This window comes from Sinohyriopsis cumingii, chromosome 16, assembly GCF_028554795.1.
Source record: "Sinohyriopsis cumingii isolate HCF-2022 chromosome 16, ASM2855479v2, whole genome shotgun sequence".
Lineage (NCBI taxonomy): Eukaryota > Metazoa > Mollusca > Bivalvia > Unionida > Unionidae > Sinohyriopsis > Sinohyriopsis cumingii.
Genome location: NC_142976.1, coordinates 48,977,075 through 49,049,163, shown reverse-complemented (window position 1 = coordinate 49,049,163; position 72,089 = coordinate 48,977,075). Strand labels below are relative to the sequence as shown.

General features: G+C 36.4%; 2 protein-coding genes across 3 annotated transcripts in view; both read right to left on the bottom strand.

The window, feature by feature from the left end:
• LOC149780380 (cyclic GMP-AMP synthase-like receptor 2) overlaps positions 1-10,427 on the bottom strand; it is a 10,824-nt gene extending 397 nt beyond the window's left edge. Inside the window, exons 1-3 of one of the 2 annotated variants that reach the window (XM_089936367.1) lie at positions 10,302-10,427; positions 8,722-8,884; positions 1-1,811 (exon numbers count right to left, since the gene is read on the bottom strand). The exon at positions 1-1,811 is cut by the window's left edge and continues 397 nt beyond it. In XM_089936367.1, coding sequence (XP_089792493.1) covers positions 710-1,811; positions 8,722-8,738 — 1,119 coding nt within the window. In that variant the 5' untranslated portion in view covers positions 8,739-8,884; positions 10,302-10,427 and the 3' untranslated portion in view covers positions 1-709. Of the gene's footprint in view, positions 1,812-8,721; positions 8,885-9,241; positions 9,327-10,301 lie in introns of those variants that run through there. The other variant, XM_089936368.1, reaches the window with a different exon arrangement.
• A 13,247-nt stretch (positions 10,428-23,674) lies between these two features.
• LOC149780379 (uncharacterized) lies at positions 23,675-52,783 on the bottom strand. The gene is made up of 3 exons (XM_089937286.1): positions 52,604-52,783; positions 50,114-50,187; positions 23,675-28,115 (listed from the first exon to the last, which is right to left on the bottom strand). Exon 3 carries the CDS (start codon positions 28,112-28,114, stop codon positions 25,958-25,960), a length of 2,157 nt encoding a protein of 718 aa, XP_089793412.1. The 5' UTR covers position 28,115; positions 50,114-50,187; positions 52,604-52,783; the 3' UTR covers positions 23,675-25,957.
• Between the last annotated feature and the right edge of the window lie 19,306 nt (positions 52,784-72,089).

The following is a 72,089-nucleotide window of genomic DNA, read 5'->3' as shown; positions in this document are numbered from 1 at the left end:
GATGTCAGTGTTCGCTTTGGCGCTTGCTGGAGTTGCTGAAATCCGGAAGAATTCCATTGTCATTGCTTTCGGAACGATTGGCATCTCCAGCGTTGTGTACATGACACAGTATGCAGCACATTTATGTAGGAGCTCCTCCGTTGTCCAGTTGTCCGTGATAACTTTCTCTGTAAAATCATCGTTTCTTCTTATTATAAACTCATAACATCCGCATATAGGCAAACAATGGGGTGTCAATGTTTCGTTAATATTTTTCATGAGTACACTGGCTTTTTCCGTCTCTCTTATACAGATTAGAGTTCCAACAAGTTTCAGCTTTTCAGACGTCACGTCCGTTTTCTTGCAGTCCTACATCAACTCCGTAAACAATGACTTGAACATCTCTGGAGTATATACTTCACCAATGTTCTCAATGCTTTTAGCTATCGCATAGAATCGTTCGTTGCTTTGAACAAATGGAAACAGAATTTCGGCTGCCCTGGCTGTCGTAGGCTGTGCCGACTGTATCATTGACCTTAATGAAGTCATGATTTTGCAGTGATCTGTTTGGCTGGACTGGATCGAAAAAAGTATTTGTTTTCGAGTAACTGGAACATTTGATAAAATTCCAATTTCTCTCACAAGCTTTTCTTCATTTCTTTTCTCTGCAGCTGATATGTGTGGCACAAACTTTCCTTTCTCTATACAAAGTTTGAGTCTTTCTCCAACGTCATCTAGAGTGATCCGTCCGTTTCAGCCAGAACAGAACAGTCTTTTCGGTAATAGAGCCTATAAAATCGCATACAGAGGCAAGCGCAGAACCATACAGTTTTCTGTCATAAAGATTGTTTTCGGGTACGAAATAATCTGGGCAGAAGCCAGCGGACAGCCACTCGTAGAGGGTTTTCAAACACATCAAGACACACATGACCAAATTTTCCGTCTTCCAGATCCGTGGATCAGTTCTCTCTGCCATCCAGAAAACGCAGACTTTGCAGTGATACGTAGAAAACGTGTCTCCTACCATTGGCTTAATAAATGATGTTTTGATCATTTTGAGGACCACGAATACTTTGACCTGTGTGTCATTGAACATCCTGACAAGATCTCTTTCAGACTGAGTAAATGATAATCTCCATTCGACATTTCTAGACAAGCTGTGTGGGTGACCTATTGGCACAACAAAACAGCCATATTTCTTCATCTCGTGTAGCTGTGCGCTTGGAGGCCAGTTGAAAGGTCGTCTTCTTAACAACCAGTTTTCAGCCAGTGGTGGCCATTGTATACACCTTCTGCAAGTGACATAATCTGAATTAATTACCCCCGTATCCCAGGGCCGTGTTTCTGCGGGGCCGCTCACGTTTGTTAACCTTCGTTGTACGAAATCCAGACTCAGTCTCAGTACTCGACCTCGAGTATCACGAATACAGAAAGGAACATCAACTCCACATATGGGTCCTGGCTTGTCATGATGCACTTGTTGAATTTTGACGTACCCTGGATGTGTGTCTTCTTCACTTATCATCAGCCCGTTTTCCTGCAGCGGTATCCACTGAAAAAGCTCGGTAATGACAGGTCGATCCTCGTGACAGATCAAGAAATCTGTATCTGAGTGTAGATCTGGCGTGGTGGCGCCCTCTGAACGGCTGCCAAAGAAATATATAGACCTCATCCATCCCCTACAAATGCTGTGTACAGTGTGAACTGTCTCCAGGACACTGGCAAAGTATATCATTTTCTGGCGGTCATCTGGTGTCAGCCCAACATCGTCCAGGATGTGCGAGAGCAGAAAGGATTCGGACACGTAGTAGGTGAGCCCGTTATGCGACATGCTAGAAAAAAAGAGAAAAAAGTACATTTATTGAAGAAAATCTGCCAGTTGTGAAATTTTATTACAGTTTTATTTAAAAACAGAAACTTATTTCACATCACCTGATCATGAAATATAGTCCACAGTAACCTAGGTTTGTCTAAACACTGAATTGCTTCTTATGGCCGTCTGCTCTATACGTTTGGTGCGGCATAACTTTGCAGACTGATAATAATTTTCAAGAAGCTAAACAAAATTCAAAGATTAAGCAACCGTGTCAGAGTCACATGAAGATTAACCGGAATGATGACGTAAGACAGACAGACAGAAAGGATAAAGTGACTGACTGGTGTACGTGTATAATAAACTTAATTTGTTTTAGGTGCGTTGCAATCATATCAAAACATTTATTTGTCCATCCATTGTGGCCAGACTCAACAGGTATTTGAGCAATCTCAAACAAATAGGCCTCTCTCTCTCTCTCTCTCACTCTCTCTCTCTCTCTCTCTCTCGATCGATCGATCGATTGACCGAGCGACAAACCAACCGACTTTGTTTCTTCTCTGTTATGAATCATTATAACCCTGATTTCTTTTAAAGCTACTTAAGTGATATAATGTATTGTTCAGTCAACTGTTAACCTGTCTTGCGGTCATGTTCCACCGTCCTGGAAATATTGTACTAAGGCAATTTGCGACTTTATACATTATCTTTTAATTACGATTTTTTTTGTTTTGTTCTTCATCATTTTTTTGTTCAGATGAATTATATGAAACTTAAAATATCAAATCCTTTTCAACCTAAATATCAGGTTATCATTTCAGTACAAATCCCTTCCATTGTTTTCATTCTCGTACATCAGCTTCATTTGAAATGTACGTGCGTGTGCGTGCCTGCCTGCAGATGAGGTTTGGGGTAGGGGATTCGGAGAGGAGATTTAGGCGGACACAACTAACCATAGTGTCGTGAGTAACAAAGAAATAATAAAAAAATGACCTCCATCCACAGTTATTATTCGATGCAGGCTAGTGTAATTTTCTTTAGTGAGATGTTTCACACAAATACGCACACACACACGTAGTTAAAATAGGATGCATGTCAGTGTAATTTTCTGAGTGAAATTTTGCATACACACAGTTAAAATTGGATACATGCCAGTATAATTTTCTGAGTACGATGTTGCACATTCACACAGGCCAGTGTAATTCTCTGAGTGATACGTTTCGCACACAGAGGTGCTTTTACAACAAAATATGAACTGTACAAGAGTTAACGGTGGAATAAAAACAGATCTGAACTCAACTTAAAAGAACAATTATCTTGCATTTTGAAATCAGGTCAAAACGACCTATTGTTGAGATGTTTCACTTTAAAACATAAATCAGGATACAAAGTATATGACATTTTCAGAAACAGTGCATAAGAATATGTCCTATAAACGGAAAACTTTATTCAAGCGTGTGAGGTACTAATTTATCATTACCTGCTTTTGATCAGAAGCATTTGACAGTGATATGGTATTTGACAATGATATGGTATTTGAAAGCGATATGGTATTTGACACTGATATGGTATTTGACACCGATATGGTATTTGCTTCTTATGTACTTACCAACGTAAATTAGCCATTTATTTCAAAATATCTTCTCAGGAATTGGATGCCATTTTAATTTGCATTTTCGACAAAGACGTCTTCCGTACATTTGGTAATCTGGTTTCAAACATAAACAGACACACACACACACACACACACATGCACACATGCACTCGCCAAGTGTCTTTATAATCAAGGCGTTTTTTTATATATATATGTGATGTCAATCCGTTTTGAACTTTTGTAGGGTACGGATTAAATATGTTTGGTAAGCGTGGCATATCATCTAGATAGATTGTCTGTTTGTTTGTCTCTCTATTATTCTATTTTTCTTCGTCTCCTTTATGTCTGTCATGTATCGTGGTCATCATCATAATAACCAAATTATTAGAGACGTCCTCTTTATTAAATAGGAGGGATTTTGGAATACGGGAATTTTGGGGCTGTTTTTTTTTCCTGAAGAAAAAGTGTACTTTCTTAACTCACTGTCTTTCTCACCTTCATGAAGAAAGGTGTAGAATCGGAGAAGAATAGTGTACCAAGCACGTACTCTGTAAATGGTGTGGTGTGCCCGACTGGTGCTCTGACACTATTTTGTACTCTAACTCAATGCGAAGTTAAGTTATGATAGCAGAATAGTGTATCATTCTCTCACAAAGTAAATGAACAAATCGTCTGTTTTTTCCGATCGGATAATATTCTTACCATGCACAACAGTATATTGTCCAAGAAGTACAGTAGTTTTAATAATCAATAATTAGACCAATATACAAAACAAGCCCATTGTTGTGGAATATGATTTAAGCGCTCATTCAATGTGCTAACAAGTGGCAGTCAAACTTTAAACGTTCTCTCTCTCTCTCTCTCTCTCAGTATGAAGAGATATAGCTAGATACAATTATTGCTTTTGCAAAGATGCAAGATACTCGTACAGCTTGTTTTCACCCTGTAGCTCAGTTTCCAAGATGCATCGACATAAAAATGAATGCGTCCATTCATATTTATCACTTTTTCTTACACTCATAAAAAAGTACATTGTGGTTGTAATAACCTGCATTTCTTGTTAAATGATCCCACAACAACAACAAAAATAACAGAAGCGGCCATTTTAATTACGACCTGGAACACTGCTATACAACATCTTAGTCCTAAGGGAAAGGCTTTACAACCTGTGAGTGTTAAATCTATTTTAAAGCAGACATCCTGTGCGTGGTTCCAATACAACCTCTGAGTGTTAGATCTATTTTAAAGCAGACATTCTGTGCGTGGTTCCAGTACAACCTCTGAGTGTTAGATCTATTTTGAAGCAGACATTCTGTGCGTGGTTCCAGTGCAACCTCTGAGTGTTAGATCTATCTTAAAGCAGACATTCTGTGCGTGGTTCCAGTACAACCTCTGAGTGTTAGATCTATCTTAAAGCAGACATTGTGTGCGTGGTTCCAATACAATATCTGCGTGTTAGATCTATTTTAAAGCAGACATTCTGTACGTGGTTCCAGCACAACCTCTGAGTGTTAGATCTATTTTAAAGCAGACATTCTGTGCGTGGTTCCAGCACAACCTCTGAGTGTTAGATCTATTTTAAAGCAGACATTGTGTGCGTGGTTCCAGTACAACCTCTGCGTAATAGATCTATTTTAAAGCAGACATTCTGTTCGTGGTTCCAGTACAATCTCTGCGTGTTAGATCTATTTTAAAGCAGACATCCTGTGCGTGGTTCCAGTACAGCCTCTGAGTGTTAGATCTATTTTAAAGCAGACATTGTGTGCGTGGTTCCATTGCAACCTCTGAGTGTTAGATCTATTTCAAAGCAGACATTCTGTGCGTGGTTCCAGTACAACCTTTGCGTAATAGATCTATTTTAAAGCAGACATTCTGTGCGTGGTTCCAGTACAACCTTTGCGTAATAGATCTATTTTAAAGCAGACATTCTGTGCGTGGTTCCAGTACAACCTCTGCGTGTTAGATTTAGTTTAAAGCAGACATTCTGTGCGTGGTTCCAGTACAACCTTTGCGTAATAGATCTATTTCAAAGCAGACATTCTGTGCGTGGTTCCAGTACAACCTTTGCGTAATAGATCTATTTTAAAGCAGACGTTCTGTGCGTGGTTCCAGTAAACCTCTGCGTGTTAGATCTATTTTAAAGCAGACATTCTGTGCGTGGTTCCAGTACAACCTTTGCGTAATAGATCTATTTCAAAGCAGACATTCTGTGCGTGGTTCCAGTACAACCTTTGCGTAATAGATCTATTTTAAAGCAGACGTTCTGTGCGTGGTTCCAGTAAACCTCTGCGTTTTAGATCTATTTTAAAGCAGACATTCTGTGCGTGGTTCCAGTACAACCTCTGCGTGTTAGATCTATTTTAAAGCAGACATTCAGTTCGTGGTTCCAGTACAGTCTCTGCGTGTTAGATCTATTTACAAGCAGTTATTCTGAGCGTGGTTCCTGTACAACCTCTGAGTGTTAGATCCATTTTAATGCAGACATTCTGTGCGTGGTTCCAGTGCTTACCACAATAATGTAGTCCACCACACCCGACCCTTTCGTTTGCATTGGATGAGATTTAGAAGATGAATGAGTAGATCTGCACACCACTATCAATAGTAGATCTCTAAGTTGTAAAATGTTAAAAAGTCGCAAGGCTTGTCATGTATTATTGCCTTTACTTATTTAGTTTGCCCCACATAATGAAAGACATGTGTATTTGTTTGTGCGAAGAAAATAAGTGATTATATGCATCCTTTACAGGAATAATCATCGTCATCATCATTTTCACGTTCACCACCATCTCAATGTTTTCGGTCTTAAGTCCTTCTATTATACTGCAACAAGAACTGCAATCACTTGACACAATGAATCACCTAACACAATGAATCACTTGATACAATGAATCACTTGACACAATGAATCCAATAAACCAAAGCTGTGTTATTTTTGTACAGCCTCCGCCCTCCCCAATCACTTGACACAATGAATCACTTGACAATTAATCCAATAAACCAAAGCTGTGTTATTTTCGTAGAGACTCCACCCTCTCCAATCACTTGACACAATGAATCCAATAAACCAAAGATGTTATTTTCGTACAGCCTCCACCATCCCCAATCACTTGACACAATGAATCAGTAAACCAAAGCTGTGTTATTTTCGTACAGCCTCCACCCTCCCCAATCACTTGACACAATGAATCCAATAAACCAAAGCTGTGTTATTTTCGTACTGACTCCGCCCTCCCAAATAATAATGTCATATACGACATCATATGTCCAATGACTTCGCACTCTTTTTCCCTAGTCAAACACATGTTGACGTTCTTTCCATACATCTAAACAAATCCGGCTATATATACTAATTTTAAATTTATTTTCAATAAATGTTCCTGAAAGGTAATTTTTTTCTGTGACAGCTAAAGACAATTTGTTCAATATCCCTAAAGCAGGAGCAATGTCAAATACGAGCAATACAATCTGCACTGCAAAAGTGTACTTGTCTGAGACATTTTTGAAGAACAAAAATAACGACGTTTAAACGCCAAATAAAAACGAAATTCCTAACCTTGCGGAACATTCTTGATCTTGTGAAACATTGCCTGTAAAGATTGTACATTTCCCGATATCAATCTGAAATATAATACTATATTGGCAATTTCTGTGTAATCTTACCTGGTTTTAGCTGAACATGATACTATATTGGCAATTTCTGTGTAATCTTACCTGGTTTTAGCTGAACATGATACTGTGATACTATATTGGCAATTTCTGTGTAATCTTACCTGGTTTTACTTGAACATGATAATGTGATACTATACTGGCAATTTATGTGTAATCTTACCTGGTTTTAGTTGAACATGATAATGTGATTCTATATTGGCAATGTCTGTGTAATCTTACCTGGTTTTACTTGAACATGATAATGTGATTCTATATTGGCAATTTCTGTGTAATCTTACCTGGTTTTACTTGAACATGATACTGATTCTGTATTGGCAGTTTCTGTGTAATCTTACCTGGTTTTAGTTGAACATGATAATGTGATACTATATTGGCAATTTCTGAGTAATCGTGCCTGGTTTTAGTTGAACATGATAATGTGATTCTATATTGGCAATTTCTGTGTAATCTTGCCTGGTTTTACTTGAACATGATAATGTGATACTTTATTGGCAATTTCTGTGTAATCTTACCTGGTTTTAGTTGAACATAATGTGATACTATATTGGCAATTTCTGTGTAATCGTACCTGGTTTTAGTTGAATATGATAATGTGATACTATATTGGCAATTTCTGTGTAATCTTACCTGGTTTTAGTTGAACATGATGTTGTGTACATTGATTCAAATTTAAACATACCTATAATGTATACTGATTAAGCAGTTATAAGAAATTACACCACATTTCATGATTTATTTTATGTAGAATATTGACAAAGTATTATTTCATAGAGTTTATTTTTTTTTAAATATTGAGATACTTCAGGTACTTAAAACTTGGGCTAATGTTATTAGGGATCCCAAATGCAAAAAGGCCAGATAACATGTTTTTCTCATAGGATTGGTATGCTTGATGTTTTAACAAATTCATTTTTTATTTTATATTGGTGATTGAACAATTTTCCATAAAGCATCAGTCTAATGCCATTAGCGTCGGTGTGTCTGGCAATGAAAATGACAATGAACCCAAACATCGAATTTTAGATACCCTTCAGGCTGTGGAAATTCAGGAAGATGATCTCCCCATGATGAAAATCTAATGGATACAATTATGGAGTTCGAGATACAACGTTGTGGAAATTCAGGAAGATGATCTCTGTAACGTAGTCGAGCTGACCCTTTGAGACCGGGCAGGGTTTTAAAGAAAAAATAAACACGTTCGTGGATGACAAATGACAATATATTAAATACTGGTACTAATGATATGAAAATAACACAGAAAAGCATATAAAATGAATATAAAACACATATGAAATATACTTTGACTACTATGTCACATTTATGTAGTCAAAACGTTCTAGCAACTCCATATAAACTTCATGTATACAAATATCTCTAGCAAACTTTCATATAAACAAATGCTTGTTGCAAACCTATATAATCAGCTACTGGTTGCAAACATTTATGTAGTCAGACACTACTGTCATAATTCACATGTGGTCAAACCACTACTTGTTATTGTGCTTTACTTGTAGTCAATACACTACTTGTTATTGTGCTTTACTTGTAGTCAATACACTACTTGTTATTGTGCTTTACTTGTAGTCAATACACTACTTGTTATTGTGCTTTACTTGTAGTCAATACACTACTTGTTATTGTGCTTTACTTGTAGTCAATACACTACTTGATTGGAAAATACATGTTGACACGGCCTTCTCTCTGGCACGGTTACTTTCCCCTCCGCACTTGTACCCGTACGTTGGCACTGAATTGGTGGGTTATACTAGTAATGGTACACCAGACGTCATGGTATCCACAAGCCCATCCGGCTGCTCATAACCGGCGAGCTGAATATGGAAAATAAACACCTTTCCAATGGTCTAATTTAATTGGAATGGGTCTTGTTGCAGCTACTTTAAGAATATACGATAGGTACGAAGTATGACATAGGAATGCTATGCAATAAAAACAAATATACGTAATGCTATGATATTAATACATACATAATATGTTTTCGAAATTAGTCGTGATAGCGACTAGATCAAATTAACTAGCTACCACGTTGCCTAGGTCATATCTTAATAAACTGAATTGCAAATACGATCAACGATGTGACCACATAATACAACAATGAACGTGCTTTTACGAAACTGAATAATTATTGTAAATAATAAAAAGAGTTGACTAAAAAACATTCGACTCACCCAACTGTTTGGCTCTAACTAAATTACAATCGCACCTGCCCGACAGCTGAATATGTTTAGAGCTTCCCTCTATATTGGCTGTGCCCTTCAATATCTCTACCCGATATATATAGTAGTGCGCAATAATATATTTCGCACGTGCCGCGCGAGCAATACGCGATACGACGAAAAATTACATTTACAGAAATAATACGGCGCGTGAAACAAGACAACCTGATTATATGAAAAGTATGGAAGACTAAATGAGCCATATCGGGCATTTCGTAACAATCTCCCCATGATGAAAATCTAATGGATACAATTATGGAGTTAGAGAGACAACGTTCGACCAATGATTGAAGTAAGAGCAGTCAACAAAGTGATAAAGATAATGAACACAACTGTATGTCCAACTAAATGGTGAAAATGGAAGCTGCTGGTGTCCGTTAAAAAAAAGAACTTGGACAGATGTAAATTTTGTTGACAAATTTCTGAAAATGTATTTACCACATACATTATCATGGTAATTTATCCCAACCACATAACATATCTCCAATTATATATATATATATATATATATATATATATATATATATATATATATATATATATATATATATATATATATATATATATCGAAAGGATTTAAACAATTTCATGAATCATAACAACATCATCATTATCATCGTCGTCGTCACTTCCATCACCAACTCTACTATCATTACCATGCATTTCATTTTATATTTGTTTAATCTATATCACACAGTAGGTGCAGTGTTATGTTTATTATAATTATTATTATTATTATTATTATTATTATTGTCAATTTTATTTTGTTACAAAATCATTAAAATACCAATGTGAACGTATAAAACGAAGACAAGTATAGTACACATAACACTATTAGATTTTAAGAGCATCAATGATCATAAAAAGCTATATAACGCTGTACAGAGAGGATAAGATTCCTTGACTCGTTATGAAAGAGAGAGAGAGAACACATTCTGGAAACAAACAGTCTATGCATACCCATTTAACTAGAAAGACATTTATGTAAGTTCCTGAAAACAGGCTAACGTACCTCTTTGTAGCTTCAATTCTGTTTCTGCGATATTGTGATACAAATGGGTTAACACGGATCATTCAGGTCATACAAAATGAATGTCATGTTTTTCAATTCTTCTTTCGATTTGTACTTATGGGGTCGTCCATGTTGATCTACCTGGAATCTAAATTATTTACCAATTAACACAATGAGTCTGACGTAATGGTGATCTAAAAATAAACAAACGGGCGATCTGTCACGGTTTGGTGTCGCATTGTATTCTTACTCGATATAGGGCACTTTAAGGTCAATACATGGTTTAGATTTCTGTGGGATTTAACGCCACTTTTGTCGCATGATAAACTATGCATGGCAGCCAATATATCTGGTAGTAAGAGCCTGAGAATAACGTAGGACCCACGGGAAGCCTCTGATAAGCTTTCGCACAGGCCCTCTGTGATCAAGCCGAGACAAGATCTTACGCGGACAGACCTGAGACGTGTGAGGGATCTGTAACCGAACTACCTCCCGGGGCCCCCGTCAATACGTGGAACCTAAATAATTTCAAGTAGTTCAAAAGTATTCATATATTTATCGGTGTATGCCTTCGTATACCATTGTATCTGTAACTTAGGGGAATTTTATTTACTTAAAAAAATTCCTAATGTAATTTCTTGTTTTACTGAAATTTATTTCTTCATATTATGTTGCATTTTTAAAAAAGCAAGTAAATCGTATGATGAAACAAGTAAACCGTATGAAACAGCAATATAAAATACGGTCAAAAATTATAGTTGTCCTGAGCGGGTAGTTCTAGTCTATCTCGATTTCAGATCAATAAAAATATGAGAGTTTGATATAATAACAACATATGGAGACTAAAAAGAATCAACCGACTAATATGCAATAGCAAGAAATAAAGAAGAAACTTGATATATCAACAAAATGTCAACATGAATATTTTCAACATTATATGATTCACAAAACTTTCATACTTTGTCTTAAGAAGCAACATGGGTAAAATCATTGAGATCAATATCGTGTGGAAACATAGTTTCTCATTATATCGGCCATTCTATTCAGTCAGTAGCTAGTTCTTACTGTGTTTCTTTAATATAATTGAATAAACAGAATCGTTCTTATCAAAATTATAAAACAGGGCGATTTAGTCACGAAAGTGTTTGAGAACAACGAGAAAAGAACAAATACTAAAATCTCTAAAATTAGAAGAGTCAGGCATAAATGAGTTTGTTAATATTTTGTTGAAATTACGCAGCTGTGGATTTGTTGGATGTGGGTTTTTTGCTTGTCTAAATAAGGCACGTGTGAAAATTGTTACATGTTCCATTTTGTCATTAAAAACAAATTACACCCTGTTACAGGAGAAGGCAACCCCAAAGTATATGTAGATGTCCATCAGTGATAATTAGCTTGTATATTGACTAATTTATTTCCTCATTGTTACTGATGTCTTTACCTCGGAACTGGTGTCTAGTCTATATATTCTCAGCCATGAGGAAGTTCTAAATAATAAAGAAAGATACTTTGTGCAGCAGTTATCTAAACTGTGTTTTTCTTCAAGAGAAATTTCATAACGTGACAAGTCGAAGCTTCGTATAAACAATAGGGAAAAATATATAAAAATAAGACTGTTAAGCAACGGTATAAATCACTTTAAACTCTAAGAACAGAGTAAATGTGAACTAGGCACAGGCTGTAGATACCATCTTCACTTACAAATCAGGCTGTCCAGTACAGTGAGACTTAGAAAGCCGGCTCTAAACACAACTGTTCTTTTTTTATATTGGCCATTTTGTTAAGTATTTTTCTGTTACCTTTTTAAATTGGTGTAATCAAATTTAGGCTTATGATGTTTTTTTATCATGCCTCAAATATCGCTTTTAATGGGGGGGGGGGGGTCTTTACATTGAACATTGGTGTATATTTGTATATAATATTTGACTTCAGAATATTTTTATGCATTCATTTCTTAAGTTTTGTGTAGGAATTGGGATTGAAAAGCCAGGGTGTATCTGATAAGCATCATTAACACATGCTGATGTTTGGTAAAAAACAGTGTCTGAATATTCCATTATGATGCGAGTAAAAAAATATGATGTTTTACGCATTAGATCATCTCTTGGAAACAGAATGATAACGTAATAAATAGGAAACAATTTTAGTTCGGTTTGATTTAAAAGTATTCAATGTGTATTCTGCGAAGTCAAGTTTATTGTGTTATGGGACATTGTTAGTCCGTCCGTCCGTCCAACAGTCTGTTAAGATTTGTTCGTTTTACCAATACCTTTGTAACGGTTGGAGAGTTTATCATCAAACTTTGCCTATGTGTGCCTTACTCAAGTATATATTATGAAAAAATAATGTATCGAGTACCATACTCAAGTATGTATACTTAATAAATAGTGTATCGTGTTCCATACTCAAGTATATATCATGAATAAATAGTGTATCGTGTTCCATACTCAAGTATACATCATGAATAAATAGTCTATCGAGTACCATACTCAAGTATATATCGTGAATAAATAGTGTATAGAATACCATACTCAAGTATATATTGAAAAAATAATGTATCGAGCACCATACTAAGTATGTATCAATAATAAATAGTGTATCGAGTTCCATACTCAAGTATACATCATGAATAAATAATGTATAAAGTTCCATGCTCAAGTATATATCATGAATAAATAGTCTATCGAGTACCATACTCAAGTATATATCGTGAATAAATAGTGTATCCAATACCATACTCAAGTATATATCGTGAATAAATAGTGTATCCAATACCATACTCAAGTATATATCGTGAATAAATAGTGTATCCAATACCATACTCAAGTATATATTATGAATAAATAGTGTATCGAGTACCATACTCAAGTATATATCATGAATAAATAGTGTATCGAATTCCATACTCAAGTATATATCATGAATAAATAGTGTCTCGAGTTCCATACTCAAGTATATATCGTGAATAAATAGTGTATAGAATACCATACTTAAGTATATATCATGAATAAATAGTGTATCGAGTTCCATACTCAAGTATATATCATGAATAGTGTATACAGTACCATACTTAAGTATATATCTTGAATAAATAGTATCTCGAGTTCCATACTCAAGTATATATCATGAATAAATAGTGTATCGAGTTCCATACTCAAGTATATATCATGAATAAATAGTGTATTAAATACCATACTCAAGTATGTATCATGAATAAATAGTGTATCGAATTCCATACTCAAGTATATATCATGAATAAATAGTGTATCGAGTTCCATACTCAAGTATATATCATGAATAAATAGTGTATCGAGTACCATACTCAAGTATATATCATGAATAAATAGTGTATATAGTACCATACTTAAGTATATATCTTGAATAAATAGTATCTCGAGTTCCATACTCAAGTATATATCATGAATAAATAGTGTATAGAATACCATACTTAAGTATATATCATGAATAAATAGTGTATCGAGTTCCATACTCAAGTATATATCATGAATAAATAGTGTATATAGTACCATACTTAAGTATATATCTTGAATAAATAGTATCTCGAGTTCCATACTCAAGTATGTATCATGAATAAATAGTGTATCGAGTACCATACTCAAGTATGTATCATGAATAAATAGTGTATCTAGTTCCATACTCAAGTAGCGAGGAATAGAAACTAAGCTAAATGACGAACCAACAAGACGTAATTAAAATATTTCAATATACTGACAGTTCATCTAAGTCATTATATTGCTTTAATTAACATTTCCAAAGATTATAAAATTCTCTCTCTCTCTCTCTCTCTCTCTCTCTCTCTCTCTTTACCATCATTCATAGATCCAGAGATCCGGAAACCTTCGGCTAATTTATTTCGAAGAAGCCTATAAATGTGTAAATTGTGCATCATAAATGGGAGACTGGAATATTACAGCAGACACTTATGATGCCACTGTTCTCAAAACGACCTTCGCATTATATCATTTTGCTCGTTGAAAAGTTTCCTCTTGGAGGAACTGTTCACAGAATGTAAACGTGTTCTGTCGATCTTACCAAGAATATGGTAATTTCGCCAAATATTAACATTACGGTATTTGAGAATTTACTCCGTGACATTACCCTTATATCGTACGAACAAGTGGTGATCCTTTTCAATGTGTGTGCGCACAAGTGATGTCACTAAAGATATTCCGCAATCATGCAAACAGTTATTCGATTTTCAGTGTCTGTAACTCAATTACCTGTATTTGGTCGCTAGCAAACCGGTTATGTATGAAAATGTCGGTCGTTTTCCATTTCTATCAGCACAACTTCAAACTCGCCTATACTGATTGTTCTAACTTATGATCGCTCTTGGGTAGTTTGGTAATCGTACTGAGACTACTTTGTGCTGCCGCGAAACATTCTGAATAGATGCGTATTCCTGAATGTTATGGTATCGATATTATTTTACCAGCACCGCCGGAGCCACCAGATCTTTGCATAACATTTATCAATTTCATTTTTGACTGCCTTAATGTTTTATGGTTAAAGATTACACAAGCACCACAATGAAAATATGGATGTGAGGTTATAGATGATGCAAAACCGTAATGTGCAGGCATGGTAAATTCCACATTGAAAACAATGTCAACATTGAATCCGTGAGGCAGCGCTGGATCACCCACATGCTTTAAAGGTTGGGTTATTTGTGTTGTATTATTGTGGACACCTCACTAACCTCTGGCTATGTTAACCTAGCAGGCATCTGAAGTGCCCCACCCCTTTGATCGAACAGTTGAAAAGGTTTTATATCATTGCCCAACTACCATCGAATTGTGTAGATTTGGGTTTGATGTAGAAACATTTTGTATTTGGTATTGTTTACTTGGGTTTTTCTTTCGTTTTGATAAGGCTGTATTTGTTTGGGTTCCCTATGGAAAGTTTCCATCCGTTCCTTTCCCTTATTATTTTTTTTTTTTATACTGTCTTCTAGACCCTTCTTCGTATTCATATTTGTCAGGACTGGCATATTTTTTAATCACACCCGTTGCAATATTGTTTTCCTTTTTTATGAGTGAAGCAAACTTGATACAATTCCTTTTTATGAGTGCTGTAAAGTTGATACAATTCCTGGACGAATATTTTTTCGATGCTTTTACGCGAGAGCTCTTGTGCAATTTAAATTCCGAAACGTTTTGTTGGTGAACATAAATAACGGCTTCAGTGGCGATAGTGTTACAATGAGTCGACCTCGACCTTGTGTTCATCCCCAACTATGCAAGCGATTTCGGCCCGCTTGGCCAGCAAAGAAATCTTGATATTTAATCGTGCTGCTGTTGCACCAAACCCTCTTCCAGACAGACGTGGTTCAGCTGTGAGACCTGCTTTTCTTGCGCCTCTTAGTACTTTTGTTTCATTGTTTCAGTTGTTGTATTGTTACTGTTGACGTCATTTGTTGTATTCTTAACGTTGACATTAGTTATTGTATTGTTAATCATGACGTTACAAGTGGCCGTGGTTCATCCACGTGAAGGTGTTGTGCATCTTACTGCGGTTGATTTGCGAGTTGTAATAACTCAAGTATGCCAGTTTTTCGAATACCACTTAGTATTCGTATTCCAGGCTCCCGCCCACTTTGTCTTACTTGGATCACACTCATCATATTGATATATAGGGGGAAAGGTCATTGTCTAATTGCAAATTTCGTTAATAAATATTTTAAATTTTTTACTTCACTAGAAGTGTAAAATTGCAATCGTTTCCATCCTGGTTATTATTTCATTGACTTCTGTATCGTTTTCCACGACAGTGTTGATGGCGTCTAGTGTTTCTGCTTTCTTAGATTCTGTCTTTGTTGTGTTGGCGACTCTTCCCCCGGCGCAAACAATAACAGTGTTTACCCGACATTACTCCCATACCACATTTAAAGCATGGTCGAGCACTTACACCAACATGTAATGCGAGCCAATGTGATTTGGAGTATTTGTAAAGGAGTGTTCAGTCGCTGAGTTCATAATTCTCAAGGTATGCACGTTTGCAATGATTGCCACTGGGCTTTTTATGTACACCAATGATTATCTAATTGCTTGATTATACCAGTCGCCGCCGCTTTCTCCCCTTATGAGACCATAATCCAAATGATACATTAAAATTTCACGGAGTCCATCAAGTGCCTGATTTTTGGGGATTTTTTAATATAGTAATTCTATATTGTAAATGGGATTTTACAAATAAACAGGACCGCTCCGACGGCCCACTAGTTAAAGCGTCCGCCTCGGATGCGGGAGGTCGTGGGTTCGATCCCCCGCCGAGTCATACCAAAGACTGATATAAATGGTACAGACAGCTGTTTTGCTTGACTCTCAGCATTAAGAGGTTAGTGTTAGGACTAGTCGGCCTGGTGTCAGGATAATGTGACGGGGTGGGACATGATGCTACATGTCTGTGGCATGATGCCCCAATGCTAGATATCGCTATAAACTGCCACACTGCAGGCATCGTAGCGATATGACTGAAACATTGTTAAAGCTACGTTAAAAATTCAAATCACACACACACACACGCACACACACACACACAAATAAACAGGCTTATTCTTTTGGAATCGTCATAAACTTCCCTTGCTAACCTGGTTAGAATTTCGATCAAGTTAGATTCAGCCCAAATGAGCTCAAATCACTCATCAGTGAGTATTAAGATAACTCGAATACGATCAAGCTATGCACATTTATATCAAACAACATCAAATGTTGTGGAGTGCTTTTATATCTTAGCTATGATTTTTGTTCGGTGGACATTTGCTTCAGAGAAGTTTTCCCATTGTTTGCGCTCCTCGTATGTTGAAGCGTTGTAGATCGGTTCAACATAATAGCATACCTCATGGAATTCAGATGCGGATGCCATTGCTATATTATAATGGTGAAAGCACATCTCTAATTAATTTATATTTATCCTTAGTGATCTTCGCTACTACTACTACTACTACAACTACTACTACTACCATATTCACTACTTGCTGGAAAGGCATCATTGAAGTATTCACTACTCATTTCATTATCTGCCCTGGGTGGACTATGTAACATCAGCTACATTATTTTTTCTTACCGAGTATCATGAAATGACTTTTCAAGTTGTTTCTCACAAGCGTGACCAAAACTAAATCATCAGTGTTCCAAAATCATTCCGAATCCTATTAATTTAATCAAGATGATCCGAATTAAATTTGTATTGTTATATCAAAATGAAATATAGACACGTTAATTAAAATGCGGTTCCAGTATTGTAATTAGCATACAATTACACTTTACTGATATCTGACCAGATTAAATGCATGGTTTAAGAGTGTCTCATTGATTTCTTAATCTACCACTTAATCATACATGATTTGCCAAGGAAGCTGATAGACATCTTCAATATTTTTTCTTTCTTTTTGTCATGTCTTTCTCTTCATTCTCGTGAAAGTTTAAAGAATCTGAACTGAAATCGCATGTATGTGAACTAAGTTATTTTGTTGACCAATCAATATTTAAAAGAATATAAATCTTCACGGGAGTGCAAATCTCACGCAATGGAATGCAAATTTCATGTTTTGGAATACAAATTTTATGCATTGGAGTGCAAATTTCATGCACTGGAGTGGAAATTTCATGGGTTGGAGTACCAATCTCATGTACTGGAGTGGAAAGTTCATGTGTTTGAGTGCAAAGTCTTTAATTTAAACACAATTTATTCAGAGAAGACATCATCAAATGTATGTCAAAACAATCCACTCTCTAAAGTTTCGGTAGAAATCTGACAGATTTGTTTCAAATGTGTCTCACTAATACAAGTAAACTGTAAAATGTATGTAGCTATATTCTCATTTAAACTGTAGGGACCACTAATATATATATATATATAAATATATATATATATATATATATATATATATATATATATATATATATATATATATATATACTTAGATAACCTAGTCAAAATATCCTTTTTCAGGTAAGAAAAATATATATAGTTATAAAGATATTTCGTATGTGCCTCGGTACGTTTGTCTATTGTTATAAAACATAGAAATATAATTCTCTCTCGACGCACTTTGCATTCTTATATATTAATTTCTAAATATAGTGTAAACGGATTATTTTAACTCTTTTCAGACTATATGTGTTTGATATAATACTATTGATTTAGTGTGAAATCGATTCACTACCAATTTCATGCTCAATAATATTTATTATAGTAAAACTTTAAACTTATAGAACACGAGAGTTCAGAATTGAAGTTCAAAATCCAATCATTAGCGATTACTACAAATGGTTTTGGTATTAGCCTGAAATGTTGAATTAATCATCATTTTATTATTGTTAACTCATTCGACATTTAATTATTTACATCAGATTCTAAAAAAAAAGACATTCTGGAATTGTATTTAGTTGGTAAGCCTTGAAAAATATAATAATTTTCTATGTATTTCCATATATCTAAAATGAATCACTTCATATGTGTAAATTTTCTATAGTAAGTTTTATTTTTTAAACGTTCCCGCGCCACAAAGTTCTGACTTTATTTTGCAGTACCTCTCCGCACACCAGCATTGTAAACTAAGCATCCAGATCGTTAGGAGTGACATGTCCGATGGGAGGCCAGAATAGCCCACTCTCTTTCCATCTTTGTTGTTTCGATAATAAATTGTGACAAGGTGAAAAGAACATGACCATAAATAATCGTAACATAATAAAGTGGTGAAAGGAGTGGCAATTTCTCTTCAAAACACGTTTTCAATGCAACACATTTTCTGAGGAACTACCGAGATCTTTTCTTTTACCATAGACCTACTGTATCTATGCAGCCTCTACTTAGATAACAATATAAAAACCAGGAGAGGTACTAAAACAGAGCCTTCGGGGACCCCCAAATGAATAGAACGAGTATATGAGCTAATATTGCCAATATTTACTTGAGACCTATGGTTTATATTGTATGATTTGAACCAGCTTAAAGAACGATTCTCAAACCTGTAACCGTTCATCTTTTGAAGCAGAATTTCATGATCAACAAGATCAAAGGCTTTCTTAAAGTCAAGAAAAAACAATCTCAGTCGTAGAACCATTTTCCTTTTCTTGTAGCCAAAGATATGTTAGTTTGGTAAGTTCTGTTTGGCACGAGTAATATGTTCTAAATCCTGATTGTGCGTTATGAAATTCTCTCATAAAATAATAAATTCACAAATAAAGATTTATTTGCAGATGATACAACCTTGTATACATCTAGTTCCGATGCTGAAGTTAGCCAAAACAGATTAGAATCAGACCTTATTGGAGTTCAAAACCGGGCTCAACAAAAATGAATGTAAGACCAAATGTATGATTTTATGAACATCAAAAAAGCTACACAAGTTAGGAACCCAGAACTATCTCTTACAATAAATTATCTTCAGTTAGAAAATGTAAAACATGGAAAGCTTGTAGATGTGTCTGTAGATAATAATTTGCAATTTGATGACCATATTAATAAGCTTTATAAAACACTGTCATCTAAAAATTTCCCTACTCAGCAGAATCGATAAATATTTACCTTTAGAACCTCGCAATCTATACTACAATTCATATATTCTTCCAACATTGAATTAATTTTCACCTGTATGGGGAAATTATGCCAAATTTCAGCTTGACGTTTATAATCTTCAGAAACGGGCTTGGCACATTATGTTAGATGCAGCTATTGATCATCCATCATGTTTACAGAACGAAAAAGGTTTCTATGTACATAAATGTACATTTTTTGAAGTTCTTGTACATAAATGTCTACATGGAACTGCACCAGAGTGTCTTCAAGATTCACCATCACATGGAAACCTTTAAGCATCAAAAACAAGAACAGAACAATTTTTTTTTTTTTTTAAAGTTTCAAATGCTCTGAGGAACAAGCTTCCACGATATGTGAAATCCGCTGATAATATTACAGTATTTAACAGGAAAAATATGAGTATGCGTGTGTTTCTAATAGATAATGGAATTCAGTATTTTAAAACTGAACACATTAAAATGAACAGTAATTACTGTTATCTTTCATTTAATGCACATTATTATAATCTTCTTATGAGTGCCTCAAGGAAAAAATAGTCCTTGACTAAATGAGTCACTCTCTATAAATAAAGTATTATTATTATTAATATCATTTATGTGTGTATGTATGTAGGTAGGTAGGTAGGTAGGTACCCGTATGTATTTATGGACCACTTAGGTGGCCTACATGGTTAGAGCACATGCCTTGGATGCGGGATGTCGCGGGTTCGAACCCCGGCCGAGTCATGCCTAAGACATAAAAAACAAAAGACTAGTAGCTGCCTCACTTGGCGCTCAGTATTAAAGAGATTAGATTTATGATTGGTCTGCCTGGTGTCAGGATAATATGACTGGGTGGGACATGATGCTGCATGTATGGAATGATGCTCCAGTGCAAGCTGCCACACTACAGGCATAGCGATATGACTGAAAAATTGTTAAAGCTACGTTAAAAAGCCAATCACACACACAAATATACACAAGCATGATATTTTGTCTGTATGTGTGAACTGAGATATTTATGTTCTCTTGTACTGATGCATACATTTGTAAACAATATTTGAAAATGACCTAGTTAGAAGTTAAGTACTTACATGTATGTATGTATGTGTGTATGTCTGATATTCGATAATACTATTATATATATATATTAATAAATAATACTAAAAATACTGCCATTAATAATGATAATAAATTTGATTATTTATTTATTTATCTATTTCTTCTTCTTCACATTATTATTATTATTATTATTATTATTACTTTTATTATTTAGCATTTTGTGTTATATCACTACAGTGTCGAGTTTAAAAAAAAGTATGTATCATTCTCTCTGTTTTGAATTTCTGTCATGACATCTCTCTCTCTCTCTCTCAATCAGTCAATCAATCAAAATACTGCCGTGAAGGCCAGACCTAACCACAGCTCCATCCTAGGCATTCCTAGTTATATAGTATTCATAAGGTTTCCAAGAATTATTCTTGCCTTGGGATGATGCTGCTTTCAATGCATGCAACAGCAATTTAGAAAAAAGGCAAATAGTAGATGCATACTTAGGTGTTCTGTTCCGACAGGGATTAATACTGAATAAGTAAGTGTTCTGAAGGATTTAATGCAATGGGTCAAAGGGAGATGGATTTTACTTACCATCCGCATACCAAGGTCAGTCTAAATAAATTCATTAATTACTAGGTGGGTGAAACAGCATATAACTTCAGTATGGAATACGGCCCGACGTGGTTGGTCTCAGCTACAGGTAATGTCAGAAGATGGAGAAAAAAAAGCAGAGACCTTCTTGCTGGTCTAACAGATATGCCCATTGCCAACCAGGGAAATCAGAGCCAAAATCACAGGGGTTCGTTACAAATAAAATTTGGAGTATATGTCAATGTATCAAGGGATGGGTGTTGGCTAACTTGTAACAGTATCGTAACGGGTTAGACCCCTATCCCTTGATTCATTGACGGAGACTCCTAATTTTCTTTGTAACAAACTCCTGTGGACAAAAGGGTAAAAATTCGTGATTTTTTGTGAAATTCGTGACACTTATAGCAGCAAGTAAAATTTCCACATGGAAGCCAGAAGAATGATACAATCATTCAAAAACATTACAAAACATGTCTATTTGCAGTTATATAACACTATTTACAATACACAGCTCTATATTATTTCATTGTCCTCAAAACTGCTGCTGGCTCTTTTCAGTTTTGCCAAAAGATCTTTCCAAAATCTTTTCTACACGGCAAAGGTCGGATCCCCGTTTATCACACCACATGGCTGCATTCTCAGCTCTCATTTTTGGACGGATTTTTGTATCTTTAAAACATGAAGGGCACGTTTTTATTTTCTTTAAAATGATGAATTTAATTAAATTTGATTTCATATAGCCTTCAGGGTGTGCTTAAAATCACTGACCGATATTGTAAAGTCAACACACGAAAGGTTTAGAGAAACACTGCCGATTATTGTTCACAAGTAACAACAAATGTTGCAGAAATCTTGTTTGAACAAAAACAAAACCCACAAAAAACAGTATATAATGAAGAAAACACAATCAAGCGAAATGAAGTGTTCCGAACGGTCTTGCTAAACACCGCTAAGAACTACTAAGAGGATCTAAGTGCTAGAAATTGGACACTAAGACACTTTAAATCATTAAATCTTCTAACAAAACAAACGTCACTAAAACAAAAATCGATAAATATTGCCAACATTGACAGTAACAAATGTATTTTGAGCATCAGGAAACACAACTCTGTCCAGGCTTCGTTCACTGGTCCATGTAGAGGAAATATCAAATCTAAGAAAACCAATGAACAGAAGGAAATACGAAACTAAAAGAAGAAAAAACTCTGGTATGAAACAGAAGTAAACAAGGAAGAATTAATCTTTAAAATATATTTCAGATACAAATGGGAATAAAACAATTGTCAAAGTATTTGTGTCAAACTTTGTGCAAAGAGTTCGAATTTGGCAAGAAAGTTTCCATTATTGTAGCACAATCTGTGTCCTTTCTTCCTATATCTGCATGTTGTCACTGTCTTTATAAATAAAGACTGTATTTACTGTCCTACAGCATTAAGAACTGTTAAGGAACACTAAAAGCTCTATCAAGCAATAAGTGTTAGAAACAGACATGAAAATCTTGAGCAAAGCACTTTAATTTAAGTTAACAATATACGTGGTATACAGATATAAACCTCTCCTGAATAGTCATCATGGTGACTGGCTCATATTTCAGATAGATTTCCATGTGTATTGTCTTCCCCGCTGATAAGAACAAAAAATAAAATTATCCTCTTTATCGTGTGCTACCGATTCCAAGGAGTTTGTTCTTAAATACTGGTAAGAATCATTATGATATTTATGAGATCATGTCTCAAGACAGTCCGTGCAAGCTTAATGTTGACTTAAAAACGTATATTGACCAGAAATGTAAAGTTCATCAGCAATCACAGAGCTGTGGTTGCTATTTCAATTGAATAGTTGTCCCCAGTCTACTGTTCTGACGTATATGTTCTACCAGGTCTCAGCCGTGTTTTCTGGTTTGGCTTTATGGCAACGCCTTGTGTCCTTCTAACTGTATATTGCCTTCGGAGGAGATAGCAGTCTCTGGATTATGTTCTCTCTTTTTTAGCACTCAGGAAATTCTTAAAGTAAACCTGTTTGTCCTTCTCAGACTTGTTGTGTCATACAGCTAGTGCAATTTTATGTTTACTAAATCTTGGAATCAAACTAAAGTTTTCAGCAGGGACGTCATTTCAATGTTTTTCGGTGGGGGGTGGGCAAAACTTGATGGGATGAGGGCAAAACATGACGGGGGGGGGGGGGGGGGGCAAAACTTGACGAGCTTGTTAATTTTCGTATATAGGCCACATCAATTTTACAGCACATGCAAATCTGGGGGGGGGGATGCCCCCTGCCCTCCCCCATGACGTTCCTGGTTTCCAGTACCATAGAGAGCCTGCCGCATATCTGTCATCTGCACTCTTACAACCTTGTTCATTTGTAGAATAAGATCATTAGTTTTCCTTGGAGTCCATTTTACAGCAAGATTCTGTTTTTGGTTCATGGACTCGGTATTGTTTTTTGTCCACAGTTTGTCTTTCTTTTTGATGCAGTCGTCGGCAATTTTTTTCTACATATGGAAGAAAGTCTTCATGCTCAAATCTCAGTCTTTCTTTTAATTTCTCGTTTATATCATCAAAGTCAATGCTCTCATTTGCACAGGGCCAACTATCTCATTGCTAATTCTTGGTCTTTCGTTTTAAGTTTTGGTATTTGTCAGTCATCTGCTGCTTAAGATTGACTTTGATATGCTCAGTATTAAATTTCCTTTTGGCTTCATAAAAATATCATGTAAATTGCATTTATCATCGTTACAGCCTATCAATATTTAGATTTTCCTTACATCTAGGCCTAAGGCACCCTTAGGTGCGCAAAGAATCTGTAGCTTGAAGAGGTTTTTCCATCAAAACATAGCATTAACTTGCTCAAATGGATAGGTGGTTCCTTAGATTCTCTTACGATAACTTTGTGGCTCTTATAGACCATTACTGTCAAATAACATGGTCCAAGATAAACAGTTCTATCGATTTCGATCACTCCAACATTAGACTGGAGGAAGGATCTGAAATATGTTAACTGCTCTTCTATGTAGCAGAAAATGATTGGTTTGGGCAGGTCTCCGGCTGAATAATTTCTGCAACTGCTCGATACTTCCCAGAGAAATTACAGTTAATGGGTACATGATTGTGCTACTTCTAAATACTTCTAAGAGATATTATATATATTGATTTTTCAAAACAAATATATTACTTTGTAACATTTCCATCTAATAATTTATAATGACAGCGCTTGATAGCCTTTTGTTTAAAAAACCCAAAAACTTTGCAATCAATTAAATACGCCAGGTGATAATAAGAAAAGTATTTAAGGTGTCCCAATACTAGCAAAAATTGCTTTTATTTTGAATCCAACTTTGATAGGTCATACAGATTTATTTTTGAAAATAAGGATGTGACAATACTTACAGTGTCCCATGACTCAACGGCAATATGGTAGTTTTATCCTTTTCCAAATTGTATATGCCAGCAAACGTAGTTGCACTTACGAAATCTGATAATCCATCAACCATCATAATACTACATTATCAATGAGGAATTTAACTTCAAAGTCTTCGCGTGAGTATTATTTAGATATTGCTACTGATGAAAACCTGGGATATAAAAAAACCCACTCAAACAAATATAAAATCAATACTGATTTGAATTCTCTAGTATATGTAGCAATTTATATGGTTTCCGAAATGTGAAGTGCTTGATTCACTCATTGAGGGACTCTGTCGCGCCTCAACTTTCTTATGAAATTCAACAAGTTATAGATTATGATTTAAAAATTGCATGTGACATTAAATAAGCTCTGAAAGGTACTGAAATTCTTTTATCTGAAAAGAACTCAATTTGATGGAGATAAATATGTCTAATGATTTTCTCTTGTTTCTAAGATGAATATTCGAAGACTTTATATGTACATTTTTCATGCTTCTTTGTAGTAAAAGTAGCAAGTTATAATTTTGAAATACTGGAAATCCATTTATTTTCTAAACAATCGGTGAATCTTAGTCATATCATTTTGCTGAATTGAGGTAAATAAACTTAAGAAGTGAACATGTCAGTAAGAAGATATTTTTGGCAAACAGCTCGTTTCAAGATGAAGTTTGCTCTACTCGTCCACTATTTTGGTAAAGCCTTGAAAACAACTGAAATGGTTCAATGAATGGGTATATTCCTGTCTATCAAAATGTTTTCAACCGTAATAATCAAATCTTCAAAAGACTTCAAAATCACAATCACAGGACAGGGATCACATGTTTACAAAACCGGACACACTGTTGCATACAACGGATAGCTGTAGACTGAAGTACACTCTTGCTTTAATCATGTGATTGAACTAATGACTTGATAGATGTTTACTTTCCGGATGCATTCTCTCAGCCATGTAAGTGGTAGTTATGGGAGTAAGGTATAATCTTGGTAGCACAGTGTATCTTAATCAGATGTGTCAATAAAGGCACCATAAAGCATAGTAGTTCACTTCCTCCTGATAAAATCATCAAATATTTTCGAGCAAAGATATCTGTGGGTATATGTTTTTCTTTTCCTCATTTACAAGGTTTGATAGAATGGTACATAAATGCCACCAGGCGGCATTATAACTTTGCCTTATTTTCAGTGACATGACAAAGGACAAAAACGCTTCTTCCAAATGTCCTTCCTCCACCAGACAGCAGCCAAGGAGATTAAATGATGTTTCTTTGTGAGCTTGGAAGGGGTTATTTGAGATGAAATACCTCAGGTTCACAAGTGCTTGTTCCTTCTCCTTTATTTTCCTCAGCTTGGAGAACAGTTGGTACTGTAAGAAATAGACAAAAGCGCCACAATCTGCAATGGCCATATTCATCCAGCAGATGTCAGAGTTTGCTTTGATGCTTACAGGAGTGGCCAAGGTCCGAAAGAATTCCATCACCATTGCTTTTGGGACAATTGTCATCTCCAAGGTTGTGTACATGACACAGAATATGACATATTTCTGCAGTTTTTCGGTTGACAAATTTTCCATGGTAACTTTCTCTTTAAAGTTTTTACTAAATCTTAACATGCAGTCAGTTTCCCCACTGAGGTTGTAATCGTAACAGGAGCATATTCGCAAACAACAGGACCTTAATTCTTCCTCAATTTCCTCCAAAAGTAAACTGGCTTTTTCCGTTTCATTGATACACATGAAGGCGCCAACAAGTTTCAGCTTTTCAGCCATCACATCTGTTTTCTTGCAGTTCTCCATCAAACTGAACAATTCTTGTGTATATCCTGTCACACTGATCTTTAATGCTGTAGCAATGTTATGTAATTGTGCATTGCCTTCAATAAATGAAAGCAGAATTTTGGCAGCTCTGATGGCTATAGGCTGTGCTGACTGAATTACTGACCTAAGAATCAGCATGACCTTAGTGTGATCAGATTGGCATGCTTCAATTGAAAGAAGTATTGCTTTTCGAGTTATAGATGCACTTGACAAAATACCAATTTGGTTATCAACCCTTTCTTTGTTTCTTTTCTCTGCAGCTATTGGGTGTGAAAGGAACTTTCCTTTTTCTAGACAAAATCTGAATCTTACCCCAATGTCATCTAGGGTGATTTTTTGCAAGTAACAAAGAACAGTCATTTCTGTAATCGATCCAATAAAATTCCGCACTGCAGCAAGTACTGAACCAAAAAGTTTTCTGTCAAATAGGTTGTTTTCCGGTATGAAATAATCTGGACAATATCCTATGGAAAGCCATTCGTAAAGTGATTTCAGACACATCAATAGACATGCAATCAAACTTGCAGGCTTCCAGATTTGTGGATCAGTTCTCTCCACCATCCAGAGTATGCAGACTTTGCAGTGATATGTACTAAACATGTCTCCTACAATTGGTTTAATAAAGTATGTCTTGATCATTTTCAGCAGCACAAATACTTTCACCTGTGTGTCATTTAACATTCTGATAAGACCTCTTTCAATATGAGTGAATGACATTTTCCACTCAATATTTCTTGTCAAACTGTGGGGGTGACCTACTGGCAAAATGAAGCAGCCATGCTTCTTAATCTCTTGCAAACGGGTACACAGAGGCCAATTTAAATGTCTTTTCCTTGAAAGCCAGTTTTCAGCCATCAGTGGCCAATGTAAACATCTTTTGCAAGAAACAAAATCTGAACCAATAACCCGTGGACCCCAAGGTAGTGTTTCTGCTGGACCATTCACAACAGGATATTTTCGTTGTATGAAGTCTACACTGAGTTGCAGTACCCGATCTTGTACATCACGAATACAGAAAGGTATATCTGATCCACATATTGGCTCCGGCCTGTCATGATGAAGTTGTTGAATTTTGATATATCCTGGATGGGTGTCTTCTTCACTTATCATCAGCCCATTCTCTTGCTGCGGTATCCATTGAGAGAGGTCTGTGATGACTGGTTGACCTTGGCGACATATCAAGTAATCCAAGTCAGAGTGTAGATCGGGTGTGGTGGCGCCCTCTGAACGGCTGCCAACCAGATATGTCACTGTCGTAGAAATGTTTAGAATAGTTTGAAAGGTCTCTATGAAGCTGGCAGAGTCCAACATTTTCTGACGGTCATCGGCGGCTAGCCCAACATCGTCAAGGATCTTCGAAAGAAGAATGGATTCGGGTACGAAGTACGATGGCATGTTATCCACCATGCTAGAAGACAAATAAGATTCTGTTAAAGGAAAACTACCAGTTGTAGCATAGGTGAATTGCAAAACTGCATATAATGTATCATTTAAATTACCCGAGCATGAATTGTAGGCAAAAGTAACTGATCGAATTTTGTCTGACCTGTGCAGTATTTCCCATGCAATATCTTTATATATCTCACACAGCGTAATTCTGCAGAATGATATTATTTTCCCAGCAATTAAGCAAAACCTAAAGCAATTCACTTGATCAAAACTAGGCAACAGAATCAGAAAAACTGATCTCACTATGAAGGCGAACTATGCATGCTAGGCTAATATTAAACCATTGATGTTCAACTTAAAATTTACATTCAAATCATTTATCTAATAGTAAGTATTGTTCCTGTGGTGAATTTAAGACAGAAAAATAATTTCTTTTAGACAGTCCAAAATACTCTGATTTGAGAGATCACATTTTATACACTCTCTTTTGCACTCACAACTGAAATGTATTTTTGAGGGGTTAAAGCAAATTCCTCGTACTGCTTGTCCTAAACATCTCTCATAATAGTGACAATTCCAATTGTGACTTTTTGTTGTGTGACATTCTGTCCTACAACCTTGAGAATTAAATTTGCTCTAGTCGCCTATAGCACTGGTCATAGGCCAACGTATGCAAATCATATCCACAAACATTTTTAATTAAGAAAAAGAAGATACTTTCCCTTTAATATTTTTTTCTTCAACAATGTATAAACCTGCAAATGTAAAGATGACATTTTTACATGCAATATCAATCAAATTTTTATTCTGAGCATACTGAATGACCAATCACCAAATTTGTATGTAAAGGATTAGCATCTAAATTTGCCATTAATTTCGACACAATTTCTTTGTCATGGATTAGCATTTAAATTTTATCATTAATTCACACAAAATTTGTATGTAATGAATTAGCATCTAAATTTTATCATTAATTCACACAAAATTTGTATGTAATGAATTAGCATCTAAATTTTATCATTAATTCACACAAAATTTGTATGTAATGAATTAGCATTTAAATTTTATCATTCATTCACACAAAATTTGCAAGTACTTCATTATATTACATAAGGTTTGCCTTTCGTTTTTATTAGAAACAATTATATGTCTTTGAGACAATACAAGTTTTGAAACATCTGATCTTGCATTATTTTGTTATGACTTTTGAACATAAACAATCTTTTGCAACGGTACATACAATTTTGGGGACCATTATTTCTTATTTATATTATGAAAATCAGAAATTAATTTTTTTTTTTAAATTGATGTTACTCCTAATGTTTTGCAACTAGCATGCATTGCAACAATAAGTTGGAGTGGGGTGGATTTTCTACTAGTCATTCAGCATTTTTTTTATCAAAAATGACTAATAAACTGAAAAATAATTTTTAACATAAGAAACAACTATTTTGGTATATTGTGTTCAGAAAGATGAACATGATATTAAACACTTCCTACTACACTTATGCGCCTAATTGATTTTAAAACATGAAAGTAACTTTTTATTGAAAAGCTTTAGTGATATGCAACATCCATCCCCTTACAAAAAACAGCTTCATTTGTAAGTACTATTATTAGTATTGTACCATTTTAAAAAATAATTTGATCTTTATTTTTCAAAAATATCAGAACACAATACTACTATACTATAAAACAAAAAAAATTAACATTTAAATAGAATGTGCAGTACATTACTGAATAAGAAATATTACTGGAAAAACAAAATATATTTTACGCAAATCCAAAAGCATAAAAACACTATTTTTAGATGATTTGGTAAAAAAAAAACATTTCTCATACAAGTTGTTATCTATAAGAAACAAATACCTGGATTGTAGCTATTATAATGTCCTTGTAGATTCATTTGAAAAGCAATGGGACTGATGTAACAATTGTGATCTACCACATTATACTGTCCTTATAGATTCATTTGAAAAGCAATGGGACTGATGTAATAATTGTGATATACCACATTATACTGTCCTTGTAGATTCATATGAAAAGCAATGGGACTGATGTAATAATTGTGATATACCACATTCAATTTTTCCAGATCATCAGAATGATTTCTTTATTTTAAACTTCCTCTAATTGGCATGTTACGAAAACATTTTATGTAACATATTGCCATAAAATTAGAGTAACTGAAATATACATTACTTTTAAGTTCTATATTATTGTTGGCACCCTCAAATTTATCTAAATGTCAAAACATCCTGCCATAAGCACTGTGCTCAAGGTAAAAAGCAAAATTGAAATAAATGACAAATTTCCAAGTAATCCCCCCCAAAAAAAAGCACTGTGACAATGATCCAGATAACTAAAGTTGTAAACAAAAAACAACCTAGGATATTTGGCCAAGAACAGGATACAGGTCGGTAACTAATCAAGGTGACAAGTGAAAAGATGTCCATGAAATTTAAATCTAATGGACTTCTTGTATAAAAAGGCCATTTACATCCATTTCCAACTGCGCAACAATTGATGCACAATCAAAAACAGACAAAAGACAAACAAAAGAGATTTCAAAGAGAAAACTTGAAGTTAAATCATGCAATTAAGTCAAAGGTTTCATTTCTTTGATAAAACTACAAAATAATTGCCAGTCAATTTCATTTTGATAATAATACTACAATCTGTCAGAAATGTTCTCATCAATAACAACTTTTTTTTAAATAAGATCATTGATATTTAATAAATTTATTACAACGTTTGACTTAACCCTTAGTTTTGTTGATCAAACTGAAATCAAAGTAAATCATAAGGACATGAAATGAATATGAACATTGTCAGAGTGCTTCTGTCAGATTATTTTTTATAAAGTTAAATGAAATAACTACCATCTTCATTGGACAGCCAAGTACACATGAACATATTTCTTAAATAGGTACCAGTCCATATTAGAACAAAATATAAAAAATGAACATAGAAATGACACCCCTGTTGCATCCCTTTTCACTTAGGAAAAGTAAACTGACACAAATGAGACATATGCTGCTGGAAGATGGAATGAAAAAAATCAGTTCAAATAAATCGTTGAAAAGTATTATAGAATGCACAATGCTGTGTTAGATAAAACACAATCTTTCGACTTTGTAAGTATGGGTAAAGCACAAAAAGTAAACGATGAAAGCAGCAACCCCAAAAACGACAAAGTCACAGGAACAGAGACAAGTCAGAGAGAGGAACCAAAAGAACATAAAGTAACAACACAGCTACGAACAAACAAGAGAAAAAGGCCAACAGGCTTAGAGTGTGAAAAGTTCATTTGTTGAATTTCATTACACCAAAGTGACAATCTAATCAAATTTAGATCTTCACTGTCCTACGTGAAGATCTCAAAGCAACCGCTTAGGGGTCATGTTCAAGTGATCTTTCTATTAGCCAATGGAAATATAGCTTTCAGAAATTTGAAAGTAAATCAAATCGTTGGCATACAATGATGCTCTTAAGCCATACTCCACCGTCTCCCAAATGCGAAGGTATAGGACTTCATCTGATTGGCTGATAAAATTAGGGATTATGGTCATAACATAGCTCACCCGAATATGACCCATACGCGGCTGCTGTCAGATCTTCATGTGGGAAAGTGGTGATCTGATTTCAATCAGACTGAACAAAGGGAAATAAACTGTCATAAAATTCACTGAAAATATCCCCTTTTGCAGATATGAAATGGATCAAGCATAAAAGTAGTGAAGCATGAGCATATAAAATAGCAAATGAAAGTTTACCAGAAATTACAACTAACAAAAGTGTATGCAATTGAGAAACTGGTGAAACTGTAACACCTAAATAGGTCACTTCAGGTACTGAGTCAAAGCGTTCAGTTAGGCAGTATTCATTACAAAAGATACCCAGAGATCAGAAAACACAGAACTCTAACAGTGCACAATAGTTAGAAATAGAGCACAACATACAAAAGTATTACTGCCTCCAAGATACTGATAAAATCAAGCAAAATATCAACTATCGCTACAATGTTTGGTGTTGTCAAGAAAATCACTAGTGATGTGCGCAAAGAATAAAATCTGAGGTATGAAAACATTGAAATGACATGATTTCTCAGGAGGAAATGGATAGTGTCAAGCATTTCTACCTTGAAAATACATGTAGAGACTTCCCAATAAACACGTTTTACTCATACAAGATGGTGACAAACAAAATGAATTCATCCAAAACCATATCACAAAATGATTCATTTGTAAAGTCCAAAAGCTGAAAGTCAGATGTGACTACTGGACAACAAAAGTTGAACTCTTTGAGTCTTTCAGACCAAAATAAGTGTGCAAAATGAATCTCTCCAATATAACAGTGTGCTGTTGCACTTACTATGAAAATGTGAGATCAAACTTCAAACACTGAATAAAATTGTTAAAGACCAACCTTTCATATCAACCAGAAATAGTGCTGTGTGTCCAACATCGGATCCTATCATATGCATAAATGTAAACAGTGTCATCATCATGCTAGAGACAGATGGAGATAGAATCACCTTTAGAAATTGCCAGAAAAACTTGTCCTTCTTACTCATTAAGACACATTCATCAACTTCTTGGCAGATCGAGCAGTCAGTTATGTGCTTCGGGTCTGTGAATTTCATTGGATGCGGCAGCAAGACACCACATCCAATCAAACTAAAGTTGTTCATATTTGAACACTGTTGCTACATGATCGAGACTGAAGGACAGCATACCACTTGAATGGACTGATAAATAAACAATTTTCCACTGCTGGTCCATGTTTGTACAAATAACTTTCACTCCAGTAGACTTCCAATGGTTTCTCTCTGGTATGTAGTCATGCTTTTGATGTTAAACTTACAAAGATTCCTTTTGAAGTCAATTGCCTCCACCATTGTACAATGCACTGCAGTTACATGCTATTGGTTAGTTGGCATTACATACAAAGAGAGGCAACTCATGAAATCTAAAAGATGTTGCAAGGACAAACCACTAAATTATCTGCTCGAACCGCCAATGTGTAGATTTGGTTATCATATGGGAACCTTGGCTGGCGAACATGGAAAGTGAGATTACAAAGCACATTTATGTGTACTTTGTCCTTAGAACAAAACGATCATTAGTCATCTTTAATCTCCTTGTCTGGGTATGTGAGAAAGCTTGCCAGTAGCTCCTTGTGGGTCGGTGGTTTTTTCCCGGGCTCTTCCTCCACCATTAATACTGGCCGACATGCAATAGCCTATCGTGTGCTGAGAAATGGCATTAAACCCCACAACAACAACAATCTCCTTGTCTGTTATAGTGTTAACCTCTAACATCTAATACACATATAATATTATCTACAAAAGTTGACACAATACTTCAAAGGGCAGAAACACAAAGATGAATGGTTTGAAATGGTTTAAAAAGTTAACAAAGGGCTAACTTAGACTGGGAGAAGGGATCATATCCTATCTTTCATTTTGCGGGAGAGGGTACGACTTTGTCCTGAGGGAATTTTGTCCTATATCATATGCGTATGAACCCCGTAATGGCCTTGGTGGGATAATAAAAAAAAGGTTTATAAATACTGTAATACACAATCTGACCATTTTTAATGCCAGTGAACAGACCTATTTCTGGAACAACACTATGAAACGTTTTGGTGATGCTTCATTCAAATCCACAACAAACACTGTTAAACAGCAAGATCAAGGTGCTTTGACTGTATTGATGCTGTTAATCATGCCAATACAAAATATGTCAAAATAAGGATCTAGAAAATGCCATATTGTGAGAAGCACAGGTATTGTACATCAAATGGAAGTAATAGTACTTAGTTGCTACTGGGAGTAATGTAAAAAAAATGGCGGTGAACGCCAGAACATTATGTTAATCAACAGAACACTAACATACTAAAGGCTGTAGATTATACACAAGAATCTGAGGATCATTCAAAACATATTCCCAATGATGAAAAAATGGCCTAGCTCTAAATAACTCGGTTGCAATTAAATTTAAAACAAAAGCAATCTAAAGTTTGCTACTTGGCTAAATACTGTGAATTAGAAAATGATAAATATTCATGTTGAGTACCTGGAAGAAAGTGGTAGAAACTACCAGTATCCAGATGTGTCTGAGGAATCATGGCAGAAACATTCAGATATAATATGTAACCTGAACACTTACTAGTTCCAGAGTTAAATGTTCATTCAAAATCAGTCAAAATTAAAACAGCTATTGAACAATTTAAAATGTTTGTGACCAATTAAAACTGTCTTATTGCTATTTTTTCAGTCCAGTAAATAACTTCCAAATTGGTTCTTAAACATCAGTAACGCCATATCATTGAACGTTGTCTTTAAAACACAAGATCTTCAATACTGAACAAACTGGGGTGGAACAATACACCTGTGCCTTTTCTCAATACGATTCAAGAAAACACATCCTGCGATACGATACATTATCGATACACATATGAATTTGATGATCATTCCATTTTTAGATGGTCTGTCAGTGGTAGGTGGTGCACTTTTGCTTGTATTGATATACTCATTGTGTTTCCAGTATGCAGATTACAAACATGTTGCAACTATTTATATATCATTTTCATCAATGACAAGATAACAAAAATAGTTTCAAACAGACTACCTGCTGCATGTAATTGTCAGTGTTTTATTCAGCATTTTAGGTCATATAAGGCAGGCTCCATTTGATCAGATATAGGACTTGCTTCAGCCCTTTGTTTTGCACTGCATGAATGCTTTAAAAACACCATATTACCAATTTAATGTCTCACTTAAACTTGGAAGGCATAATGTTGTCTTCCAAACAAGAAATAATGCAGTTTCCTCATGCGAAGAAAATCTCATCTAGGACAAGTCTAAGTGTGGTAGTGGGAATGAATACCAACAAAATACGCATTGTACATCCAGAAGATGCAAACAAACTGCTGCGGCACCAGATACACATTTTTGTTTGTGAAGGAAGAAAAGTATTGACAACACTCACTACCATTCTATACAAAATATTAAACATTTACGCAAGGTAACCAACTAGTATAGTTTGAAATCAACTCCTCGCTAATTATGTGCTAATTCTATTTATCAGCATGTATAGTAGCTGATTAAAAATCTCTGCATAAAATGTGACCTTCAAAATTTGTTTTCCACATACACAATTTAATCAAATTGCTGCCAGAATTTTATCTAATGGGGGAGTTTTCCCCTTGTTACCAAAATTGAGGGGTGGGAATGCAGAAATATAGTTCAACATTTACCACACACTTCAATATCCATCTCTTTTTTTCCTGCTCCACTTGCAAGTGCGTAAATTCATAAAAATTTTGTTCAGATAATGCACTCTGTTGAAGTACATGTAGTTACAGTTCAATTAACGGCTACTTTTGCACAAAGTTCTCTGACGTTTTGTAAATACTAACTGTTTGTCACAAAGGGACAAAGCTACTTTAAGTTTCACTGGTGGTTACTATTTACGCAGGACCGAAACAACAAAAAAACAACAACCCACCAATGAGAATTTAATGTACATATTACACTAGGTGACACACTTGTGTAGCTTTCAAATTCAAACAAGAGAGACAAGATACCAGCACAGAAATTTCTCATAATAGTGGTCATTAAATGATGAGTAAAGCACTTCATTTACATGGGAAACACATTTGGAGTGTCTCCTTTATGTTGAAGATGCTGTAGGATAACATAATTAGCATGGACTTTGGGGGTGCAGATTACAGATGTCACTTTGTGTTAATTGCAGCAGGAATGTGTTTACATGTCTTTATTGTTTTTACTAGAACAATTGAGTTCCTGTTCCTGCAACAGATGTCTCATGAATTCTCATTTTAAAAAACAAGGCAAAACTAATAATTATTTGTGACTGCTGAAGACTAAATTAATTTGTACATGTATATTGTAAGTATTACTTTGTTTTGATTCTACTCCTCTTGTGTAAGTATGTGTATCAGTACAACAGAAGTATCGATGCATTGATACATCAGTGAATCATCTTACCCCTAGTTTTTATTAGATCAAACAAAAACACTATGATCAATTTAGCCAATAAATCACCCAAATTAGAGAACTTAGAGATTATAAATCAAGTCTTTGTTTTATCAACTAAATCTTGTTTATGTTTTATGTTTGATTGGTATTTTATGCACACCGATTGGAACAATCATACCATAGTTCAGCATTAGTATTACAATGTGTACATTCCAATGTTGTTCAGTTCATCCAAAAGTAATATGGCAGTGCAAGCAAGGTCTTGTGGGTAACTGACATAAAAAGTTTATTTATGACATCAAGGTGGAACATGTAACCTGCCTGATTGTGGCACCAAAACATAAAAAATGGGTTTACCCTGGACTCCTTATCGTTGATTAGCCAGTGGTTATTCTGAGTAACTCACCATCCAAATCAAAATGTTGGCACCTTTTGTGGTTCATTTACTTCAGGGATGCACAAACCCAGGCCTGTGAACGTGTTCTGTCCAGCCCTCAGGGCAAATTCAAACAACACAGAAATCTGGCCTGTGAACAGTAACTACATTAAAGAAATTAGTGCTTGTGGCCCTCAGGTGGTCTTAGAAAATGCAATCTGGCCCTTGGCTGAAAAAGGTTGTGCACCCCTGATTTACTTATTCCCTTGGTCAAAGTTGCCAATTCTACAATTAAAAAATCAACTGAAAATACTTTATTTATCACCATATAAAACAAGATTGTTGTATTCCAGTGGCAAGTGGTGTAATTATTGTTCAGTGTCCAAAACAGGTTCTGAAAAAATCAACATGATGTCACAAAGAAGACAACGAAACATCATCTTATACAGGAAAGTTAAAATTATTAATTTTGAAATATTTAAAGTTACATTCTTGATGAGTCTAAACAAATTTTTATATCCAGTTAATCTCTTAACAGGTAATATGAACACCTGAAAATATGTTCTCTCCCCAATACTTGATATTTTTGTAAGGCTACGATGTCTACCACACTTTTCTTTATTTACAATAATCAGCTGTTTGCAATTAATATGCTCCTCTGCATCAGAAACTTCTCTCATACATACTGCTATTATTGTTAAAGGCACCTAGTCTTCTACTGACATCTTAGTGTTTTTCATCTATAAGAAAAGTTTATCTTTCCAACATTTTTTCTCTTCATTTTTTTATATGGCTGATAGTAGGGGTACAGCATTATATCGATACATCAGCAATTGGAATTGATATTATCATATCACATTTTGTAACAACTCAAAACCTTATGATCAATATTTTAAGATACGCTGATTATGGAACTATTTAGTTTACTGAAAATATTGTTGTTATAATGAAAGAACACCATAATCAGACAATAAACCCGAACCAGATCAGTTACCCTAAAAGCATACAAATGGAACTATCTGGACTCACTTTCACTTTATAAACAAGGCAGATCATTGAATAATAAACTGTTAGCATGCCATAAATAGTCGGAGCTACTCTGGAGGGATTACTAGTACGCACCAGACATATGCAATAACATCATCCATCTGTGAAAGTTGGTCATTACTCACCTCTAACCTGGAAACTTGTGTTTCTTACAATGACCATACATATTATTTATCTAAAGTTTTCCAAACAGTAACAGCCTATAGAACATGTTATTCATTACAACAAAAGCGTGCAGACTCAGCAAATCATGTTGGCAGTCCTAACACATGGGTTTTCAAAATGGATGCTTGCCAGTAGATTTGAATATGATTTCAGCTGACAATACACATTCCCAGTTGGTAGTGTTACATGCCCATCTTTTATGGATATGCTATCAAAGGAATAGATTCTGAACTTTCTAAAGTCATCTGTAATGTTTCTTGGAAACAATGCTCTTCCATTTTCAGTTGTTTATTTCCTCTTTGATAAGTCTAAGATTATCGGTAGTTGTTGTTGTTGTAGGGTTTAATGCCATTTTTCAGCACACGATAGGCTATACATGGTGGCCAGTATTAATGGTGGAGGAAGAACCCGGGAAAACCCAAGAAAGAACCACCGACCCACGAGAAGCTACTGGCAAGCTTTCTCACATACCCACATTGGCTGAATCCGAGACTCGAACCCACGCAGACAGAGGTGAGATGGCAGTAATCTGTATCGGACAGCGCTTTAGGTCACTTGGGGCCCCCGATTACCGGTAAGTGCCTATTATTTATTCATTAAAGCTTTTCTTTTACTGTATTACTTAATATGAATAATTAGTGTAATTCATTTATATATTTTGTCATATCTTTAATTACTGAAATGATTAAATGATATATCAATGTGTCTATATTTTTTCTATATTTATACAAGGGGTGAATAACTGATAAAAAATGATACTTACCATTTAGAATTTAAATTAATCTTCAGCAGTTCAACTTATTTGCCTTTTTATTCTCTAGGCTGAGAATTCACCAGAGACAGTGGTAGCAGGTACATGCATTTAGTTATGTCAATTACAAAAAGAAACTACTGACAACACCCCATCTTCGCTAGCCAAGGTTCTGATAACCTTATCTACACCTTCACATATCGAGCAGATATTTCTGAGCTTCGGGTCTGATAATTTCATTGGATGTGATGGCATAACAACCCCATCCAGTCAAAATTAAGTTGTTCAAATCTGAACACTGTTCCTACATGATCAAGTCAAGGGGAGCACACAACATGAATGGACTGATAAATAAGCAATTTTCCAGTGTCGGTCCATGTTTGCACAAATATCTTTCAAATACACCTGTAATGGCTTCCCTCTGGTATACAGTCATACCTTTGATGTTAAACTTAAAAAGTAACCTTTATAGGTCAATTGCCACCACCATTTCTGGCAGATGTACAATGCACCACACTATTGGTTAGTTGACATATGCTAAGGGAGGCAACACATGAAATCCAATAGATGTCATGAGGACAAAGCACCAATATAGCTGTTCGATCCGCCAAGGTGTAGATAAGGTCATCGGAACCTTGGGTAGCAAAGATGACAACACCCAATGGCCTTACACAAATTAGCAAACACGAGGTGACTAACTCGCATGATCTTAGATCTGCCCCCTCCCCTCCAAATTTAAAGCTGCTTGTTTTATCCCCTCAGTATGCTCAGCTACTGATAACATATCAATGTAACATTTCGGATTTGTCCCCCCTCATATGATTAAAGTACTATGCTGATTGTTTAATAACCACATTTAAGTGACGTTTCTCTGTTGCGTCACATCTCGTCTGCTTGTATTGAATAAGCAGGTTCTGCTATGATGTATCATGCACTGAAATGTTACATTCAATTCTGATTGGCAGTTACTGTTCGTTCAAGTCCAGAGTAAAACAATAACCACCATTCAGACGTAGCTGTAGCTTATTCTCTGTGTGACAGTACAACACAAGTATTTAGATCCAACTTAATTGAAACAGATACAAAGCAACAAACTTTGCGCAAAAGCAGTTATTATATGATCTGTAAAGTGCACAAATCATAAGTCAGGAACAAGTTTGGAATGTCTCTTTTTGCACTGATTTATTTAATCGGCATGCAGATTCCAAAAACTTAGTTAGCATTATTTGCTTTTTCACTCACAGAAATGAGTGCTTGTGTCTGTGGCAGCAGTTTTGTATCTACAGGAGCATAATGTTAGGTATTTGGTTGTTAGTCATCTCCACTTCCATACTAGTCCTTAATCTAGATAAGATTTTCCTTGCATAAGGAAATTTCTTCTGGTCTGAAGATGAAATCAAAAGGCTTTCCAAATTTTATTGAAGAAATTGGAAATGAAATGTTTTAAAAGCAATCATGTAGTGCTAAAAAAACAACATGCTGACCAAGATAAGCCCTGCACATAATCAAACGGATCAGCCTAAAATGACATACCGGTAAACGGTTGAATAAAAATCACTGACATGTAAAAAGGTAGTATGTTTGTGGTTTTTTTTAATCCTGTCAAGGTAGCAACATGCATATGGACTGATTATAAGTCTATGTATGTCTGTCATCTACATATTAAAAATAAACCCAAGATGTCAACACATATAAAACAATACCACCTTGCTAGAGAGAAGCCTTCTAAAGCTGCCAAGAGCAACAAGTTCATATGTGTATCGATAATGCATTGTAGGCTGTGTATTATTAATTTGTATTAATAATGTATTGTACGCTGTATATAATTAATTTGTATCAATAATGCATTGTAGGCTGTGTATTTTTAATTTGTATCAATAATGTATTGTAGGCTGTGTATGATTAATTTGTATCAATAATGTATTGTAGCCAGGCTGTGGATCATTAATTTGTATCGATAATGTATTGTAGGCTGTGTATAATTAATTTGTATCAATAATGTATTGTAGGCTGTGTAGTTTTAATTTGTATCGATAATGCATTGTAGGCTGTGTATTTATAATTTGTATTGATAATGTATTGTGGGCTGTGTATCATTAATTTGTATCAATAATGTATTGTAGCCAGGCTGTGGATCATTAATTTGTATCGATAATGTATTATAGCCAGGCTGTGGATCATTAATTTGTATCGATAATGCATTGTAGGCTGTGTATTTATAATTTGTATTGATAATGTATTGTAGGCTGTGTATCATTGTCTCAATAATTCCTTGTAGGCTGTGTATTTTTAATTTGTATCGATAATGTATTGTAGGCTGTGTATCATTAATTTGTATCGATAATGCATTGTAGGCTGTGTATCATTAATTTGTATCAATAATGCATTGTAGGCTGTGTATCATTAATTTGTCTCAATAATGCATTGTAGGCTGTGTATTTATAATTTGTATTGATAATGCATTGTTGGCTGTGTATCATTAATTTGTATCAATAATGCATTGTAGGCTGTGTATCATTAATTTGTATCAATAATGCATTGTAGGCTGTGTATCATTAATTTGTCTCAATAATTCATTGTAGGCTGTGTATTTTTAGTTTGTATCGATAATGTATTGTAGGCTGTGTATCATTAATTTGTATCGATAATGCATTGTAGGCTGTGTATTTATAATTTGTATTGATAATGTATTGCAGGCTGTGTATCATTGTCTCAATAATTCCTTGTAGGCTGTGTATTTTTAATTTGTATCGATAATGTATTGTAGGCTGTGTATCATTAATTTGTATCAATAATGCATTGTAGGCTGTGTATCATTAATTTGTCTCAATAATGCATTGTAGGCTGTGTATTTATAATTTGTATTGATAATGCATTGTTGGCTGTGTATCATTAATTTGTATCAATAATGCATTGTAGGCTGTGTATCATTAATTTGTATCAATAATGCATTGTAGGCTGTGTATCATTAATTTGTCTCAATAATTCATTGTAGGCTGTGTATTTTTAGTTTGTATCGATAATGTATTGTAGGCTGTGTATCATTAATTTGTATCGATAATGCATTGTAGGCTGTGTATTTATAATTTGTATTGATAATGTATTGCAGGCTGTGTATCATTGTCTCAATAATTCCTTGTAGGCTGTGTATTTTTAATTTGTATCGATAATGTATTGTAGGCTGTGTATCATTAATTTGTATCGATAATGCATTGTAGGCTGTGTATCATTAATTTGTATCAATAATGCATTGTAGGCTGTGTATCATTAATTTGTCTCAATAATGCATTGTAGGCTGTGTATTTATAATTTGTATTGATAATGCATTGTTGGCTGTGTATCATTAATTTGTATCAATAATGCATTGTAGGCTGTGTATCATTAATTTGTATCAATAATGCATTGTAGGCTGTGTATCATTAATTTGTATCAATAGTGCATTGTAGGCTGTGTATCATTAATTTGTCTCAATAATTCATTGTAGGCTGTGTATTTTTAGTTTGTATCGATAATGTATTGTAGGCTGTGTATCATTAATTTGTATCGATAATGCATTGTAGGCTGTGTATTTATAATTTGTATTGATAATGTATTGTAGGCTGCATATCATTAATTTGTATCGATAATGCATTGTAGGCTGTGTATTTAATAATTTGTATTGATAATGTATTGTAGACTGTGTATCATTAATTTGTATCAATAATGCATTGTAGGCTGTGTATTTTTAATTTGTATCGATACATGGTACGTGTACTATTTCCCACCTATCAATTAATTATATCAATAGAAATAGTCATACATGATTGCAACATTCTAGGACTTGAATGTCTATACATAACCAAGCTTACTGTCTATACAAGATCAATCCTGTGACTAGGCTTTTATCATTACAAATGGTCATCAACCTGATCTTATTCAACCAAGCAGGATGTGATTCAACATATGGAAGGAAATATATGAGAGTTAAATGAGGAGGTTCAAGGTAGTCCCAAAACCAGTTCAGAGTGGGACGATTCATGATTCATTCACAATGTTTCGGCACACTGTACCAACCAGGTGGTTCAGTTTTGCATTTAGTGCTGAGTGTGTGTGTGATCTGTGTAATAAACTATCTACATATAAAATTTTGTCCATTTACTCAAAAGAAAATATTAGTGTAGTGTTTTCTTTTAGTTAAACAAATACAAGTTTTAACATTACAATGAGCTTATTGATAGCAATTCTCCATGTGTATTGTTGTTCATATTTAAGAAGTAATTATTACCAATATTGTTAGAGTTCTTTTGATGTCAAAGACAAAACATTAGTTTTTATTTGTGAAAATGTGATTGCAAAAAGTTTGTAAGAGGTTTTCTCACAGATTTATGATCTCCAATAAGAATGATATAACAACTATCCCCTTAGATTAACACAAGCAAGACAGATCACATGTTTAAGAAATATTGCTCAAAGGATAAAAATTGTACTTAACCTACCCTGAACTTCAGGATGCCAAACCATAAACTGAATGTGCTTGTTGATACTGGATGATGGAATAAATTCTACATGAAGAAAGAAAATGTACCAAACATGAAAATGGCATCTTTCATCCTTAACTGGACCACAATGATGGGCATAGTTAGCTAAGTCTATTGCTTCACTCCAATGGGGACTGAGAATGGTTCAGATGATTCGACATTGTTCACAACACGAACTAGCATGCGTCATGGGACTGCCAAACCATCCAGATGAATTCATCTGGGCAACCAAATATTACCATGATCTTTCAAAGGCCTCCACAGCTGAATGTGTCAAAGGCTTTGTCAGGTTGATGACTATCGTGTACAAGACAGAGTAATGTTCCTAGCATTTTTCCTGTGGTTGACAAGCAACAAACACCATGTCTATGGTCCCTCTTCCTTTCCTGAATCCACTAACTCTCTGGCAGGAGCCCTTGATCACTGTGATGCACAAGATGATTCAGCAGAATTCTAGGAAAGAATCTGCTGGCTACTGACAATGGATTGATAGTAAAGAGATGCCCTGATGGCTGTTGCAGGACTGTCTGTTGCCTTACCACTTGTACATGTAATCCTGGGGTATATATAGTTCATGGAGTCCACATTGACTGAAAGAGATCAGTCAGCAACTGTGCTATCTGCAAGCCTCAGGCTTTGTAGACTTCGCTGGTATAGCATCTGCTCCACGTTCTTTACCATCTGACAGACAATGGATTTGCTTTCTCAGTTTCAATCAGTGTTGAAGGATCAGCATGTGATATGTTGATTTCCACTTGGGCAGTCAATCAACTACCTATTCACTGAGAGATGACTCTTACCTGCCGATGTTGCTGATATATTCTGCCCATCCTTGATGTATCTTTTACTCGTCAGTGAGCAGGGTGGCGCTGTCAGCACTCAGTATTGGAGATGTTCCTGATGACCATGGCCTGTAGACTGGCGTGAAAACATCAAAGTTCTTCATGTTATTCCCGTCTGCATAGGACCGAATCTCATATGCTGTATTGATCAGCCACAAGTCTTGCAACTCTGAGTTTGCACTGTACAGTCCTCTTGATGTTGTTGATGGCTGCCTTTTTGGGTGATGAAGTAATGTCTTCTAAAGCGGCCTTCTGTTGTCAGAGTGTTTCATTCAGAAGTATTGAGTCTATGCTCTTAAAATGACAGGAGTGAAAAGCAGCAAGCTTTGTAAATTTCAACAAATAATTTATTTCCCAAGGATAAAAAGTGAAAATTTAAAAAATAAGAACTTACAGTATTGCAAATTAAATCATAAAATAATCCTAGAACTACTGATACAGGTCCTAATAATGAAAGTTCTGAATAGACTTCGGTGAAAAATCTAAATTAAATCCAACTATGTGTTGATGTGCCTGTGATTGATAATAAAGTGTTGATGTGCCAACAGTCTTTTTATGAAACACTGTAATATAATTCCAGGTCTGAATTCACTATAAATCTAAGTGAATGTCTCTGTCCAAGAATATTATTATATTGTTTATCAGCACTCATATTTTGAGAGAAAAATCACTTGAATCACAGAATTAGAAGAACAAATTCCAGCTCAAATGAACTACTGGCCACAACAATAATATAATTTTATTCCACTATATCTTAAAACAAAAATCACAGACTTTCTGATAAAACATCAGTTATATGACAAACTAAGACGCAAAACCAAACCCCAGATGAGGATCAAAAGTTCATTGTTCTAGAAAGATCCTAGTTATAATTAGAAAGTCCCTCACCAAAATCACAATAAAACATACGATAATCATAATGGTAGTCAACTATTAAAAAATACATACAATGTCCTTGTAAGATAATGATCCTCGCTCTGAGAAGAGAAAAGTTGTTGACCAAAAATGTCACTGACTAAATAAAATGTTTCATTACAATAGTATACAAATAAAATAAAATAAAAATATTTAAACAAAATTAACAAACAATGCAAATTAAATATACATAACAGAAGTATCTGTATGACAGCACAGTTCTCATCAGCCAATATTATGTTTTATGTGTGGGATGTGGATGCTCAGTTTTCCTTGACATTCTCATAGTTTGTATTGATTACTTGGTTGCAGAGTTCTCCAACAAATATCTGTTTCATATACTCCTCTTTCAATTTGGAGATATTAAAGTTTTGGAACAGCAGATTCAATCTGGATACTGAGTTTGGAGACTATGAGGCTGTGGTCAGTCCAGCACATTCTGTTATTTTTCATGGCCTTAGTCACTCAAACATCCTGCCCATCTCTTCTCCTGATGATGATGCCAGTGCTTTGAGTGTGGGTGCATCTGTTTAGTTTGGTAAGCGGAAGACTGTTGGTGATTAGGAGGCCATGATTAGTGTATTTCATCAGTAGAAGTAGTCTACTGCTTTTGCATTTCCCAAAGTTATCGCTGCCAATGATATCTTGACATGTCTGGTGATTAAGCGTTGAGGTCACAGGGGTTAAGTTTATCTGCCCTGGCTAATTCGGCAGCAAAAGGCTCCGGGTCATCATAAAAGTTGTCCTTGATCTCATCTAGGTTGGTCACAGTAGATGCAGAGGTGCTGATGGCAGTTGCAGGCCTGTTTCCAGACAATGGGAGTTTCATTTGCATTAGTCTGTCATTTAAACCCCTTGGGAGATTTGTGAGCTTGGTAATTAGGTGTGATTTCAAGACAAATGCAGCATCGACATCACAATGCTCTTCTTCACTCGACCACTAATATTATGCACACATCCAACATTGGTATACGGGTGAACTCTGTAAGAAGTTCTCAATATCCAGTTAGCATGAAAAGTATCAATTTAAAGCCTTCATCATTGTCAAAATTTACAAATTAGCTACTGGTAGTTATCATCCAATCATTTCAATCTAGTAAAGTTCACAATCCCTCTGGATAAAATATTAATTTTCTCCAGAGAACTGTCTCTATTTTCATCAAAATCGGCATCCACGTCACTGCCATCACTTGCTGCTTCAGCTGTTCTGTCCTATCTGCCATTTGTTTTCTCTACACAGTAAAATTCAGCTTTAATATCAAGTTTTCTACAAACCAGTTTTCGTCATCTTTGTTCATTTCGTCAAAGTGAAGATCACAATCTGCAACTGGCCGAAAACATCAATTTTCCACAAAGAACTGTTTATATTTTCATCAAGGTTGGCATAACATCGATGCCATCACTCAATGCTCTATTACTCTCTGCCATGTTGATCTCGCATTAAAACTCATGCTTGAAATCAATAATCCTCAACTCTGTCCATTTTGGTGAAGAAAAAGTAATGATTCCCACTACCTAAAATGTAAATTTTCAGATGAAATTAACTATATTGTCAACTACTTTCACAAGCACATCCATAACATAACTAGCCTCTTCAATACTAAGAGCCATTTTGAACTCTGCACCTTAAAAGTCAATTTTTAAATAGAATATTATCAGTTATGTGGGTTATTTAAAACTCACAATGTCACTGCATCTGGGATGTATTGCATGGTTAAATGGACAAAGTGGTACACAGAATGTTTATAACATATGACTCGAATCATATCCCAACTTAAATGAGTTAATACACTCGCAATCCAAGGGTGATACTGCAAACTGCAGTTAGTGGTCACATTACCAAGCGAAGTGTCGCCTAAACAATGCAAACTTTGCCTTCTCCTGTGTTTAAAGCAAACACATCTTTGTCCTGTGATTTTTAATGTACCTTAAGTGTCTGTAGTTTTTTAGATGCTCCTCACCTTAGCCAGGTTAGCTCCAGTGTTGTGTTGCAGCTTATGGCAAAATGTAGGCATCAAGCCATCAAACAGATGGTGTTGATATCAACTGCACAGACAAACTCTTGCACACACACAGGCATGTGTTTTGATAGCAGATTCACTAATAACTGTTTCCCAAGTAAGTTAGCAACTATCACTGCCTAATTTCTGCAAGTTATCCTTTGATGATAAAAACATACAAACTTGTGTTTCAAAACTTAAACAAAGAATAGGTAAACAACAATTTGTGCTTTAAGAAGAGAATAAAACCTTAAGGTAATCTGTAATGGGGAAACGATGGTGGTCATTGCTGTGTCTAGGAAGTACTACTTAATTAGACTGTCTGTTTTCGTTAACCACTGGGCAAATATTTTCCACGAACTATACAATTAATAGAAAGCAAAGTCTAAATATTATGTTATTTAAGATTTAGATTTAAAATGCAAGTCAAATGTATGGGACAATACTATGTTTTGGAATTCAAGATATGCTGTAAGGTCAAAGTTATTTTCTGACTTCAATCATTTTTGTGAAAACATGAAAAATGCAGTGAAACAAATACTATTTAGTCAATGCCTAACATTTCAAGAATGTAGACTAATAATAAAACATTATATTTGCAACAAGGCTGTAAAATGAGTGGGTAAATGAAAGAAAAATCCTCTTTCTAAAAGCACATGCACTCACATGTTGGCTGTGTCAATTTACTTGGAATGAAGGGTTTAGTCCACTTATATACCAACTTCAGTGCTTCAGTGTAATGTTAATGAGTATGGATGATAAAAACATAATACAAAAATAGTGGGATAAGCAAGTTTTAAAAAAAGTCTGACCTTCAAAATAATTTTTTTATATACAAAAATGTGGGATCTACCGTGGGTTTCAAACTTGCAAGTGGGACACACAGATGTTGGTGTTATATATAAAATAGGGTAATTGTGAGTTTAAAAGAAAGTCTGAAGAAAACTACAAAAAAAAATATTACAAACAATTTTTACCAGCTTTAAACGCGCGGACTACTGATTGGCAGCCACTGACACACAAAGGTGTAGGACTTAATTGCTAAACCTAGGATGGGAGTCAAAAAAGAAAGTTTCAAGAAACAAATTTTAAAGCAGCAAAAATCTAGTTACAAACTGGGATGGTCGAGTTTTAAAAAAAGTATGGACCTAAAACTATAAAAAGTTAAAAATAAAATGTTGAAAATTTGTGTCACATATTTCATCTGTCGGTGATCACAATAATTTCAAACACATGAACAGCATTTACACATAATATCTGATTATATGAAAACCAAGTTCTGACAGAAAAAGAGTTACTTCCCTTGCATCTGATTATAATGCAAAACCCTAAAACAAATTTGATCCACTCACACTATAACCACTGAGAGTTATTCCACATACATATTATTATATTAATATTATTATTAATATTCAAATGTTACAAAAGTAACAGTATAACATAATTATTAAGTAATACAGTATATCCCTAATACAACATACGAAGAAGCATTCCAGCTAAATTATCTGAAACAAAATTAGCATTTGGGATGAAACATCCCTGGCCAAGCTGGTTGTGGGTTTAAATCACACAGAATCTATTGCATGGGCGGGAGATGAGACAGGGGTAGATAGATCTTCTGAAACTTTCCATTAATTCATTATTTTCTTGTTAATTTCTGGAAAGGAATCATTATTCAAAGATTTATTATTAGATTATAACAAAACTACTGCCATAAAAGATCAACAGATGGTGCAGTGATTTTATTTAAAATGGAAATAGTCAATACCATGAGAGAAGATAATTTATAGCAATAGAAGAAAGGAATATACTGTCAAAATCAACCATTTAGAGCACAGGTGAACAGATGCAAGCTTAATGTTGAAAGCAAGTTATAGCCTGAAATGAGACAAAAATCATACAGCATAAGTTCCTCAGGTGACTCATATAACTCTATCTGTTGCTGGATCCTGTCAATTATACAACAAAAGAGACGATAGTACAGTGATTACGAATGTAATGAATGACCAGTGGTAAATAATCACATTTTCATTCGTGATATAAATGAAAGCAAAGTTAGATTGTGATATAAATTGGGGTATTTTCTGACAGATCCATCATTGTTTACGTAGAGGATTTTACCGTAAGAAATGAAATGAGCTCGGGTGATAGTGATGTCATCTTAGCAACAAAGTTAGCAGAAGATGTGGTGATGAACCAAAGTGCACTGAGGGCATTTGACTGAAAATGCTGCTTATTGTTTGTTTTACAAACCGTAGTTTATTATGATCGATACAAACAATATAATTCAGTTGGATTCAGTTCCTCACTTTGAAAGGATTCAACCACTGTATCACATGACTGGTTTATACAATTTTCATTCGTAACCCCATTTATTTTTCTCAAAACTATTTTAATATATGAAAAAATACTTCAAATGATACAATACTTCAAAAACTTACAGAGAAATTCTGTGAATAATAAAAGCGATAATAATAATAATAAATGCACTGGATAAGGTTTAAATTTGGCAGAAGTATATTTGCATCAGAGGTATATAGGAGTATAGAATTACCCAAGTTTAAAGAACAATGACTTGCAAATATAGAATTAATGACAATCCACTGCAAAAACGAGTACACATGTACTCTGCAGATAAGATATATAGCAACTGTATGAATATACACACATCCATCGTTCCATATGAAGTACATAGCAGCTGTGCAAATCACCTTTCCAAGGTGCATGGCAGCTGTGTGAATAGCCTCTGCCATTTCTAATCACTTTTGATATAAACCCAGCAAGACATACATCGCTAAAGATTGTAATTCTATGCTACCGGATGTGACTCGTTATTGACCAAAGAACTATTATTTACACATTAATGAATAAGCAACACTTATGCATCAAGAATACTTGTAATTTGAAATAAGTTAAAGGATCTGCCCATGTAACAATAGGGTTACTGGAAATGGCAAAATATGCTCAAAATCTGAACACCTAAATACTCATATTGTTACCATAATACTAGCTTGAATTGTGTTAAAATAGTGACAGAAAAGCAAATAAATTTTAAGTGATTTTTATATGAATCATTTACAGTTTTACTATTTACAGCACAATTCATGAAATAACAACATTTGGTTGTACTTGATTAGAGAAGTATGACAAACGGTAAAAGTATTTGCCACCATTATATGATATTTATCTTTAACGATAGAGTTTTTCAGCAAATAATAACAATAATATGAATTTCAAGGCATTTAATTTCATTACTATAATAATATTAAAGAATACCATTAAGAGTGTGAGACTGTTGCAAAGCAGAATATGTAATAATAGACAATGATAATTTGGGAAAGCATTCTCTTAAAAGAAAGATGTATTAAGCATTCTATGGCAGAATTTGATATTTACACTTAATTCATGATTATATTCCTCGTGACCATGCCCATTCTTCATAGAATCAGTACATCTGTGTCAAGTGAGTCCTGCAAATAGAAAGAATAAATGTAGTTTCGAAAGGTATGATACTTTAAATGGAGCAAAAAATGAATATAATTACATGTATATACATTTTGCGTTACTCATTGACTGAAGTTTCAATCTACAGTTGCATTATATTACAAAAACATCACTAATTACATGTATAGTCTTAATATTTGTAATTCCATGAATGCTGACTAATACATAAGTGATAGGTAATTTTATTTTTAGGTAGCCAATATACAAGCTAATTTTTCTAAAAAATATACTACGTCCTGTAATTTTAGGTGTCCATTTGTTAATTCAAAAATTCACGTTCAATTAGCAACTCTTTCAACAGGTATGAATCAGCAGTGAAGTAGACTTCAAATAAATGTACTTTACTTGGTTACTCAGCATAAGTCCAATTACTAGGTTGATTATAGCCGAGTAATTTACTTGAGCAGAATGCCAAGGATATCTAGTATGGCAGATATTTCCAAAAGATATATTCCAGTAGTCTGAAACACTTTCCCGATATTTTGGTTCATAAATGCTGCTCATCAAGTGTACCTAGATAGCCATAATCACTTAATCATTGTCAGGCCTGTGTTTCCAGTTAAAAACTCAGTGCAAGTGTGACTGTATGCTTTGCTGAAAGTTGTAATGATTTACTGACACGAGCTGCTTTCAAAATAAGCGGGCGCTTGGTAATGCTGAACCCTTTTACAGAGGACTCAGCTACCCTGTCATCAATAAATTATTTCCATTGCGGACAGAACTTACGTAGAATGTCCTGACTTTGAAGCAGGGCATAAGGTCCTTGTACTTGGTCAGTAATTGCCATCTTAGGAATGCCAAATTGTTGACTTTCGACCTGTCAACTCATTATGCCTCTTTTAACCACAGCAGACTACACTACTGTCAGTTAAGTTAAAATTCATGATAACAACATTAGAAATTTTTAAAAATTTATATATATATTTTAATTGAAAACTATATATAAAAATGAATATGTTATTAACATTACTGACTTTAAAAAAACGTAAGTATTATTGGTTTCCTATCTAAGTAGGATAAGTAGGATCTTAGGCAACATGTTGTCAATTATATACTTACATACAAACACATACTAAAAATAACATGGCTTTTAAAGTTTTGGTATAAAGCAATTTGATATACCATTGGTATACTATTGATATATCAAACTGTGATCTGCCCATGTGCAATAATACACACATATAAGCGTGCTGTTAATTCTAGAATTATATTAATGATACATTTCCACTCATTAATCATTAAAGAGTATGAAAACAATGATAAAAGTTATAAATTATCCCCATTTTCTAAATGAACTTAACATGATACACAATTTCATTGCAATGCTTTCTGCTTTCCATTCAAAAAGCGAATATGTGCATTAGCATGTGATATAAATAAAATATATGTATAGTATGTATGCTGTATCACTGATAAACACTCAACTCGACAGGCCTCATTTCCTTTGAATGAAAAATTTATAAATCTCATAATATATCATAGATACAGCATATATATATATATATATATATATATATATATATATATATATATATATATATATATATACATGTTTATATGAGAGATACCTATTTGATACACAGTAATTTTCACAAACAAATTTGACTGCCATGAAACTTTTATCTGCAAGATAGCATGTCATAGCTATGGACAATTAACCATTTTTTGTCATCATCATCATCATAAATCCATTATGCAGAATAAAGAGAAGGTGATGCAAATTGTTGCCAGGTTTTATCACTTAACTTTACATCTTCTTTGTTTATAAAAGATTATGTGCATTAACTGCTGGAGACAAAATTGTTTAATGTTGTTTTACTCATTATCAACAACAAAATGATACAACTTATCGTGGTTCCTTCATGAAAAACTGTGAGTGTATCAGTGTTGCATGTATAAAGACTTTTCATGATCAATGATTACTGCAATAAATTTCACTGTTAAAGAGTGTTATATATATATATATATATATATATATATATATATATATATATATATATATATATATATATATGTATATATGTATGTATGTATGTATTCAATCAAATATGGAGTGGTCTTTTTGCCAACCAGACTAGGGAATCTCCCCAACTGATCATGCCCTATGGCATCACGACGATATTCGCAATAATCATTAAACATCAGACGATACACTGAGTGTATTTAGTATTCAAGACCAATGCAGCTATAGTAAGTTTGACAAGAGTTTTATATCCGATGATAAGCAGAATTACATGCACTTTACAAAAGAGTGGTTTTCTTTGTTTTTAATGTAGAATTGCCAATAACGTTTATATTTTTGAGGTACCTGTACTTTGACAGATTTGATAAAGAGGGAAAGTCATAGAAAAGCAGCAATGGAAGAATAGTTTTAATATGTACCGATAAGAACATTAAGTAACGCGATAATACATCGTTCCGAGCTACTTCCCATTTCATTAACAAGTCTGAACTGTCTCTCTGCAAAAGTAATCAGACTCAGATGTTTTTGCTCGTATCTTACTGTATTAGCGAATATAACTATATGTGACACTTCTATCACAACAAACTTGGCGCCTAAACAAATACTTCCGGTCGGAATTGGCAATCGGAATGCTCTCTGCCATAAATTCGATGGTCGGCACTACATGGACAGGGCACAGCCTCGACAGGGAGCTGGAGTAGGTATGAATATTCATGACTTATGACGGGGCGAGCTTGACTGGTACACTAACGTTTTATTACCGATTGTCGCAACGTCAACTTCATTCCGCATACCGCATTCCGATTCGGCTATTAGTAAGGGACATTTTTGACGCGACATAAACAAACATTACTCCTTTTTCTGTTCCTGATGATTTTTACATACATTGCTTTAACAATATCTTTCTTTAACTTAACTGGTTCAATGATGTTTTATTTTCCGATAGTCGCAACTTTTACTGTTTGCTTCAGCAGTTAGATACAGAAATTAAATAAACATTACTTCCCTTTCTGTTCTTTAACGTTATTTTCCTATAAAAATATTAATAATATCATACAGGTTAGAGAATTTTTAAATCGTACTCTATGGAGATTTGAACCCAGGTCCACGGGTAAACGGCACCCATCGCCATGCCTGCACACACCAGCCTATATTCCATCACGACTAAGCACACATCACCAAAAAATGATGCTACTTAATTGGTTGTGTATTCACCCGTGTGTAGCAGACACACTAGCACGACGACCTAGTGTATATTTATAATTCTCTCTCTCTCTCTCTCTCTCTCTCTCTCTCTCTCTCTCTATATATATATATATATATATATATATATATATATATATATATATATATATATATATATATATATATATATGAATGATTAAACTTTTTAATTTCATAATTGTTTAATAAAAACTTCCATCAATATACATTATTTGATTAAATTATTATAAATATCCTGATCTGTCATCGCCGGTCGAAGGACTTTCCTGTGCAGAATACATCACTTGATATGCGTTACTAACTTTGCTTTCAATAAATTTTTATGTTCATATGTATTTTTCTTTTAGAATCATATTTTACTTCTATACATAAATTAAAAACTGATATAATACACGGGCTGTCATATCTAGGGACAAGGGGAGGGGGGTGCTTGTACTACCTCCCCGGATTTCACCTCTAAACATAATTTGGCCTACATCCGTTAAACTTAATTGCTGACCATTACATGTTTGCCCACCTGTTACGTGTTTAGGCCCTAATAAACAGCAACACAGAAAGAGTGAAAACAACAAGCTTTCTAAAATTTAACAAATAATTTATTTTCCTGGAAAAATTCTGTAAAAATGAGAAAAGGAGAAGAATTTACGTTTTCAAGATGGATGACGATGACGTATGATGTAGTTAGTACTGTGCTTATCTACAGTTCCCTACAAATAATGACACTCCGGTGTTGGGAATCCAAATTTAAATTTGTAAGCAATGTCTTTCCAAAATCTTTCTGTGAGCACAACTCAAAATATTTCCAGAGAAAAAAGAATTACTCCTTTTGAAATCGAACTGATCTGAAGAAAATTATAACTCAAAATCTGGCTACAACAAAATAATTAGACATCAGTGTAAAAAATTAAAAACTGAGAAATCTTTCTCTACGCAGCACTATTAAAACTAACAAATGCGCAGTAATGGAAAAACCGGAATTGCGAAACACAGGGCCACATGACCGTGTTTACCCAGTGTGACCCTGACGAAAACCAATCAGTTTTACTCTAAGAAATAAAAAATATAAAACAAATTGTTTATATCTTAAAGACAAGGTCCCATCATGACCTTGGGAACAGCCAATCATTTTAAAATAAAATAGAACTTGTTTACGAAGGTTGCTACAAATTCTGAAACAAGGTCAGGATTTAGATCAACACCTGTTGTTTATAAACTAACAGTCAAGGTCAAACTATTTTTAAAAAAGTATCATCTCTAGTGAATAAATTTACATTACAATAGCATGTAATGAAAAATAAAATCTTTAAAAACTAGCAAACAATTATATTGAAATAAATATACATATTAAATCAGATATAATTAAATCAAATATACAAAACACTTCCCCCATAAAGGAAAAGAAAGATTTATACATAAAGCTTTATTTTTACCACAGACTAATTATACATGAGATTTAAAAGAACTCATATAAATTACACAGTGTACATGAAATAATATAGTGTTGTACACGGGAAAGTGCGTCTGCTATTAAATTATATTTTCCCTTGACGTGCCTGATGTCAAGATTATATTCATGTATCATACAAAATTCATCTTAGTAGTCTTTGATTTTTATTTTTCATCTTGCCGATGAAAGTAAGGGGGTTGTGGTTACTAAATACAATAATCGAGGAAGGCGCTAACTAAGGTACACTTCAAAATGTTGTAATGCCAATATCAAAGCCAAACATTAATCGTCATGAACGTAAAAGTACAGTAGGTAAAATTAGAATGTAATACAGTCAAAGCTACGAACAATTAGCATAATGCATGCTGAAATAATGTAAACAGTGATATATGCTAGAATAATGCAATATTACATTCATAATTCATTATAACAACACTTTCTTTAAAACTTAATTGTGATCATATTTTTCTAAAATTTAATTTTCGCTGTTACTCATAATAGACTGACAGGAGATGACGGTCTATTCATTGACAATTTCAACAAAATCTGACTGCCATTCGATATAGATAAACTTAAAAATACATGCATGACATAATTTCAATTACGGTCCTGTATCAGTGACTAAACACTGCTCCCATTTTCATTTGTGCCTTTAAGTATATTTCATCCTAAACCACTATATATAACATGTTAATACTTATTCTATTAACGTATGAGGTTTGCATATTTCCTATGAACAATTTATTTACTAAAGTCTGTACGTAAGTACCTTGTGTATAATGAAGTTAGTAGATATCTTTTTATAGTTAATGTTTAAGTAATGATTGTTGGAATTTTTAACACAATTCATGACATAAGTGTATATCTTTCTTCGTGTGTTGTATTCACTATTTTGAGTATTGATTGTTACCATTTCTGTCATCATACAAATGTACATATGTTTCAAGTGGACAATTAGAAGGATATTAATTGAGGTAGCACGTGTTTGTTAGAAGATTCAAAGAAAGTGTGTGGGTTTTGTGACCCTGTCGGTTTTTGTGGGTTTCCTGAGAAGTATATAAGGTATTGTTGGCCGCTTCAATTGTTATAAGAATTCCGTTTTATAGTCAAAGCGAGTGTTTCTCAATAGACTAATACTGTTATTCATTTGTGATTTTTCGTATATAATTATTTTTATGAAGCTAAATATATAGCTAAGAAACTTAGTTATGCGGCAAAATATATCATTCATTTTCTTACATTATTGCTCCAACAATTTTCTCAAAGAATTTAATGTCGAGGTTATCGTGAACGAGATTATCAATCCAATTTAGTCATCACACGATGTAACACTTCATAAACCAAATTCCATCATGGTAATAAAAAGATGAAACGTTCATATCATTATGAGTCTTATTCACACAGACTTTACATTCTAAGTTCAATTCAACAGTACCATATTAATCTAGCAATCTCTATAAAACAAAAAGAGTATGCACCGCTTTTATCATTTTCTGATTTGCCAGTTGTCTAAGTCATCGTGAGGGCACAGACCGCTCTGGTGGTCTTGTGGTTAGAGCGTCCACCTCGGATGCGGAAGGTTATGGGTTCTAACCCCGGCCGAGTCATACAAAAGACGTTTTGAAAAAAAATGGTATGAAGAACTGCCTCGCTAGGCGCTCAGCACTAAGAGGTTAGTGTTTGGACTGGTTGGCCTAGTGTCCGGATAATGTGACTGGATGGGACATGATGCTACATGTCTGCGGCATTATGCCCTAGTACTAGATATCGCTGTAAACTTCCACAATGCAGACATTGTAGCGATATGATTGAAACATTGTTAAAGCTACGTTAAAAATCCAAATCACACACACACACACACACACACACATACATACAAACAATCGTGAGTGATGTCATGATCGACTTGGCATCCAATTAATGCACTTTAATTGAAATTATTATGTTATAGTGAAAGTGTAAAGCCAAGCATGTGTTCTTACCTATTTTACATTTAACAAATTGTAACCCAATCATATTTTCTCTTCTGGTGTAAACTTTTTGGCATCTGAATCTAAATCGTTCGTTCATAGAAAAAGGTACAACGAATGAACGGTATGGTGCTAAACATACTCTAACTTCATGTGAGATTGCCATATATAGAACTGTACCTCAAGATAATGATAACATCGTGGCTTTGTATGAAAACAAGAAGACTTTCATGGCTACTGAAATTTTATTCACGTGGTTTCTTAATAAATGAATCATCTTGTTTTTTTGGTTCAAAAGAATCAAGAGTTCGAGTTTACTACATTCCCCCCTCCTTAGTCAGGTTCAAACTGAATGAAGAGTTCGAGTTTACTACATTCTCCCGTCCTTAATCAGGTTCAAACTGAATCAAGAGTTCGAGTTTACTACAATCCTCCCTCCTTAGTCAGGTTCAAAATGAATCAAAAGTTCGAGTTTACTACATTCCACCCTCCTTAGTCAGGTTCAAACTGAATCATGAGTTCGAGTTTACTACATTCCACCCTCCTTAGTCAGGTTCAAACTGAATCAAGAGTTCGAGTTTACTACATTTCCCCCCTCCTTAGTCAGGTTCAGACTGAACCAAGAGTTCGAGTTTACTACATTCTCCCCTCCTTAGTCAGGTTGAAGAGAAGCGTACTCATAATTGCAATGATACTCTAGTATTGTCTTCTCGACCGAACCTGGACGTTACAATAAATAGCCAATCAGAGAGAGAGAGTAAACAAAATCCCACATGTACATGACCGCACTATGATCTATATGCGTAGCAAATGTTACATTATAAGAGGTTAGGAAGAAACATGTATCTCATGTTCGTCTATGCAACACTTTGCAGAAGCATCCCTTTGCTCCTTATCCAAAAGTCTACTGCTATAATCGCAACAAAGTTTTGTATACGTTTCCATCAAATAATGTATTAAATGCTTAGATACAACATTACATCTTTTTCAGATTAATAAAAGCTGTTGAATGCCTACGCGTAGCACCTTGTCGTATGTACTGTTTCAAACGATTACATCTATATATGAACCTATGCGAAGGCATGAAAACAACCTTGGTAAATACTTGCCATGGTTCAAAATGGTACAAGACCGTTAGACCTTTCTATAGCATTTTCCCTCAGTTCCCGGTCCAACAAATATCCTGAAACGATGGCATTTAAGTACTGTATATATTTGTTACAAATGTTATCTATAGCTCCAAACAATACGCCATTATTAGACTTCCACAAGAAGCCATACATGGCTCCTTGTTCGCTACTTGTACATGAAGGATTAATTAATATTTATTAATTAGTGTCTTTGTTTGTGTCTTGGACTCTTAACTCTTAGTTAAGCATCCGACCAAAGGTCCTTGTCCACTACCTGTAGTCAATGAATAAGCATGCATACATGGCTCGGAGTCTTATACAGACACTGTGCTTATCTTATATCAACCACCATCAATTCCTTGTCCATGTACCAATTATATTGGTTATGTATATTTAATTTGCTTTGTTTGTTAATTAGTTTTGTTTTATTTTGTTTTATTACATGCTATTGTAATGTAAGATTGTATGTTGGACTTGACCTTGTCTAAAATTGAGATCTTTTCTGCCTGACCCAAATTGACTCTTTTAAAATTTTATTCATTGTAAACAATTAATACATAGCTAAATTGTTCTCTATTAATAGAAGTAAATATGTTTATTTGGGTCTACGTCTTGAAATTTTCTAAGCGAATTATACATAATCCATGTTATTGTTTTGTAAACATCGGGATCATTCTAGCGTTATTTTCCATTAGGTAATGTTTTGAGGATCTTTTAGAAAATAGTAATTGTGACCTGAAGTCAAGTAGACAACTATATATATAGTGTAACCGAGAGGATTTTATGTTGTGTCTAGTTGGGTTGAATTTAATTTCTTTATTATTTTCTCTGGAAAAACAAAAGTACTCTGATAAAATTCTTGGTTAATGACATTTACTAGAATTTATAGCGAATTCAAAACCTAAAATTATATAACTATGATTCAACAAAAAGACTGTTGGCACATCAACACTCTAGAAGCTATAACAGACACATCACCGCCTTCAGTTTTGTATTTATTCGGGACTTCTACTGAATTTTATCCAGCATTCTAAATTACTAGGACTCATGTCTGTAATTATTGAATTATTTTGGGATTTAATTCGCAATACCGTAAGTTCTTTTATCTCATTTTCATTTTGTACTCTAGGGAAATAAAATCTTTGTGAAATTTTACAAAGCCCGTTTTCCAGACTCGCCCGCCGATTCACTGAATTCCTTAAGAACATCATAGCATAGTCAGTCATCTGCGGATTGTGTACCTAAATAAAGTTTGCCCCAGTTAAGCCACCTCATTATCAGGTTGACCAACAACTGGATTTTACCAGAACCGGACCGAACAATTATAATAACTCGAATTGAATTTGGCAACACTGAATGATGCTTGACCTGGTGCTTGCTCGCGTGTCGCTGAAAAGTCAATCGCTCGCGTGTCGCTGAAAAGTCAATCACGTTCATATTATACAAATATAGTATATTTATAATCATGAGATTATACTGTGCTCGATGCAAGACGGCAGTAGTGAATGGGGTGAGATTAGCGACAATGGGAATTAGCATTAAAAACATCCCCTGGGTAAGATTAGCGACAATGGAAATTTAACATTAACCACCCTGGGTAAGATTAGCGACAATGGAAATTTAACATGGGCAAAAAACCCTGGGTAAGATTAGCGACAATGGAATTTAACATTGGAGAAAGGAAAAAAAAGGAAATATCCATTCTAGGGACAAAGGCATTCGAACAATGGAAAAAAAAATATCGATTCTAGGGACAAAGGCAATTGAACATGGGGAATAGAGTTTGGGTCTGTCTAGGGACAAGGGGAATTGAACATGGGAATAGAGTTTGGGTTTGTCTAGGGACAAAGGGAATTGAACATGTTAGAAAAAAAAAAACTACTTTAGGGACAAGGGGAATTGAACATGGGATTTTTTTTTAAAACAATTTTTAAAAAAGGGGTAGGCAATGGAAAGTCAGTCTCTTTTCGAGAAATGTGGGTGGCCCTGAAAAGGGCCTTTGGTTTTATGTTAATATTAACATAGACGGCATCTGTCACATCTTCTTCTTAAACTCCTTCTAACTGCAGGTCCATACACAAGTACCCTCTTGAGGCATCCTTGTCTTTCTATGTAAACTCTTCTCATCCATAGACTAGTATCTGTCCTATCGACAACAGTCCACATGGATCGGACATACATGGGTATGTCCGTCCTGAACATCATTGTTGACACAAGGGTGGAAGATTGAACGTCGGTCCACATCTTGAGGCTCCGAGAACAGGTGAGTGATTGCGCTGAACTGCGCTTATTTATAGGGAGAGGAAGGATTGAAATGGATTGAGTTCATTGACCAATCCAAACACGAATGACAAAATTCAGTCAGCCCGCATCCAATCCGAAGAGAGCAGTCTGTGACGTCACGTGGTCTATATAGATTCGCTAGCGCCTGTGTGCAGTTAATCGATGCGAGACAGTGATTCAACATGACGGAAACTCAGAAAACGATTCACTGGGGTGCACCAGCAGTGGAGACCGCCCACGGGAACCCGGACTTACTTTCAGAAGAGGTACATTGGGATTTTGTGGATTTTCTTACCTCGCAAGAATTTGTTCCGGAACCTTCGTCTCATTCTTCATTACCGCAAGTGGAGAATTTTAGACAGAGACAGAAAGAAGAATTGGAGAAATTTATGCAACGACAAAAGGAAGCGGAACAAGCTTTTCTCCTACAGCAACAGCAACAGCAACAAGAAGAGGTAAGATAAAACAACAACAACAAGAAGTAGCAGCAAAGAAACAAGAGGGCGAAAATCAAACGGCCACGGTACTGTTGGACATTTTAGCGGAGTTAAGAAGTCTGAAACAGATGTATCAGACTTCTTTATCACGACCGAAGAGAATACGACCTTCCCGAGCTAAACACGCCAACCCTGTGACTAAGCCTATCGTACCACCCTTAGTGATTTCAACCCAATCATCATCATCAGAAGTAGGCCTCGGCCGTGGCAAAGGCTTAAGGCAGTTAATGTTGATTGCTTAAACTCACCCCTACACCAAAAAAGGCCCTTTTCAGGGCCACCCACTTCTCTCGAAAAGAGATAGCCTTTCAATTTGCCAATAACTCAAAAATCAACAAAAAAACCCCATTTTACCCTTATAGTACGTGTCTGTGTATGAGTGCGTGAGTGTAGCTTCTTATTTAAAATCAAAACTCAAAGACACTTACCTTATATAATTAATGTATTCGTTTCTTCATAGTTACAATCCAGTTCACAATTCACAACAGAACACTTTATAAAGTTCATACACTTCTTCTGTTTCTTTTTTTAACTCTCTCTTTTTTTTCAATTTCTTCACCGTCACAGTCTTTTCCTCCTCTTCCTCCTCACTTTCTTCCCTTCTTCTTTTCTTCTCCTGTTTCTTTTTCTTCACCTGGCTGCTTTCTTCCTCTGAAGAATCTCTCTCTTCTTCTGAAGAATCCCTCTTTTCTTCTGACTCCTCTTGTTTCTTTTTTGGGCAATCTGGAGACCAATGTCCTTTTTCTTGACAATAATAACAGGTATCTTGACTTTTGTCTTTTCTTGCCCCTGTTGTTTTTTTTTTCTTTTTTGACGGTCTGGACACTCTGAAGACCAATGCCCTTTCTTCTAACAGACATAGCAAGTATCTTGACTTTTATCTCGAAAGGAAGGAGAGTAGTTCGTCGGCTGGTCTGAAGAGAATTTTCTAATGACCCCTCGCAAAGCTCTGATGAAACGTTCCATCTGGGTAGTCTCTTCCATCGTTGTGCTCGGTTTGAAAGTGAAATGAATAGTGAAAGGACAAGACACACACCCTTTTATATACGCTGGTTTGCCATTTCGATACCATTACCACTATCATTGGATTCCTGGGATACAGTTCTTACTGTGAGAAATGTGACTATGGCTATAACAATCGAGAGCAACTCCACCCTGTCTGAGCGAAGGACAAGAAAGAGTACATTGTCCTGCTTGTCTGCGCACGTTTGTCAGCCCTGCCTGTTACCAATAACATGTGAAGACGCAAGGTTCACAGCAGAAATGTGCTTGTCAACTGCTGAAATTGTTCCCTACGTGTGGACAAGGCCTACGTACCAACAGTACCAAGACACACGTATGTTCAGGAAAAAAAAATGTCACATTTGTCACCACATCGTGGACTTGCAACACGAATGCTACGTGCAAAAATACCAACCCCCACCAGAGAAAGAGGACGGTCACAAGAAGAAAGGCAATTTCATCTTTTTCGATTTCGAATGCATGCAAGAGACAGGCATTCACATTCCTAATTTCTGCGTGGCTCATCCAGCGTGCGAGAAGTGCATTCAAGAACCTATCTTCAGTCATTGCCCTCACTGCAGCAAGATTCCCGGAGGGCGTGAAAAAATCTTTCGAGGACCGAACACGTTAGCCGATTTTGCCCAATGGGTCTTAGACCCCATCGACAAGACGTGGAGCCAAGAGGACATCGAACATTACGGAGATTGTCATCGTCATGCCACAGTGATGGCTCACAATTTCTCCGGATACGATGGACAGTTTCTTCTCAGATACTATACGGAACAAGGCACCGAACGTCCTAAAGTGACTTTGAACGGAGCCAAAATCATTTTCATGCAAGTGGGACAAGTGCAGTTTAAAGATTCGATGAGCTATTTGGCCATGCCTTTGAGTCGAATGCCTAAAACGTTTGGAATGACAGAAATGGCTAAAGGGTACTTTCCACACTTTTTCAATACGGAAGCAAATCAACACGCTGTTCTACCCCATTTGCCTGAGGCTCACTATTACGACCCCGACAACATGCGTACCGAACAACGAGAAGCTTTCTACGCTTGGTACCAGACTCACGCCTCCGACCCTTTCGACTTTCAGGAAGAAATTCTAAAGTATTGTCGTTCCGACGTGGACATTTTACGGCGTTGCTGTGGAAAATTTCGAGAACTGTTCATGGAACACGGAGGGGTCGATCCTTTGAAAGAAGCTTGCACCATTGCCAAAGCGTGTTCCTTAGTGTATCGACAACGATTCACGCCTGAAAACACCGTGGCTGTCATCAGTCCTCAAGCGACCCACTATGTCAAACGTCAATACTCGGTCAAAGCCCTACGTTGGTTACATTACTTGTGCGACAAGGAAGACAAATGGATTCAGCATGCCCGCAACGGAGGAGGCGAAAGACCATCGGAACGCATTCGGTCGATGGCTGGGACTTAGAAAACCCCAAGATCGTGTACGAGTTTAACGGTTGCTTATTTCACGGATGTCCCGTCTGTTACCCTGATCGTAGCACTAAAAATCAGTTTTTACAACGAACCATGAAAGACTTGTACCAGGACACTTGTCAGCGACGCCTAAAGTTAGAACAGCAAGGATACCAAGTGGTGGAAATGTGGGAACACGAGTACGATCACCGTTTGAAAACCGATCCCGAGTTTAAACGTGCCGTGGAAAGTTACAAGTTCATGGACCCCCTAAACCCGAGGGATAGTTTGTACGGAGGAAGGACCAATGCTACCTGTTTGCTGTACCAAGCCGACGAAGAGAAAGGAGAAGAAATCAAATACTTGGACGTGTGTTCGCTCTATCCTTACGTGTGCAAATATTGTCGCTTTCCTGCAGGGCACCCACAATTGTTCACGGAACACATCGACCTGAAAAACATTCGACAATACGAAGGCTTGATCAAGTGTAAAGTTTTGATCCCACGAACCTATACCATCCCGTCTTACCTCACCATTGCCAAGGCAAACTGATGTTTCCTTTGTGCCGTACTTGTGCCGAAACGTGCAACCAAGACCAACCTTGTCAGCACACCCAGGAAGAACGTGCCTTGACGGGAACCTGGGTCAGCGTAGAATTGTTCAAAGCTCTGGACATGGGATACCAACTGTTAGAAGTGTACGAAATTTGCCACTTTCCCAAGACACAACAATACCACAAGGGTGACCCCAGTCAGAAAGATATTTTCGCCGACTACGTGGATGCCTTTTTGAAACTGAAGCAAGCAGCCAGCGGCTATCCTTCCTGGTGTCACACTTCCGAAGACGAAAAGACATTCAAAGAGAAATACCATGAACAAGAAGGCATCTCTTTAGACCACATCGAGAAAAACGAAGGCAGGCGGTCGTTTGCCAAAGTGATGTTAAATTGCTTGTGGGGTAAAATGGCACAACGACCGTGTTTACCCAAGACGGAATATTTGACAGAACCTTCCCGCTACTTTCAGATGATTCACGACAAAACCAAATACATGAAACACGTGGACGTCGTTCGCGAGGATTTGATCTTGGTCAATTACGAAGAAGATCTAGACTTTGTACAAGACGAGGCCTTTTGGAAATGTCATCATTGCGGCTTACGTGACAGCTCATGCTCGCTTAAAATTGTACGAAGCTTTAGTACTGTTAGGGGAACGTGTCCTGTACTTTGACACGGACAGTTGCATTTACATCCATCACCCGAGTCAACAGCACCCTGACATCGAAGGAGACCGTTTAGGAGCCTGGACAGACGAGCATCCCGACGACAAGATTCTAAGTTTCGTCAGTGGTGGTCCCAAAAATTACGGCTACGAATACCGGGACCCACAAGGAGAAGTGCACACGACGTGTAAAGTGAAAGGATTGACTCTGAATTATCGTACCATTCGTGTGGTGAACTTTGGGGTATTGAAAGAAGCCTTGCAATCGGGAGAGGATGGAAACTTTAAAGTGACCACCTATCGACCCAACAAAATTGTACGTTTACCCACTCACCACATCGTCAGTCGACCATTGGAAAAAGTCTATCAAATCGTGTACGAGAAGCGAGTGCGACTTTCCAATCATTTCACCTTACCGTATGGACACGTCGGTATTGGTCTGTATATAAAAAGGAACCCTAGGCAAGATCGATAGTTCATTGTGACTACCGAGCGAACAAGATGAATACTTTCAGAGGAACACAAAACAAGTTTAGACAGGCACAATACAAGTGTGGGGCTTCTGAAGTGGAATGCGATTGTGAGCCTTGCGACTTTTCAACCTGTGTTAGTGACGGTGCCAGAAGAACACGTCACCCAGGACAGGACTGTCGTGGACAGGCCTGAAAGACCCTTTCGGGAGGACACTTGTGTGACCTTACCCCCTATAGAACTGGTCAGAACATTACCCAAAACATGTTGTACAGACACTTGTGTTTATTCCACATTGATGGTTATCATGTGCCTTTTATCCTTATACTTAAGCCTTTGGCTTTTATGTATTTTTTTGTCTTTCGTATTCATGTTTGAAACATTCAATAAACGTGTTCTGAAAAAAAGTATATAAACTCTCGTCTTGTTTGTTTTCGTGTCACAAGTGACATTCCAGACACTATGGCTACCTCTGCTGTCTCTGCTCCCTCTTCCTCTACTGTCAAAGTCATCGACGAACACTTAGATCGTGCCAGTTGGAAGGCTTTGTATCTTCGTCATCCCTTTAACATGCTCATTGCAGGACCTAGCGGTTCAGGCAAAACCGAATTCGTCAAACGTTGATCGAACATAAACATCATTTGATCGATCGACCACCTCAGCGGATCGTGTGGTGTTACAAAGAGTGGCAATCGGCGTACAGCCTCTTGCGAGAAAGTCAAGGCGATTCCATCGTGTCTGTGGAAGGCATTCCTAAAGAAGACGACGGCATCGTCTCTGCCTCCCGTCAAACCCATTTGGTCATTTTTCACGACATGTTAGGAGAAGACGAAGAAGAAATTAAACTGTGGTTCACGCGCAAAGGGCATCACCGTAATGCCAGTGTCGTTTACATCACCCAAAATTTGTTTCAACAAAGTAAAGCCCATCGCACCATCAGTCTCAATGCGCATTACGTGGTCTTGTTTAAAAGCCCTCGAGATAAATCGCAAGTGCAAGTCTTAGCCAAACAGTTAGGGACACCTTGGCTGACTCAGGCGTACGACGATGCCACTCAAACTCCACACCCCTATTTACTCGTCGATTTGAAACCTACGACCCCCGAGGGGTTGCGATTTCGTACCCACTTGTTTCACCACTGGTGCCAAGACGGAGGGCCTGTCCTGTACACGTCTCCGTCCTCGACTTAATTTCACTCCACAAAAAAAAATCTATTAAAACCTCAGACCCTTTTCGTCTCTCTCACACACATTTTGAACATAACGTCCCGTCAGTCGCATCTTCCCGTCAAATTGATTCGTGCCTTGTATGGCATCAGTCGAGAAAAAAATCCACAAACACGAGCTCGTGTCTTAGAAGTTAGTCTCAAAGAAGTCTTACGATGGTTCACGGTGACGGCACGTCAATTACTACAAGGAATCATTCAGATTCCTCATCAAACCAAACGCTTTTTTGATCGAAACAAAGTCGCTTTGACCCAACTGGCCGATCCCCGCATCGACACTCAAACCAAAAAACAAATCATTTTGAAACCTGGAGGGAGCGGTACTCTAGGAGGGGTCATCATTCGCTCTCTCTTAAGATGGGATCCTAATGCCCCCAAACTTCTCCCCAAGAAAAAAGTCAAACGAAGCTCCAAGAAGAAGAAAAAGACCAGGTCCCCAAGGAGAACTTCTCCAGTGGCGGGACCCTCCTCTTACCAGACGCCACCCCGGAAAAAGAAAAGAAGCCCCCAGAAAAAGAAAAGTCCACAGAAGAAAACTAGTCGCAAGAGAGGCACTTCGGCCAGGACGCAACTTTACACTCGCAAACCAAGACCTGCCACGGCGGTGACTGCGTCTCCGCCAGCCTCAAGTTCATCCACTTCTCCCTTGATGACATCAAGAACTGAAGAGTACTTGGAGACGTTGATCACACCAAGAACATCTCCGTTGATGACCCCAAGAAGAACTTCCCCAGTGGCAGGACCCTCCAGTTTAGTGGCAGTGGCTGCTGCTCACAAAGTACCTTCTCCCAAAATCAAAGTCCAAGAAAGATCGGGCATGTTACAAAGTTTACTGGATTTGTCCAAGCAAGAACTGGCTCGATTTAGTCCGTTACGTACCCCTGCACGACGTGTCATGCCTGTCCTCAAACTGATACGACGTAAAGACAATCAGTGGCGACGCGTTCCAGTATAAAAAAGGTCTGTGACCAAGTAGGGGTATCAGTGTTTTTACTGCTGAAGACTCAAAGATGTCACCCTCCAGAAAACATCCCTCTTCTAAACAGCCCCAAGGAAAGAAAAGAAAAGGTCTGCCTCCTCGTTTAGTTAAACATGGGGACATGTTATCTGTCCTGTCCAAAGCTTCTCCACCTCTACGAAAAAAACTCATTCAATCATCCTCCAAAGAGGTCATCGATACCGTGTGCGAATGCTGTTTGAACGTCTTGAAAGGCACGATTCCTTTGTCCAAACACCAGAAACAATGCTTAGGCAAACATCGTCACGTTCTTCGCCAAATGGTTCAAAAGAAAATTCCCCTTCGTCAAAAGAAGAAGATGTTGGTCCAACGTGGAGGCATTTTACCCTTCTTGTTAGGTCCCTTACTGAAAGGAGTCTTGGGAATCATGTTGGAAGGACTGGTGGGAGCAAGATAAAAAGGCCCTCGGAAGTCCCAAGATCTCAGAATTGACCCCTGACAACCCCATGGAAGGACGAAAACTAGCTTTAGTGCCTTACAAACGATGGATGGAATACCATCGTTGGCAAGAACAACGCACCCCGCATTTAACTCCCAATCCCCATTTGAGCGAGATGTCCCAGTTACAACACGAACTGCAGTCCTTGATGGATCGCCAAGATTTGTCCGAAACAGAAAAATCGCAAAAGTACGGTCAACTCTTGCAACGACTGCAACTCTTTCACCAGAAAGCTTTAGACGAAACAGCTCTACCCACTCTGAAAGATTTTAAGACCCTGATGAAAAGTCCAGCATCATCACCAGTACCAGTACCAGTACCAGTGCCAGTGACCAAGACAGAAAAAGGAGAAGAAGAAGAAGAAGGGTTTCAAACTCCACCAGAAAAAGTACGCAAGTTAACAACACCACCTACCTCCAGAATTGGATGGATTAAAAAGATGATGGCCACCCCTTCTTCCTCACAAGAGAAAAAGAAAGTGAAGACAGAAGTGAAGACAGAAGTGAAACAAGAACCGATATCCCCTGTACACACATCCTCCTCCTCCTCGACACCTATTGCCGGTCGCACACGCAAAGCATTGCAATCCAAGAAAATACCCCAAGAGAAAAAGAGTAGCATCCTTCAAGAGTGGGTTTCTTATTAACACACAAACAAACACAAAAAATTTAAAAAGTGTTGGCCAGCATTTACTACGATCCCTCCCATCCTGCAGGTTACGCAGGAGTTCAAAAATTGTATCGTGCTGCCAAAATGCGACTGAAAAGTCTCCGTTTACCTCAAGTGCAACGATGGTTACAAGAACAAGCTACCTACACTTTACACAAACCCATTCGACGCAAGTTTGCCAGAAGTCGCACCCGAGTGGAAGGCATCGATCATCAATGGCAAACTGATTTAGCCGATGTCTCTCATTTGGCCAGCTACAATCGTGGCTACAAATATTTGTTTTGTGTCATCGACGTCTTTTCCAAATTTGCCTGGGTCGTACCCTTGACTTCCAAATCGAGCAGCGAGTTAGTGCGAGCCCTGCAACGAGTGTTGAAACAAAGTGGTCGTCACCCTCTTCGATGGCAAACGGACAAAGGCACTGAATTTCTGAACCAAGCTTTCCAAAAAGAATTAAAGAAACGTGACATTCATTTTTTTACCACCGAGAATCCCGAAACCAAAGCCAGCATCGTGGAACGTTTTCAACGCACTTTGAAAGAACGCATGTGGAAATATTTTACGCATCACCACACTCTGAAGTACATCGACATCTTACCACACCTGGTGCAAGCGTACAACCAATCTTACCATCGAAGCATCGGACGTGCCCCGCAAGACGTGACTCCCGACAACGAAGTGCTGGTGTTTGAGCGCCTGTTCGGTACGTCCCCGACGAGGGCTGTCCCCAAGAAAAGTGGAGAGTTGACCGTAGGAGATTGGGTGCGCATTGGCAAAACCAAACGCACTTTCGACAAAGGTTACTTACCTAACTGGACGACCGAATTGTTTCGCGTCACTGGACGAGTGCATGGTCGTCATCCTACCGTCTATAAATTGGAAGACATGAACGGAGAAGTGCTCAAAGGAACGTTTTATTTGCCCGAGTTACAACGTGTCACCAAAAAAGAAGACGACGTGTACGACATCGAAAGCATTCTCGAACGCAGAACCCGTAAAGTGGGCAAACGACGTGTGAAAGAAGTCAAAGTACGTTGGAAAGGATATCCACCCAGTTTTGATTCTTGGATCGACGCTTCGCAAGTCATCGACTATAAAAAGAAGTGACCATTATGCCCTTTCACACAGCAGACGCAGCTACGTTACCACTCCTCCTTCACCTAGTTCTTCTGTGCAAGATTTACAAAAACAACCCTTGTGGGTGTGGTGTGGAGAACGTGTGCCTAAAACGCAAATCATCTTTTTCTGTCAAATCTTCGTGGTGTATTGTGTCATCGGGGCAGCCATTGCCAATTTGAGTTTGCAACAAGGAGACAAACAATTGTGGACCATTTTATTGAGCAGTTGCATCGGTTACCTGCTTCCCAATCCCTCCCTGAAATTCTCCTCGAACGGAAACCACGGAAACCTTGTGTCCAGTGCCAGTGCCAGTCACCACTCCAACCACAACCAGAACCCCATTTTGGGCGGAGACACGCCTCTGACGTCCAGTAACCCATCGGACAGCCACAGAACTCTGGAATTATGAGTCACCAAAACCAATTTTACTTAACCTTACCCAGTGACAGTTCCATGGAGGTGTTTCCCCACAACACGTTGTGCTGTTACACGGCCAAATTACCTCAGGCCATCCCATTAGATCAGGAAGCCCATTGGGAAGTGGCTTTGGTAGAAATGATTCACCCAACACAAATCAAAAACATCACTGAAACTCAAAACACTTTTGACGTCGAAATTCTGGACCCAACAGTGCAGCAAACTATGACGACCACTTCTCAACATAAATCACTTCGCGAAGACGCCAATGCTCCACAGCAGTGACACTTCTCCTCCTTTTTACGTTTATCACTTTAAAATTAACTCAGGCCATTATTTTAGTGGTCAACATCTGGTGGAGGCCATCGCTGACAAATTCTATGCAGCATTTGACAAAGTTCTGACCAAACTAAATAAACGTGTCACCATGGAGTACCACAAACAGTCTCACCGTCTACTCATCAGATTTGAAAGTGAGGATAGAAGTATACGTATTAAATTTTGCCCAGAATTGTATGACATTTTGGGTGGAGACCTCAATTTGGTCACGGATAAGCAGACCAAAAAAATTCACATAGCAAATATTGACAACAACGGGCATTTTGCGAGGTATTTTCGTTTCTCGGTAGAACTGAACCAGGGACTGAATTTGATCTTTGTGTACTCCGATGTGGTGGAGTACAACGTGGTGGGACACACCTCTGTGCCGTTACTGCGTGTCATTCCTTTCAAAGTAAATTCTGCCACAGCCACTGACGACGAAGGTGGAAACACTTACCATGTTCACCGCGAATTTGTACATCCTCACTATTTGCCTGTCAGCAAGTCGTATTTGGACACGGTCAACATTGCTATAAAAGGAGATTTGGGACAAAATATTCCATTCACCAAAGGAAAAGTCACGGTGAAACTCCATTTTCGAAAACGGTTCTCTCACGATTCGTAAGTCATGTATCCAGTGTACCGAGAGGGTTGCTCGACAGCGAGGACACGGTTTAGGAGATATGTTAAAATCGGCCTTTCGTTCGGTGGCCCCTGTGTTGAAACCGATGGTGACACGCGGATTGCACGCCTTGAAAGATGAGGCACTGACGCAAGGCAAAGAATTTCTCCAAAATGTCATCATCGACAAACAAAACCCTAAAGAAGCTTTCATGAGGGCAGGAAAAATGTCTTGCTGCAAACGGGTAAAGACCTTTTGGGCCAACGAGACACACCTATAAATGCCCTGCACGCTACCGAGTCAGGCATTCAGCAAGGACAAGGCAGAAAGAGACGACGAAGAAAACACCCTTTCACCAGACTTTACACTTCTAAAACTAGAAAGACAAAGAAAAGAAGAACCGTTCGAGACTTAGACGTTTTCGATTATTGAGATACAGCAGCAAAAAAATGATGCACCGAGAGTCATGCGCCTGTTCCAAGTCGGAACTGGATCTGTTTGCCATGCCGCCCACCATGATGACTATGCAAGAATCCCAATGGGTGGAATTTCATCCCGTCTCCTCACTGACCGATTCCGCTCCCATCGAGTTTGAAATCAAGGGACAGCCCGAAGATTACATCGATCTGAATAGCAGTTACTTGTACTTGAAAGTCAAAGTTCTAGATAAGGATGGTAATGGAGTAGAAGACAGTGAGAATATAGCTCCCGTCAACAATTTCATGCATTCCTTGTTCAGCTCAGTGGACTTGTATTTGAATAACAAACTGGTCAGCAGCAGCATGGATACTTACCCTTATCGTGCCTACCTGGAAAATCTGTTGACGTACCGAATAGATGCCAAGAATACTCATCTCAATGCTTGTGTGCTATGGGAACCTGACGAAGCGGGCAAGTTCGACAAAATAGGTGGAAGCAATGACGGCTTTGAGGAAAGAGAAAAAAAAATCTTAAATAAGAACAGTTTAGAACTGATGGATCGTTTGCATTTGGACATGTGGTTGCAAGAGAAATATTTGCTGAACGGGGTAAATGTTCGGTTGAGACTGAATCGCAGCAGTGCCGCTTTCCATTTGTTGGCTGATAATGCTGCTGGCAATCCCAAAAGTCAAATCGAGGACGTCAAACTCTACGTACGACGCGTGGAAGTGTTAACCAAAGTGGGAAACGACATCAGTCAAACGTTGAGCAGAACGACCGCCAAATATCCCATACGTCGCGTGGAAGTGAAAACGTTCACTATTCCCGCTAGCCATCATTTCATGATCGAAGATCATCTGTTTCAAGGACAGTTACCCAAGCATTTAATCCTTGGTATGGTCGAGAATGAAGCCTTCAACAGAGCCTTCAAAAAAAAATCCTTTCAACTTTCATCACTTCGACGTGAAGAAAATCGAAGTCAGTCGC

Bases quoted from the DNA above. Each gene is read 5' to 3' on its own strand.
- LOC149780379 (XM_089937286.1), bottom strand. From the start codon at position 28,114: ATGGTGGATAACATGCCATCGTACTTCGTACCCGAATCCATTCTTCTT.